General features: G+C 46.0%; 1 protein-coding gene across 2 annotated transcripts; it reads right to left on the bottom strand.

Moving 5' to 3' along the window:
- Positions 1 to 52,609: 52,609 nt before the first annotated feature.
- Adora2a (adenosine A2a receptor) lies at positions 52,610 to 70,374 on the bottom strand. 2 transcript variants are annotated; one of them, XM_034524267.2, is made up of 3 exons: positions 70,105 to 70,374; positions 60,631 to 61,201; positions 52,610 to 54,354 (listed from the first exon to the last, which is right to left on the bottom strand). In XM_034524267.2, exons 2-3 carry the CDS (start codon positions 60,951 to 60,953, stop codon positions 53,445 to 53,447), a joined length of 1,233 nt encoding a protein of 410 aa, XP_034380158.1. In that variant the 5' UTR covers positions 60,954 to 61,201; positions 70,105 to 70,374; the 3' UTR covers positions 52,610 to 53,444. The 2 variants fall into 2 exon arrangements, with proteins under 2 accessions (XP_034380158.1, XP_076773362.1); XM_076917247.1 differs by lacking the exon at positions 70,105 to 70,374 and adding an exon at positions 69,437 to 69,458.
- Positions 70,375 to 72,089: the final 1,715 nt, after the last annotated feature.

Here is a 72,089-nt window from a genome sequence, read left to right as displayed (position 1 = left end):
TGGGAATTATAGACAGAACACATGGTTAATGTTTATTAATGATATCAGTGCTCATGGTGTTATGAAATAGCGTTACCAAAAGAACAATTGTGAGCCAGAAGGATGCTTAGTAAACATAGGAAGGCTGGTCCAAGAAGGAAAGGCCAGGCTGAAGCAGAAGACAACCACTGTAAAGCACCTACTCCATCCAGATCACAAGCAGACAGAGGGTCTCGGGAAATAATGTACAAGATGCAGACCCACGCTGTTCTAGAGACTCCGGTACTATAGTCCTCAGGGAAAATGATTGCATCAATTTGTAAACATCAAAAGAATAAGTAAGGCCCACGTCTGAATTATCCAATGGAGGAAAGGAATATCACAGTATTTAGTCCAGGGAAGGAGGGAGGAATGAAAAGAGAGGGGAGGGAGGGAGGGAGGGAGGGAGGGAGGGAGGGAGAGAAAAGAGCTTACAAAATGAAAGATGATTCTTTCATGTAAGTGTGCATTGATTGAAAGTACTTGGCAGGACTAGAAAAACTCTCTTTTTGGTAACTCAAGTCTGCAGCCTTCCAACTCTGTGGATACAGTGTAAGAGTCAGATATATGTAAACATGTGCAGTGTTCAGGTGGTGAGTGAGTAGAATTCAAGGGAAGAAAAAGTAAAACCTACGGTGTTCAAGTATCAGTGAGTGAACAAAGGCCCTGGCAGCAAATACACAAAAGCCTTCATTCCCCAGACTTTATATGAGGGGAAGGAGATACTAGTGATTTTTGACCTAAACTATAACATACTTGTCTCAGCTAGGGTTTCCATTGCTGTGAAGAGACACCATGACCAAGGCAACTCTTATAAAGGACGACATTTGATTGGAGCTGGCTTACGGATTCCAAGGTTCAGTCCATTATCATCCAGGCAGGAGCATGGCAGCATCCAGGCAGGCATGGTGCAGGAGGAGCTGAGAGTTCTACATCTTCATCTGAAGGCTGCTAGCAGAAGACTGGCTTCCAGGCAGCTAGGATCTTAAAGCCACAGTGACACACCTACTCCAACAAGGCCACACCTTCTAATAGTGCCACTCCCTGGGCTCAGCATATACAAACCATCACAATTATCAACCACTTTCTGATAGAATTTATGACGTGTCTTTGAAGATGGAACTGATACCTAGTATTGGTAACTGGGCCAAGAACCCAAAGCTGGGTAGGTCATACGCTCTTCTATTGTTATTTCCCTAAGGGAACATAGTATTAAACTGCCCCTAAATACTTATCTTTATACCCATAAATTAAGGTAGCTCTCAGTCCTCATCAGAGCAGCTTGTTTTTACAGTGGATAGCAATGAATGCCGAGACTCACAGTTGGTCAAAGTGTAGAGAAAAAAAAAAATCCAGGCCCCACAAAGAAGAGAAAACGTGCCATATCTGTCTTTCTGAGACTGACTTAATTTGCTTAATGTGATTATGTCCAGTCATATCCATTTTCCTGCAAATGACATAATGTCGTTCTTCTTTTGGATGAAATTTTTCCATTGCGTCATTATAACACATTTTTTTAAAATCCATTCTTTAGTTAGTGGACACCTAGATTGGTCCCATAAGTCATCACTTCGTAATTAGTGCTGCAGGAAACATCTATGGGCAAGAATCTCTTGTAAGGTCCAAGGGGTACCCCACTACACACACGCACACACATGAACGCACGCACGCACGCACGCACGCACGCACGCACGCACGCACAGGAGGACAGGCCCACTGACTTTGTCTCTAGAATGATTTCTGACACTTAGATAAAAGCCAGCATTCCTCTAGAATCCGTAAAACCATTTCCCATCTGGTAGAAGGGACATATGACTCTTGACATATACTTGACGTTGTATATCAAAGCCCATGCAGCTTCCAGGTTCCCTCAGTCCCCTATTCTCAAGTACTGGTTACAAAGACCCTACCCTGGCTCTTCTCAGGTCCTACCCTCTCTTTGGACCCAGTGCTGCCCCACAGTTACTCCTATTTTCTCTTCTCTTCTCTTCTCTTCTCTTCTCTTCTCTTCTCTTCTCTTCTCTTCTCTTCTCTTCTCTTCTCTTTCCTCCTCCTCCTCCCCCTCTTCTTCTTCTTCTTCTTCTTCTTCTTCTTCTTCTTCTTCTTCTTCTTCTTCTTCTTCTTCTTCTTCCTCCTCCTCCTCCTCCTCCTCCTCCTCCTCTTCTTCTTCCTTCTTCCTCTTCTTCTTCTTCTTCTTCTTCTTCTTCTTCTTCTTCTTCTTCTTCTTCTTCTTCTTCCTCTCTCTCTCTCTCTCTCTCTCTCTCTCTCTCTCTCTCTCTCTCTCTCTCTTATCCCTACCATGTCGAATCTGCTATGTCCACTCTGCTTTCCTATGTCCACTCTGCTTTCCTTTCTCTATGCGCTGGTCTCTTCCAGATGCCTCTAGTTGTACTGTACTGTCTGTCTGTCCAATAAAAACCTTCCCCAGTGATAGAATGGTCATATTGGCAGTACCTTTAAGTCACCCCCTCGCATACATCTCTATGATACATTGACTTGGGATTACTGGGGTAAATATCAGAGCATGGTATAACTGAGTCAATGCAGCAGATTTACTCTTAGGAATTTTTCTGGGGGGGGGGATGGTGCGGTGTGAGTGTGTTCATCTGTGTACAGACAGATTTGTGTCAAGTGTACATGTATGTGTTTGCATGTGTGTGCAGAGGCTGGATATCAACCTCCGGTGTCATTTCCTCAGGAATCCTCTTTCTTAATTTTTTTCTAGGTAGGGGTTCACTGAGACCTGGAGCATGCAGAATAAGTTAGGGTAGATGGCCAGGAAGCCCTAGGGAGCCTCCTGTCTGCCTCCCTCTGTTGAGATTATAAGTGTATGCCGCTGTGATGACTTCTGTGTAAGTGCTGTAGTGCTTATGTGGCAAAGCTTTTCTGACTGAGGTATGCCCCATCCAGCTCCTCTATCCTGATGTTCCTAGTGGTCGGACTAATTAACAGTCCCTCAACAGCATATGAGGCTTCCCCTTTGTATTCTATTCTCAACAGCATTTACTGTGACTTGCTTCTAACGTGTGAGATAAAACCTCGAAGTTTGAATTTGCATGTGTCTGATGGTCATTTGCACTTCATCCGGGGTTGTTTGGATTCTTCTTTAGGATTTTAGTTCTTTATATATTGCAGATATCAGCCCTGTCAGAGGCACAGCTAGCGAAGATTCCCTTCCACTCCGTAGGCTGTCTCTCATATAACCCTTCCCTCTGCTGTGCAGAAGCCTTTTACTTTCCTGGGGTTCCGTTTGCCTTCTTTCCTGACTGACTAGAGTCCTTCTGAAGAAGTCCTCCAAGATGCCTATGTCTTGAAATATTTCCCCCAATTTCCCTTCTATTTTCAAGGTTTCAGGTCTTTGATCCATTTGGAGCTGATTATTTTTTTCCTACAAGGTGAGGGATGGTGTCTTAGTTTGGGTTTTACTGTTATGAACAGACACCATGAACAAGGCAACTCTTATAAAGGACAACATTTAACTGGGGCTGGCTTACAGGTTCAGAGGTTCAGTCCATTATCAACAAGGCAGGAAGCACGGCAGTATTCAGGCAGGTATAGTGCTGGAAGAGCTGAGAGTTTAACCTCTTGTTCCAAAGGCAAACAGAAGACTGTCTCCCACATGGCTAGGAGGACAGTCTCAAAGCTGTGGCCCACAGTGGCACACTTCCACCACCAAGGCCACACCTCCTCCAAGGCCACACCCACTCCAACAAGGCCACACCTCCTAATAGTGCCACTCCCTGGGCCAAGCATATTCAAACCACCACAGATGATGACCTATTTTAATTCTTCTGCATGTGGATAGCCTTTATTACTGAAGAAGATGTCCTTTCTTCAACGTCCATTCTTGGCATCTTTGTAGTAACCAAGCAGCTGTAGGTGGCCTATTCTACCTCACTGGCCATTCTGGCTGCTTCTCTGTCAGTATCATGCTGGTTTTGTTACTATAGTTCTGGTAGACCTTCCAACATTATTCTCTTTGCTTAGGACCTGCTTTGGATATTTGGGTGTTTTATGCTTCTAAGTATACTTTAAGGTTTGTACCCCCTCCATTTCTGTTAAGAAAGCCATTGGAATTTTGATGGTGATTGCACTGAATACATAGACTGCTTGGTGATATAGGCACTTTCAAAATATTGACTTTTCTAGTCCATGAGTATGGGAGTTTTTGCTACCATCAAGTGTCTTCAGTCTCTTTCTTTGGTATTTGTGGTGGTTTAAATATGCTTGGCCCATGGGGAGTGGACCTATTAGCAGGCATGGCCTTGCTGGAGGAAGTGTATCACTGTACATGTAGGCAGGCTCTGAAGGCATCTAATGCTCAAGCTCTACCCAATGCAGAAGACAGAGCCTCCTCTCTCTTAGGCCCGCCTTCATATCAAGGTGTAGAACTCTGAGCTCCTTCAATACCATGTGTGTCTGGATGCCACTGTGTTTCCCGCCATGATGATAGTGGACTGAACCTCTAACCCTGTAAGCCAGCCCCAATGAAATGTTGTCCTTTATAAGAGTTGCTTTGGTCATGGTATCTCTTTACAACAATGAAACCCCAACTAAGAGAATATTTTAGACTTCCCATTTAAAAGATCTAAAGCACTTTATTTATTTGGTTAGACTTATCCCAGAGGGTTTTTTGTTTGTTTGTTTGTTTTGTTTTGCTATTGTAAATGGAATGTTTTCCTGATTTCTTTCTTGGTGTGTTTGTTACTAGAATATAGGAAAACTATTGATTTTGTATGATGATTTTTTTAAGTTCCTTCTTTGAATATTGTCTATGTCCATGTCCATGGGGGTGTAATACAAGTGTATATGTATGTGTATGTGTATGTGTAGATGTGAATGTTAAAGGCAGACGTCAATCGTCTTCTTTAATTACTCTCCACATGTTTTCAGACAAGGTCTTCCACTAAATCTAGTGTTAGCATTCTGTCTAAGCTCCACACCACAGTTACCTGGCAACAGCCAGGTATGCCTAATTCACTATAAAAGGGGCTGCTTACCCCTCCTCTCTCTCTTGCTCTTGCCTTCCTGATTCCCCTTCTCTCCCTATTCCCTTTCCCCCTCTCTATCCACGTGCCCATGGCCAGCCTCTACTTCTCTACTCTCTCTTCTCTCCCCCCACTCTCTCTCTGCCTCTACTACCCTCTCAACTCCCATCTCCATGCCCTGAATAAAATCTATTCTATACTATACACTCTGTGGCTGGTTCCTCAGGGGGAAGGGATGTCTCAGCATGGGCCCACAGAGGTACCACCTTTCCCCACACCTGACTGTGCATCCATAAAACATATTCCTCTTCTCTTTATCTTTTTATAAACACATCACCTAGAGTCCATCAGTTTGTCTTAGCTGGCTGGGTGGTGAGTTCCAGATATCTGCTTGTCTCCACTCCTTCCCTCCCACAATACTGAGGTTACATGTGTGAATAGGACCCTTGCCTGGCCTTTACATGGATGTTTAGGATCCGAACTCAGGCTCTCATCCTTAGTGTAGCAGGTATCTTACTGACCCAGCCATCTTCAAGAGCCCATGTGCTTTCTTTATATACAACTCAATCTTGGCTGAGAAGAATTTTTTAAGCCTTACTTTGGGTCTTGTTATATTGAGAGCTATTATGGTCCCCTGGAATAGAGTCATTTGTCTTGATAGCGATGCACATGCTGTGTGGCACTATTTCTGGGAAGATGAGAACAAGTATCGACTCACCTCAGAGAGAGAACCAAAGACCATAGTAAGCATACCATCAAAATCTGATTTGGTGAAGCCATGAGTTTATTGGGACTATTTGTAGGAGTACAGGCAAGGGGTTACTTACAGGAGAAGAAAAGACTTAAAGACAGCTGTGTGACTGAGTGCTTACCCTGGCATGGGTTCGCAGCCCACAAAAGTTTAAAACTTGGATCACACTGCCCATCTTGCAGGCAGCTCCACAGGTTGGAGAGTATCTCCTCCAGGCAGCTCAGGGCATCTCTGGTTTCTAGGCAGCACTGTGGGTCTGGGAATTTCTCTCGGTAATTTTTTTTCTTATATAAACTAAGGGAGAGAGAGATCTAGTACATCTGATTAGCTTCAGGGATTTCCTAAAGCTTCTGAGTTGTTTACTTCCTGAGTTCTAATTAGCTTCCCTTCAGGATGGAAAATGCCAACTCAGAGGAAATTGTTATACAATAATATCTTAAGATGAATTTGTGTTTTTCCTATGAATACCCATCTTTGAATTTCCAGATTAAACAAACTGAAATATTTTTTTTTCTTTCTGCAGACATCTTCCGGACTATGAAACATCTTGTGTTCTGCCCCTTCTTCAGTCTCCCTGTCCATTATGGCCGTCCTCCCGCACTGCATCCTGTCTACATTAGAGAGGAGCTTCCTCCTATTTCCGTTTACCTCCAGTGGAGTCTTCTCAGACAAGATCAGATGTGTTCAGAGAGGTATGGCCACAGACTAGCAGAGCCTTTTCAAACTGATTTTTCTACGACAACCTTCTCATAATATTTGACATATTGATTCTTTTTTTTTTTTTTTTGAATGACTGTCAGTGAGATAATCATATCAAGTCTGATGTGATGGCATACACTTATAATTCCAACTGCTTGAGAGGTTGAGATAGATCAAAAATTCAAGGCCAGCCTGGGCTACAGATTGAATTCAAACTCAACTCCAGAAACTTGGAAAATAGAAATGAGGACAAAGGGCATGAGACAGAGTTCAGTGGTAGGCTACGTTGCCTTGTGAAAGATCCTCTGCTTAAATTCCTATACCATCCTACCCTGGCCACAAAGGCTTGTAGGCCTGTTTCTTTGATTAGAATTTTAGCATTCTGCAAGCAGGAAGAATTTTATCTATGCCAGTGATGCTTAATGCAGTAAGTAGCTGTGTGACTCAGAGCCAGTTATTTAATGACTCCACTTCGAAGACAAACATTCGGAAGGAGCCGGGTACCAGGGGTCTGTGTGCCAGCTGCTAGTTGATGGTGAGGTGAGGGTGATTTCCAGTTACATGTTAAATCTAGCGCTTGAGAGCATGCTAGAACTGGCCAAAGTAGATCCTAGCTGGAGTTCAATGACTGGTAGGCAGCATTCTTTGAAAGCATCTATCTACAGCAGGAATAATTTCTCAATAAGCTGGTAATTGCAGGAGGGATAAAGACTGGGTCATTATGGAAGGTGAGAATTAGCTTTTTAAAAATGAAGTCCTCTGGGCCATATTTGTGAGCTGTGGTGCTATAAAAAAAAAAGTGTAGAAGGGGCAACACAGTATGTATTGTATGTATTATGTTCTAGGCCATAGTTACCCTTTTCTACGATCTACACTTTATCTTATAGTCACCAAGGGGACTTCACTTGAGGCTCAGTATGGATAACTAAGATTTATTCGATTGCAGTGGCCAAGCACTTTCCATCCCATGTACTGTTCCCAGCCTATCACCCATCTCCAATGAAGCACCAAAGAGAGAGAAAGCCTGGACCAGTGACTCACATCTGTAATCCCAGAACTCAGGAGAGGGAGGCAGAGGGAGGCCAGCCTGGGCTGTACTGTAAGTACCAGGCTAGGGTAATGGTGTGAGACTGTGTCTGAAAAATAACCAGAGGAGGGAAGGAGGGAGGGAGGGAAAAAGGGGGAAAGAGAGAGAAGGGGAGGGAGGAGAAGGGGAGAGGAGGAAAGAGAGGGAGGGAGAAGGAAGGAGGAAAAAGAGAGGAGGAAGGAAAGGAGGGGAGGGTGGGAGGGAGGAGAGGGGAAGATGAGGAGAGAGGGGGAGGGAAGGAGGGAGGGAAGAAGGGGAGAGAGAGAAGGAGGGGCAGGAGGGAAGGAGGGGGAAGGCAGGAGAGGGAAAGAGGAAGAGGGGAGGGAGGGAGGGGAGGGAGGAGAGAGGGGAGAGGGAAGGAGGGGAAGAGAGAAAGAGGAGAAAGGGGGAGGAAGGAGAAGGAGGAGAGGAAGAGGGGAGGGAGGGAGGGGAGGGAGGAGAGAGGGGAGAGGGAAGGAGGGGAAGAGAGGAAAAGGAGAAAGGGGGAGGAAGGAGAAGGAGGAGAGAGGAAAGGAGAGAGGGAAGAAAGGGAGGGAGAGAAGGAGGAAAGGAAGAAAGGGAAGGAGGGAGTCAGGGAGAGAGAAACAAAGAATAATTTGCTGATCTAGGTATGGAAAGGAGAAGGGATGCTAGTAGGTCCCTGTCACCGTGGGGGAAACTACCTGGGAAGAATAGGGACCTCCTCCTTGACCACAGGTGGGATATAAAAGTGAACCTGTGTACAGTAGGGCCAAGAAACAAAAACGCCAGGATACCTAGCCTTGGCTGGTCATCTTCTCCTAGGGAAAGGAGGAGTGGGTGACATGAAGACATCAAGAAACACTCACTCAAGGGTTAATGAGGAGAAAGCACAGCTGGAGGTTGTTGTTTGATCAAGGGGGGGGGGAGTTGGTAAAAAAAACATTTTTATACTACTTGAAACTTCTTAATTCTCCAGAGAATAAACGAAAACAAGACAAAAATAAAAAAAAAACAAGTTTGTCATCAGAGTGAGCCTTTAAACAGTTTTTTTTTTTAAAAGATTCATTTATTTTTATATCATGTGTGTAAGTGTGTATGTCTGTGTACCACTGGCATGCCCAGTCCCCAAAGGAGGCCAGAAGAGGGATCCCCTGGAACTGGAGTACACACACACACACACACACTCACTCACACAGGAGTGTGCATCCAGTCTAGAAGAGGGCATCAGATCCTCTAGAGAATGAAGTTACTTGAGCCACTTGAGGCAGATTCTGGGAACTAAACTCAGTTCTAAATGGACTCTTAACTGCTAAGCCATCTCCTCATTCCTGCGCCATATTTTAGAGCCCCTAAAAAGGAATAGACAACTGTCTTATTTATTTATTTATTTATTTATTTATTTATTTATTTATTTTAAAAGAAGACTTAAAGTTGGGAGGGAGAGAGAAAGGGAGGTGGTATGGGTCTCCGGGAGAGTAGGAGTGAATACAATCAAAATACCTCGTGTGAAATTCTTAAAGATCAATTAAAAACATGATACCAGAAAGTTGACCAAGTAAAGCAGCCGTGGCCATAGGCAGCTATAGTCCCAGCTTCTCAAGAGGCCAGAACAAAGGGAACATTTAAAAATCACGAACCAATAAGTATTAAAAATCACGAACCAATAAGTAAGCATGCAAGTAAACACCAGAAGCATCCGCTTGTTATCGAAGCAGACCTCCCCAAACAGCAGGCAGGTGGATGGCAGGCAGGCACGTGTCAGCAGGGAATTGGAAATGAAGCAGTAACTATGTATCACTCCGCTCAGTAGCTTGCAGACTGGCTAAAAGCCAAAACACTGAGATGCCGAGGTGCTGAATAAGGAGGTGAACCTTCGGAGCTCCCACTCCTCCTGAGTCAGAGAAACCGTGTACGGGCACTTAGAAGATTATTTGGCAATCCTTTTGTGACACTAATCTGCTCTTGAATTGTGCACCAGTAGTTGTGATCCTTAGTGTTGACCCGGAGGAGGAGGAGGAATCTCATGTTTACATAGACACTTGTACGTGGGCGTGTTTATGGCAACATCATTTACAAATGTCAAAGCTTGAGAGAAATCAAGATGCCCTTTAGGAGGCAAACGAGTAAATGAACTGGTGTTGTATAGAATATTCAGTCCTGGGGAGAAATGAGCTATCCACCCATGAAAAGATAAGGAGGAACCTTAAATGCACAGCCCAGCGTGAGGAAGCCAACCAAAAATGGGGACACACTGTGCACCCCACTATAGACAGTCAGGAAAATGCTCAGATGAATTGTTGGGTAGCAGGGATTTTAGGGGAGAGAAAAGGATAAACAGGTAGAAGGGGCAGGATTCCTAGAGTAGTAAAACTGTCCCCCATGATACAAGAACGGGAAACACACACATGCACACATATACATATGCACATACAAATATGCACTCGTGCATGCACAGAGACACACCACACACAGACACACACACACACACACACACACACACATGCTTGTGCAGGCACGCATGCCCACACACATCAACTATATAAAACCAAGAGGGAACTGTAATGTAACTCTGGACTTGGAAAGATAAGGATTATGTCCCTGCAAGTTCATCACTTGTAACAAACATCCCTCTCTGGTGCTACATGGGGTGTGTGTGTGTGTGTGTGTGTGTGTGTGTGTGTGTGTGTGTAGGCAGGACATGAGGTATCTCCTTACTCATTCTGGTGGTAAACTTAAAATGCTCACAGCATTGGGTGCGGTGGCGTACGCCTATGATCCCAGCACTGGGAGGCAGAGGCAGGCAGATCTCTGAATTTGAGTCTAACATGGTCTATAGATCTAGTTCTAGGACAGCCAGGGCTAGACACACACACACACACACACACACACAAAACCATCTTAAAAAAAAACCCAAAACTAAACAAGTAAATTATATATTCAATGCAGGGTCTCATGAAATACCAGGCTAGCCTCAGACTCATTATGTAGCAAAGGATGGCTTTGAACTTCTGGCCCTTCTGTCTATCCCTTGAATGCTAGAATTGTAGACTCTACTATACCCCACTTGTGTTTTGCATGGTGGGCAAGTACTCTGCAAACTGAACCCTTAAATACCGCCAGCCACAAGCACACTCTTGAAATAAATTCTATATTTTAAATGGGGGAGAGAATTGGAAAGTCAATAGATTGTGGGAAATCAATAGAAACAATTTTATGTTTACTCAGATAGAAAGTCTTTAAAGAGTAGAGTGTAAGGCACCTAAAAACAAAACAGAACAAAACCAACCAACCAACCAACAATAACAAAACACAGACACTAAAACTCAATATTCTCAAGGCGGTACAGAAAGTAAAGGCACACTAGAGAGAAGACACTGAGTCCTGGTGTGAAGAACTCCTTGGGATCCTGGCTCTATCAACAGGGACAATTCCTATCATCTCATTGGCTCTGTTTGCTGAGCTGCAAAATCTGAGGGCGATCTGTGATATCTAAGGTACCTTTGAGTTTGGAATATCCGCCTCTGTATTTGCACCTAGTATAACGTAGCTCTTGGAAAGCACAGACTCAAAACACTTGGGTTCAGTTCCCTCACCTCATACCTGGCCACAGACAAACTGTTCTGTTGCTCTGGAACTTGGTTTCCCGATTTGTATACTAGGGATAAAGACAGTGAATATGTCCTGCTTAAGGTGGAGGTAGTGAAGAAATCCATTAAAAGGATCTATTTTTAAAATGCCTAACGCAGTGAGTACCAGAGAAAGAGCAAACCATTACAAATGCAGGTTGCAGATGCCGTTTCTCTAATACCGATTTGGCACCACAGACAACATAAAACCCCGTACCACCATGTAGCTGCAAGATGCCGGAGGTAAATGTGATTAGCGGAGCAGATTTTGCTAGGTTCTCCTTTTGGGACAGGAATGAACGGAATCTTAGGAGATGGTGTGGTCAGGACCTCTGGGTTACAATTAGGTCAGAGTCAACTGAAAAATATTCCTGTAGTTCAGTGGAAAGTCACTGAAGACAGTACCACTCCTTCATCGGTGTTTATCTTCCAGGATACACTGCTGACTCCAGAGGTCTGACATATTGTTATCCTGCCAGAGACAGGACTTTAAACAGGCCTGGGAGATTTTCCCAAATCAAATGCTACATGTCTACAGAGGGCTTCTGCTAAAGGGATGATACAGCAAGACTCAAGCCCGTGAGAGTTTGTTGTCAAAATGCGAGGATCAAAGAGACATATATTTGAGTCGTTGACAAGGACGGTGAACTAGTACCAATCACAGGTTATTTCGGAATTCAGAATCTCGAGCATCTGTCCTTAGACTGCTCTCTGCCTTCCTTTTGGTAGGTATAGAAAAGAAATATGGATGGCCACAGGTGTGGCAGCCACAGTCTGGTTAACTGGGGCAGGAATAGTACAGCCTGGGCTACATGGTTAAGACTCTGTTTTGGGGACTAAGGAGGAATGAATATTAACCTAGAAGTGGACTTTAGTGGCAGAGTGTTTGTCTGGCACGCTCCAAGCTGTGGGTTCAATCTCCAGGAATAAGCACGTGTACACATGCAAACACACGCACACCCTCCTTGAAAGACAGCATATATTTAATGACATCACTAAAAGTTTTCTTAATTTTTACCATATCCTAGGTTTCATCTGCTAAGGTAACTTCCACTACTGAAGCTAAAGTATATATATATATATATATATATATATATATATATATATAAACCCTGTTATTTGTTTATAATTCTAGCATCTTTTGAATTGTCTTAGATCACTTTTTACAAATTTGAGCTCAAAACATCTTTCTATTTCTGGGAGAGTCAAGAAACTGAGGTGAGATGATCATAATATCAAGACCGACCTGGGATGCAGTCTGAGTCCAAGGTAACCTGAGCATCTCAGTTGGACCTTGTCTTTAAGAGAACAGACATCCTTTTAAAAAAGTCAGTCTTAGTTTCTTTTTTTGCTGCTGTGATAAAATACCCTTAAAAACTTAGGGAAGTGTCTTGGCCAGGGTTTCTATTTATGCACAAAACATAATGACCAAGAAGCAAGCTAGGGAGGAAAGGATTTATTCAGCTTACACTTCCACATTGCTGTTCATCACCAAAGGAAGTCAGGCCAGGATCTCACACAGGGCAGGAACCTGAAGGCAGGAGCTGATGCAGAGACCATGGAGGGAATACCACTTACTGGATTGTTTCCCCTGGCTTGCTCAGCTTGCTTTCTTATAGAACCCAGGACTACCAGCCCAGGGATGGTACCATCCACAATAGGCCCTCCCACCCTTGATCACTAATTGAGAAAATGCCTTACAGCTGGATCTCATGGAGGCATTTCCTCAAGGAAGGCTCCTTTCTCTGTGATACCTCCAGCTTGCGTCAAGTTGACACACAAAACCAGCCAGTACAAGGGGGAAAGTTTATTCTGGGTTATAGTCCCAGGTTACCACCCATCCTTGCAAATGTTGGCCCCTTCCTGTTCTCCCTCACAGAGTTCCTACTCCCCATCCTGCTTCCTTCTGCCTCTGAGAGGATGCTCCTTCCTCATCCCCTCACCCTGGTTCATCATCTCTACAGGATTGGGCGCATCCTCTCCCACTGAGGCCAGATGTGGCAGCCCTCTGCTACATATGTGTCAGGGGCTGGGGGACAATAGGGGGAGGCTTGGACCAGCCTGTGTATGTTCTTTAGTTGGTGACTCAGTCTCTGGGAGCTCTCAGGGGCCAGGTTAATTGATATTGTCGGTCTTCCTCTGGGGTTGCCATCTCTTTGAGGGCTTCAGTCCTTCCCCTAACTCTTCCACAGGACTCCCTGATCTCTACTCAATGTTTGTCTGTGGGTATCTGCATCTGTCTCAGTCAGCTGAGCTTCTCAGAGGGCTGCTGTGCTAGGCTCTGGTCTCTGCTGCCAGTCCCAGGCAGCTCACCCTTCTTTGCTATTTTACCAAGGACGGGTAACCACATTCCTATACCACTCCTATAGGGCAATTAGAGTTTTCACATTTCATATGATTGAAACCACATGCCAGTTGTCTCTCTGTGATTGGCATATATCATTAACATGCTAACCTATTCACGTGTCACAGATGGGAGGGGTCTATCCTGTTATGACTTCATAGTATTCCATTGTCTATATAAAAAGTGTCTTCTTTATCCATCCACAAGGTGGTCAATACTCATGCTGTTTCCAGTTTTTAATTTTTATAATAAGCATGGGAATAAAGTCGTGTCTTGATAATGATTTCATTTCCTTGGGAATATATGCTCACTAGGTCATACAATAATTCTGTTCTAATTAATGACTGTACAAATTACTAGTCCCATTATCGATGTGTAAAAGTTCTTTTTTTTTTTCTCCATGTCTCCACCAGCACTTCTAATCCTTAAGCATGCTTTAAAAAGTATTTATTTTATTTCCTTCATAACCTTTTTGGTAAGAGCCATTCTGATTGGGTTAAAAGTAATACACGTTCTTTGATTGGCATCTTGCTGATAATTATTGATGCTCAGAATATTTTACATACCTGTTAGTCATTTGTACCTTTTTTTTTTTAAAAAAAAAATTATTGTTTAAAGAAATCTCTATTTCCCATTTTCCACTGGGTTGTTTGTATTTTGATCTGGGATGTTTGCTTGTTTGCTGTTACTATTCAGCTGTTTTCTACTTTGGAGAAGTTGGTTGGCTGTTGGTGCACACTGTAGACTTTCAGTGTCTGCCTTTGATGCCATGGCTGTAAAACTTTTAAAAATTTAGGTTTGGTATGCCTCTTCAGAAAAATCTACTTTATGATATTAGAAATAACATATAATTGTGTGTAGCTATACCACTCTGAATGTGCCCAATCTAATCTGAAACTGAGTTAACATATAACCATCTTTTCGTAATTGATGTAAGCATTTATTAACAGAAGGCAAGCCCAGAAAATGCACTATGAACACCATCCCACACTCACACCTTTAACTCATGAAGCACCTGATTCCCAAGATGGAGTTATGAGGATTGGAAAGAAGGGGTCTCTTATTGAAGGAAGGTGTCAAACCCGGGCAAGGACAGGGCTCTGGGGGGGTGGGGGGGGGCAGAAAGAGAAAGAAGAGGTAGAGATCTCGTTGTGGACAGACCAGGGTGCCACCGGGTGAGATAAGGACATACGGAGAGTTGAGAGGCAAACTCGAGAGGCTCACTCAGGCAAACAGATGCGCGTGCTCCTCCGGGTCTGTGTATTTCTCCAGCTGCGACTCAAGAGCTGCTTATCTTCGCTCCAAGTGTTTCCTTGGCACGAAGCCAATGGGAGTCCGGGCTCTGGGAGAGTCTCAACGGAGCAGATGGGCCAGCGGCAGCCAGCAAGCTTGTTGCCTTTGGCTGAGAGCACCATCCTGGAAGTGAATGTCCTGTGAGCGAGCCCCAGCAGGCTCGGCCTGAGTCAGGCAGCCTGCTTCTAGAAGTTTCCCTTTCTTCTCTGTGTTTTCTGTGCTTGTTGAGAACTTAGTGTTTTTAGTCCCTAGAGTATTCATGAGGGCATGGCGCGCAGGTTCAAGGGGTTCTGGGTTCTGGTTGCTCTACAGTTATTTCCCCTGGAGCCTTCTCCCTTGTGGCCAAACTGTCCTTCCCTGGACCACAGTGTTGCCCACTATAAGGCTGTTTATAACAAATTACGTAATCTCACTGGATTCTTTCCACAGTCTCTTCAGATGTGTGCTCCGTGACTGTCTGACTTTACATGTAAGGAAGTGGAAACCTAGAATTCAATTTTTTTTTTTATTTTTTGATAATTTCATATACGTATTCAATGTATCTTGATCATATCCATCTCCAACTTCTCTTTCTAGTTCTGACCTTCATGCTCAGTGGATCCGATTGTTGTTTATATGTTCGTGTGTGCAACGGTGTAAAGGCTTCTACTAGAGGACAGGCAACCTACTACAGGACACATCCCCAAGAAAAGGTATTTTTACTCCCCCAGCAGATATTAGCTGTCAGTCACCCCTCCGCTAGGGGCGGGGCCTCATGATTTCTCCTCCCATCCAGGTTGACCCATTGGTTGGCTTGATCTTATACGAGTCTTCTTTGTATTGCATTGATTTGGAATGTTTGATACGCACCTGCCATGACACAAATATGGAAGTCGGAAGACAACGGGCTGGGGTCAGTTCTCTCCTCTCCCCTGTGGGTTGCGGGAGGGGAGATAGAACTCAGGTCATCAGAATTGGCAGCAAGCGTCTTTACCCACTGAGCCATTGTGCCAGCCAAGTCTGAGCTCAGGCTAACTTCAAACTCATGATCCTCTTGCCTCCTCTACCTCTTCAACGTATCCTTCCAGTATGCGCCCCAACAACTGTCTTTGTAAGCTTAACATAGACAACCATGGCTGCTGGGAGTTTGCGAAGCAACAGCTACACCATGTCCCAGGGACAGCATATCCACATCCGTTGGCTCTGACATTCTTAACATGATGTTCCCTGAACCTTGAGGGCCTTGACATAGATGTCCCATTTAGGGACGTGCATTCAGCAGTCATTTCTTTTCGGGACGTTGACCAGTCATGACTCTCTGAATTAACTATTGAACACTGGGGGTTGGAGGAGGGAAGCCTATCTAACCAAGATTAGGGACAATCCTCTATGGGTACAAATATAAATATTTAAGAGAGTTTGACAATGTATCCATTAGCAAAACAAGTATAGCCAGTTATCCATAGGGCCAATGACCTTCCCAGCCACAGCTTCTGGCCCTGTTTATGGTACCAGACTCACGTGGAGCAAGCCTCAAATGGAAGCAGAAAGTGGTTTGTTCTTCCCGTAACAATCACACCACTCCTGCATCAATGGGCCTGCCTTGCCTGAAGGTTGGTATTTCAGCGTGCAAACTTCACAACTGGGTAATCATTAATGGTAACCATTATTATTAATTATTATTATTATTAATGGTATTAATGGTATTATTATTAATGGTAACCATTAATGACTTTTCTCTCCTCACAACGTAACATATAGCATCTTCTGGCCCTGTGAAAACCAGCCAGCAGGGGACGGCCAGTTAAGTTCCAGCTTGATCTCTCTAAGTCCTGCAACCAGAGTGTATGGTGTCTTCAGCAACAGAGTCTCGCCCAAGAGCAGTTGCCTGTGTCTCTCTGGAATATCCTCGACCAAAAACTGGTAGAGTGGTATCCAACACCTGCCACACCTAACACTAATTTCCACTTAACAGCCATCTGGAAGAAACACTGTACATTGATGCAAGGTAGCACCATTCAGACTCCTTAAATATAATAATAATAATAATAATAATAATAATAATAATAATAATAATGAGCCTGAGCTTAGGCTGGGCTGGCAATAATAATAATAATTATTAATAATATAAATATGTATCCATCAACAAATTATTATATAGATATATAACAAAATGTGTAATATATAATAAAATTAATATAAAGCATTAATATGTAATATAGTATATACTAATATTAATAAAATAATAAAATATGTAAATATATAGAATATATAATAAAATTAATGTAACATTACTATGTATAATATAGTATTAATAAAGTAATTAATAAAAAGTTATAAAGTAAATATATAGAATACATAATAAAATATAAAATTAATATGTAATACATATATATTCATAAAATAATAAAAAGATAAAACTAAATATATAGAATATACAATGAAATTAATATATAACATTAATATGTCATATATTATGTTATATATGATATATATATATCATATATTGAGAAAATAGTTAATGAAATATATAATGAAAATATATGGCCAAACCAAATATGTACTAAATAGATAAATAAATAATAATTTTTTTTTAAAGAATTTATTTATTTATTTTGTGTAAGTACACTGTAGCTGTCTTCAGACACCCATATGAGGGCATCAGATCTCATTATGAATGGTTGTGAGCCACCATGTGGTTGCTGGGATTTGAACTCATGACCTCTGGAAGAGCAGTCAGTGCTCTTAACCACTGAGCCATCTCACCAGCCCCAATAATAATTATTATTATTTGTAATTTGTATTTAGCTTACAAATAGTATGGTTTTCATTCTATTTGGGGGTTTTCATAAGCTTTTCATTTGGGTTGAGCCACCATACTCCCATTCTTCCTCACACACCTTCTCCATCTTCACTTAACTTTAAATATCCCAATATCCCTCCCCTATCTGCATATCACATGTTTCTACTACCTCCTTCCCCTTTAAGATGGCTTCCCTTTCCTCCTCTCACAGGCCCTTCCTAGTTTCGTGACCCCTATAGATACCCTAAGTTAAACACACAAATCAAAACACTCAAAGCTAGGATCTATCTACACACTAGAGAGAGCATATATCGTTTGTCTTTCTGGGCCTGGATCATCCCATTCAGTATATCATATCCAGTTCTCTCCATTTTCTTAGCAGTTACATCATTTCAGTTTCCCTAATAGAGTTATAAAATTCCATTGACATATAGACCACAGTTTCAATATACATCCATTAGTTGATGGATATCTAGGTTAATTCCATTTCCTTGCTATTGTGAACAAGGCAGTAGCTAACATGGATACTTTGTACAGATACCTCTGTAGTAGGATATAAAGTCCTTTGGGTATGTGCCCAGAAATGCTGTGGCTGGATCATATACTAGTTTTATCTTTAGCCTTTTAAAAGATGCATTTGTTTATTTTAATGGATGTGTGTGTATTAGCCTGAATGAGTATGTATGTACTATGGGTCCATGGAGGCCAGATGATGTTGGATCTCCAGAAACTGTAGCTACAAGAGGCTGTCAGTCTATGACAGAAGGTCTTCTGTAAGAGCTCTAAGTCTTTCTAAAGCTGACCCATGGTCTAGCATTAGAGCTGTGGTGTGTGTGTGTGTGTGTGTGTGTGTGTGTGTGTGTGTGTGTGTGTAGCTTTTTTAGAAACCTTCATACACATTTCCATAGTGGTTGTACCAACACACTGGATACAGTTAGATGCACGACAATAACATTGGATAGGGGCTCCCTACACCCTCAGCGGCATTTCTTTTTTCTTTCTTTTCTTTTTATTCATTTTTTGAGACAGTGTTTTCCTATATAGTCTTGGAATTCTATAATCTAGAATGGCCTCAAACTCAGAGATATGCCTCCTGCCTCCTCTGTTAAAATTAAAGGTGTATGCCACCTTGCCTGGCTGTCCTTTCTTTTCTTTTCTCTTCTTCCCCCCTGCCCCCAATCTGCTTTTATATCATTTTAATTACATGCAAGTATTAAGGTCAGTTCTAGGTTGAGAAACTAGCAATACAATAGATGCAAATAGTCAAAGAACAAGCAAGGCAATAAACAAAGTCCCGTGATCACTCCTGTGATCACTGTTTCTAAGGGCTTATCAGGATGACCAAAATATCTGAGCCTACTTCCCTGTCCTAGCCCAAAGTCATTTTGATACAGAAAGCCTGCTTCTTTGTTCTAGCCTAGGATTTAGATTCCTGCCTGAAATTACTTCTTTGTTCTAGCCTAATGTCAGATTCCTGCCTGAAGCTCATTTCCTCGTCCTTGGCCAATGTCAGATTCCTGCCAAGTAGCCTCAAAAGCTCTCCACATCTCCCCCTTTTTTATTTCATAAACAAGACTGAGCTTGTCTTAGGTTGTTCTGACAAGAATGCCTTCCTTACCCATCATGGAATATGCATTATCAAAAGCAATGCATTTCTGTCTAAGGTTGGTAAGGCTCTGTGCAGAATCTTACCTGTTCTTGGCTTGCCAGTCTGTTAAATTAATAACTCTGTCTGGATGTCCTTTCCTTTCCTGATGATAGCCATTCTGACTGGGGTGAAACAGAATTCCAAAGTAATTTGGATTTGCATTTCACCAATGGCTTGTGACAGCGAACACTTTATAGTTAACCATCTGTGGTTTTTAAAGATTTTTAAAAATTTGTGTATGTGTGTGTGTGTGCCTGCATGAGTTTATGTGCATCAATATGTATGCAGGAGCCTTTAGAGTCCAAAAGAGTGTACCAGATATGCTAGAATGGAGTTACAGGTGGTTATGAGCCACTATGTGGGTGCTGGGAACTGAACCCAAGTCCTCTGAAAGAGCAGTCAGTGTTCTTAACTGCTGATTTACCTCTCTAGCCCCTCATTAGCCATTTGTGTTTCTTCTTTCAAGAACTCTTTATTCAGTTACATAGTCCATGTTTATTATGTATTCTAGATATTTATCTGCAAGGATTTTCATAGCCCTGTTATCCCAGTTAACATCAACCCAGTCCAGGCATGGTGAAATAATGTGTAATCCCAGCTACTCAGGAGGCATATTGCAGAAGACTACCTGAGTCCAGAGTTCAAGACCAACATGAACAACACAGCAAATTCATGTCTTAAAAAAAAAAACATTTTTGTTTTGTTGTTTTTGTTTTGTTTTGTTTTGTTTTGTTTTGTTTTTATACAGAGTTTCTCTGTGTAGCCCTGGCTGTCCTGGAACTCACTCTGTAGACCAGGCTGGCCTCAAACTCAGAAATCCGCCTGCCTCTGCCTCCCAAGTGCTGGGATTTTATAAAGGTGTGCACCACCACTGCCTGGCTCAAAAAACATTTTTATCCATCTACCCCTGCCTGATAATCCTTTCTCTGCTTTATTTGGTCTTAGAATAAAAATGTCACATTTTAAAATTTTCTCATTTCCACAATAATGTAAATTTGCTGTTGTCATTACTTCTTAATTATTATAATACCAGGGCCCGTTAAGCCACTGAAATTGTGGCTTGATTAATTTTTTTTTTTTTTTTTAAATTAAGGAACAGCATAATGCTTCAGCAGGTAAAGGCACCCGTTGCTAAATCTGACCACCTAAGTTTAATTCCACAGACCCATGTGGTGGGAACAGAGAACCAACTCCTGAAAATTGTCCTCTGATTTCTACACATGGGCCATGGCACACTCAAACCCATATCCCACCCACAAAGTAAATATATAGAGATGTAATGAAAAAATTTGAATGATTGAGTAAATTCTTGGTAGGAGTATAAATTGGTTTAGATTCTAAGGAGGTGAGTTCAACAACACTAACATCTGATACACCCTAACTCTGGTTTTTTGTTTGTTTGTTTGGTTGGTTGGTTGGTTGGTTTTGTTTTTTTTGTTTTGTTTTTTTGGTTTTTTTTCGAGACAGAGTTTCTCTGTATAGCCCTGGCTGTCCTGGAACTCACTCTGTAGACCAGGCTAGCCTCGAACTCAGAAATCCGCCTGCCTCTGCCTCCCAAGTACTGGGATTAAAGGTGTGCACCACCACCGCCCGGCTTACACCCTAACTCTGGACCTTACACCATGGAACTGTGAGTTCATCCCATACCTGAAAGGTTCACACAAGGGGTCAAATCCATACATGAATGGATATTTACTACACCATTGTTTTCTTGGTAAAAGACTAGAACCCATCGGCTTGTTCATTAATACGGGGACTCATTAAAGAAGCCCCTAGGTTTTTTACATGGTAAGGTAAGCAGAAAGGTGTAAATAAATGTACATGTGCTGTTACGCGTCATCTAAAAGGCAGGCTGTTAAGAGAAAGAGTCTCATTATGTAGACCAGACTGGCCTTGAATTCAGAGATCCACTTGCCTTTACCTCCTAATGCTAACCTTAACCATGAATGCTGGGATTAAACGCCTGTGCCACCTCTGTACAGCTGATATTGAAGATCCTAAGAGACACTTGGATGTGTGGCCTATTTCTAGAAGGCATGGAGAAAGGAATTGCTTTGGAGAAAGGGGTCAGAAGTCCTAGGTTTAGGGAGAAAGTCTTCATACCAAAATAAAATTCATAGCTCGGTCAGGTGGCATGAGCCTGTAACTGCATCTCTTGAGAGGCAGAGTGGGAAAAATACATGTTCTAGGCCAGCCTAAGACACATAGCAAGTCCTTTGTGAAGAAGACACAACACACATATAATTGTATATTCAATATGCATCAGAGTATTTAATTAATGATTACATTATGATTTAAAAAATATATACACATAAAACGAAGTTATCAATTTTTACACGTTTTTCTCTTTTAGCTCAAGCTGTTCCAGAACTGTGTATGCATGTACACAGGTTGGCCTCACAGTCACAGTGATTCTCTTACCTCAGCCTCCCAAGTGTGCCTCACACCTACCTCATTTGCTACCGTGTTGAGGTATGTGACTGACTAACATTGACTACAATCATAGCATTGTACAACATGGCCGACATTTCCAAAATGTCTTCATCAGCTCCAACGGGGAGTCTGTAACTAATCTTAGTGTAGGTGGTTCTTGTTTTAATTTTTCTGTATTATTTTTTGGTTGTTTTGAGGTAGGATATCCTCATGCAACCCAGGCTGACTTTGAGCTCTCTGTATTTCCTAGTACAACCTTAATTTTCTGAATATGATCGCTTACAGCCCCGGTGAGTCCAAATTATTATACATAAGCTGAAGGTGACCCACTCCTAGTGCTGTTGACTCTACCACCAAATGCTGGCATTATCAGCATGCACCTTTATTATGCATTACCTTTATTTATATAAAAACAATTTAAAAGGAACTTACATCAGGTTCAGAAAACTTGGTGGCATGCCTAAGGTCTCACAACTCCTACTTCATAGTGGCAAGCTTATTATAAAATAATTGAAATTGAACTTTTGTCAATAGTTCTATGTTGTGTGTAGTTTTGAGCTCTGGGAAGTGACCTCACTGCCAGCCCCCTCCCAGCTTCCCTTAAATTCACAGATAAAAAAAGACACATACAATTGTTTGTTTTCAACTTGCCTTCTTGGTACAATTGCTGGGCGCTACTATCTCCCGCTTGGTTAAGCATGCCCTTATCAATATTCTTAGCTCTGTAGCTCCCACCTGCCCTAAACTTCAGTGTCTAGTCCCATCTAGCTCCTTTCAAACATCACTGATCACCTGCCTGTAGTAATGGCCACAGGTCCCAGTCCTTCCCAGACCTCACATGGCTGCTGCATTCTTCTCCCTACAAAGCATGGCAAAACTCTCCTCTCTCCTTCCTTGCATCTCCCTTTCCCTCCAGGGACCTGGAAGTCCCTCCTGTACCTTCTGCCAAGCAACTAGCCCATGGCTTTCTTACAGACAGATCAAGAACCAATCAGGGAACAGGACCTTAACATCAGAACCGCCCCCTACACTTCTAGATTCTCAGTGGGATTTGGATCACAAGTTTCAAGCATGTGTGCCCAGTCATATAAACTTTAAGAAGGGAGATATGAATGAGGTGGTTCCCTATATAGTTCACCTCCAATAGGCTCATGGTCCATTGGCCTAAACTGTCCCATTCCTCGTGGGTGGATGAGGGTAATTGGCTTTAGAAGCGATATCTTCAAAGGGTTTCTTTGTGTGTCCCACAGTGGGTCACAGACACTGGAACTGATGGAGAGAGACCATAACCAAATATAATCCTTCCCTTAATTATACTTTCACGCGTGTAATTGATTACAGCTTCTTCCTGTCTCCCGTCCAATAAACCAAAAGCTATATGAGCACGTGACTCACAATTGTCTATCCACCACCAAGCCAGGTACACAGTAAACAGTCAGAAAACATTTCATCAACCTGTCGAATGAATGTGCACAGCACCTTACATTATACAGGAGGAAGTGGCGGTCTCAGGAGTCGTTTTTTTAAGAGACAGGGTGGGAAGGCAGGCTTCTGCATCCCGCGGGCAGCATGAATGAATGAACACCAGCATTCATTCACCTCTTGTTCCCCTGCATCTTCTCATACTTAGACTTATAATGGAGCTTAGACCAGCCCTCCCGTTTTATAAACAAGGAAGCGAGGTCTAGAAAGAGTGACCGTACCCAAGGTCACAGAGAGAGAGTCCTGTCTGAGCCCAGTCTGGTACCTAGTCTCCTGCCTCTCAGGCCGGCTCTTTCTTTGTAAAAGCATAGGGGGGAAAAAAAAAAAACCCCGCTGCACTGGCCTCTTGCCAAGTCCCTGCAGGAGGTCACACAGCCAAGCAGCATTCTGAGTTCCTCTCTATTCTTAGCCTGAACTCTCAGTGACTCTGATCTCCAGCCCTTTCCCTCCTCTTCCCTTTGCTTGGCTTGTTGTGTATGTGATTTGTGCTTTAATAAGTGGAGCTACGTGTAGGAGACAGGCTTCAGCCAGTCCCGCTGCAGACGCCCCCCAAAAGAATAACCTTGAGACAAGAAGGCCTGAGAAAACAATTGGCTTCCTTTCCTCTCAAGTGACCTCAAGTGTCCAGGAGCTGCTCTCTCTGTCGCCGGTCACAGTTGCCAACGGGGCTAAGCTGCCCACAAGGAGGGAGAAATCACCAGGAACACAATGCAAGGGGGGCTTGGCTGTTTCTGTTTGCCATAGAAGCCTCATTAATTTGATTATTTTTTCATGTTATAATGTAATTAAACCATCTCTTCCCTTCCTTCTTTTCCTCCCTCCAAACCTTCCCAAATACCCCTCCTTGCTGTCTTTCACGTTGACGGCCTCTTTCTCATTAATCGTTGTTACAGATATCTATGTGTATGCATACACGCACATATTCCAGGTGTTTGTATATTTTCTGGGCTGACCGCTTGGTCTTGGGCACCCAATTCGTGTGTTCTTCTGCACAATTCGTGTGTTCAATTCGTGTGTGTTCTGTTGCTTCCACTCTGGGTATTCCTCAGTTGCCTATAGTTCTTTGTGTAAGGTTAGTGCCTTGTGGATTTGGAGAGGGAGGGGAATGTCTTCTGTTGTCGTCTTTGTTCAGCTCATGTCTAAGTAGCCACGTTGGTGAGACTTTTTAAGGGGTAGCATCCGACAGTCCTAGAAGACACAATCTCACAGGAAACTTGCACAATGACCAAAGAGCCACGGGGGGGGGGGGTGAGGGGGGGTGGGGGGGGGAGGGTTGTCACAACTGCATTTGGATTGATCATAGTTTTCTGTTACGGTTTCTGTCGCTAAATAAATAAATAAATAAATAGTTTTTCCTTGTTGAGAGTTGAGGACTACATTTATCTGTGTCTTTAAGGAAAACTATTTAGGATTTTTTTTTTTTTTTTTAAATAGCAAAGTCTTAAATCTAATTAGAGAGCTGTTGTTGGTTACCATCGAGGTATGAGTGTATGTGATTACTGTACCTTTCAGGTTATTGTGTCTTGCTCGTCATTGTTGTGGCGCATTGGCATCACACCTGGGTACGAATGTTGGTTGCCTCCTTTCTTTGGAAGTTGGTGTGCTACCTTCTGTACCATGAAAGCACATCCTTAGAGAGAAGGATTTCAGACAAGTTCCAGCTCTGGAGCCTCTGGGCGCTACGTCTTTTTAGCGATAGGGGCTTGCCTTCCACCTCTGGGGGGGGGCAGGGAGGTGGGCAACGGATGGCAACAGGAATAACCTGTAATGTTCTGGGAGTCTCTTTGGCAACCCTGACCAACAACTCGAGAGGGAGTTTCTCATGCCTCATGTTGAGAGTTTTATTAGATGGTCTTTGGCTTTTGGGGCGAGCACTCTCAGCTCAAGAGGAGAGATCCTCCTTTAAACTCTATATGTATATTTATTTATACACAGACTTAGGTATATTGCAGGTCCTTTAGGTAGAGCTTGAATAATATGATTTTTTATCATATTTTATATTTTCATGACTTTTTCATGACTTTACAGATATTTTACACTCTTCCCTTCTTCTTCTGTATTTACCTGACTCCCCCTATCTAAAGCCCCCCCTTTTCCCATTTTTGCAGACTTCTCTCTGTACAAATACCTGTTCTGTCCAAACACGGGATCAAAGGGAATTTAAGCTACTCCTGACTTCCAATTACCGAAAAGGACAAAACCAAGAGAGGATATGACAAGATATGACAGCAGTGTGCAAAATGACCAATGGGAACATCTCTCTCACATTCAAGTGAGGCAAAGGTTGCTCAGGGCAACAAGAAGTCAGAGGAAGAATTGGAGCTGGGTCTCACGTATCTGATGTCTATTGCTTGCCACACATTATGCTACTTTGGGTGTTACTGTCTATTACCACGTAACAAATGACTTTAATATTTGTGGCTTCAGACAACAAACATTTATTATCCACCCATTTCTGTGGTCAAGGATCTAGGTATAAGATCTGGATGCCTCTGGTTGGGAGTGAGGTTATAGTTGAACTTTCAGCCTAAAGGCTGGTTGGGGTTAAAGGGAATGCAATGTCAAGCTCACTAATGTGGTCCTTTGTAAGAGAATAACCTGCCTTGTGGGTGCTCTGTGTATGTGTGTGTGCTCACTCGTGTGTTCTTACAATAGGACTATGGGAAGAAGACTGTCAGACACATAGAGAAAGCATAGTACATCATACAGGTGCTTACACTCAGTGCTCTGGAGGTCTGAGTATTGCCAGGATGTTTGGTTTGGTTTGGTTTTTGTTTTTTTTTTTTTTTTTTTTTTTTTTTTTTTTTTTTTTTTTTTTTTTTTTTTTTTTTTGCGGCCTCTCCTTCCTGTGCCAAGGTCTGTACTTTCATTCTGTGCCCACATGACCTCTTTTCTGACCTCACAGACCCCTGATATCTCTGTTCTAGAAAGGATACTGTTATATCAGAGTCCCGCCTCTATGACCCCACTTAACCTTATGTAGCTCTTCAAAAGCCTGATCTTCAAAAACCGAACTGAGACCCAGGGCTTACACACGTGCTTTTCAGGAGAACACCATTCAGTCGAAACAGTGGGGGTGGGGGGAATGTATAACGCCCCATCATCTGGCATAAGGAAATGATATTCTACTTGCACAGGTGGACTTGATGCTTCTTAGATGGTCTTACCATCATGACATTGTGATACATTTCTTCAGCTCTAAACAGGTAGCAGAGGCAGACACTGTTATCTCTCCTCTAGAGATGGGCGAGCAGGCCAGGTGGGTTCCAAAGTCCTCCCAGACAGAGTGTGGAATGTGGCTTCTGATTCCTGAACCAAGTCTCATACTCAGTCTTGGCATTACCAACCCTTGCCCTTTTGAGATCCATCTCATCACTTGGCTCACACTCAATTCTTTCTTCTTCCTTCTTTTCTTCTTCCTCTTCTTCCTCCTCTTCCTTCCTCTTCCTCCTTCCCTTCCTCTTCCTTCCTTCTACCCCCCTCCCTCTTCTCCTCCTCTTCTTCCTTCTCCCTCCTCTCCCTCCATCTGCCTCCTCCTTTTCTTCCTTCTCTCTCCTCCTCCTCTTCCTCCTCTTTCTTCTTTAGTTTTGCAAGATAACATTTCACTGTGTAGCCCTGGTTATCCTGGAACTTACTCTGTAGACCAGGCTGGCCTCAATCCCAGAGATCCACCTGCCTCTGCCTCCCGGGTACTGGGACTAAGACATGTGCCACCACTGTCCAGCTTCCCACCTTTGACTCTAAAATCTCACTTTTCCCCCTTTTCCTACTCTATCGAAATGTACCAACCCTTCTGGGCCTTCACATTTGATTTTCAACAGTACATGGAGCCCACTAGGTGAACTGCCAGCGAGCTATGTGGATGTGTTAATGAATGGATAACTTAGGTGGGATCCTGACCAGGCAGATTAACAGCCTATGATACCTTCAAATTTTAATTATTTATGTTTTGGGGATTGTAATATAATTGTATCATTACCCCCTTCCCTTTCTCCCTCCAAATATTCTCATGTACCTCTCCTTGCTCTCTTTCAAACTCATGGCCTCTTTTTAAAATTGTTATTACATACACATTTGTCACGCATAGACATATATACTCCTAAATCCATAAATACAACCTGCTCAGCCTGTATTTTATTACTTGTATGCTACTTGTATGTACAATTTAAAGCTTGAAAATTATTCCCTTAACATGCGACATCTAACATGTTTTAACTGTAACAAAAGTTTATAAAGCTGATGAAATCTCTTTTCACACAATAAAAGAAAATCTGGGGCTAGCTGGGGATCACACTCTAGCGTAGCTGAGATGGGACTCGAACCTGTGAACCTGTGAACCTGCTATTGTGCTAATTTGTTATTGTTTCATGCAGTGCTATGGACTGACTTTGGGGGCTCTGGGCGTGTCAAGCAAGCACTGTACCCCTGAACTACTTGCCTAGGTTTTGCTTTTCAAAATGGAGTCTCAATGGATAGTGTAGGCTAGCCTTGAGTGTGCTATGGCAGACTGTTCTTTCTCCAGCCTCCACGGCCTGAGTGCTGGGATTACAGGTGCATTCCATCTTGCTACCTCTTTTGCTCTATGTTTTTCTGCACAAGCTTATTCGATATCTAGAATTCTTTATCTCCCTGCATTTCTTCTCTTAATACTCTAAGATAGGCATCTTCTTTTCTTTGGCTACCCTGCCCTTCATAGTGCCCCAAGAAGGGTGGGGCCTGAACATCAGCTGAGGTTTTTCTTTTTATCTTACTGTGCCTCAAAACAAAACAAAACAAACAAACCAAAAAAAAACAAAAAAAAACCCACTTACTATTGGATTGGAGAGATGGCTCAGTGTTAAGAGCATTGAATGCTCTTCCAGAGGTCCTGAGTTCAATTCTCAGCAACCACATGGTGGCTCACAACCATCTGTAATGGGATCTGATGCCCTCTTCTGGTGTGTCTGAAAACAGCTACAGTGTACTCACATACATAAAATTATTTTAAAAACTACTATTAATGGTACTATTAACTACATAATTAATACTATAATTTGTGTGTGTGTGTGTGTGTGTGTGTGTGTGTGTGTGTGTGTGTAAATGACTTGGGTGCATGTGTACTACAGCAGCTAGAGTATAAGTCCATGTGCTTGGTTCTCTTCTCCATCTTTATGTCTGTCCCAGGGATTGAACTCCGGTTGTACCGTCAGGCAGCAGGGGCTTTTACCTGCTGAGCCCCTCATTAGCTCACTGGGATTTTTCATTTTCCCTTCTGTGAAAGTCAAAATGTGGATCATGTTTATTTCCCTGTTTTAAAAGTCCAGTGAACTGATAATTTTATCTCCCCACCACATTCCTTTATGACCTATTTATTCGTAAGCCAGGTGTGGTGTTGAATGCTCATAATCCCAGCACTTGGAAAGTGATATCTAGGAGATTAGAGTTTCAGCTATCCTTGGAGACAGAGTGAGTTTGAGGCTAGTCTTGAACCCACGAGACCCTGTCCATATGCACTTGCTGTTTGTGCTATTTTAGATCCACTTTGGTAGGTACCCGGGGGAAGGATTGATAAAGGAGACAGACAGGGTTCCTGGCCTTGAGGAGTTTCTTACCTCAGTGGAGGGACCCTCAGAAGCACCTAATTGGGTATTTTTTACTGTAATTGTATTTTATAAAAAAGAAGCCAGGGATATGTTTCGTGGAGGCACAGTATGGTGTGGGGAAGGGGGTGCCTCTGGGACCCATGCTGATGCATCCCTTTCCCCGAGGTACCTGAGGTATAGTATAGAAATAGGGTTTATTTAGGGCATGGGGAGGGAAGTTGATGGGGTGGAAAGGAGAGAGAGAGAGAGATACACACACACACACACACAGAGACAGACAGACAGACACATACACACACAGAGAGGGAGGGAGGGAAGGAGGGAGGGAGAGAGAGAGAGAGAGAGAGAGAGAGTCATGAGCATATGGGGGGAGAAGGGACAGAGGGAAAAGAGGGTAAGAGCAAGAGAAGAGGAGAGAAGAGAGAAGAGAAGAAAGAGAAGAGGGAAGAGAGAAAAGAGGAGAAGAGAAGAAGAGAAGAGAGAGGAGAGGAGGAGGGGGAGGGAGGGGAGGGGAGGAGAGGAGAGAGGAGGAGGAGGAGGAGGAGGAAAGGAGAAGAGAAGAGAAGAGAAGAGAAGAGAAGAGAAGAGAAGAGAAGAGAAGAGAAGAGAAGAGAAGAGAAGAGAAGAGAAAAAGGAGGGAACAAGCAGCCCCTTTTATAGTGACTCAGGCACACCTGGCAACAGCCAGGTAACTGTGGGGCAGAGCCTAGAAGTAATGCCAACAGTAATCAACTCCGAAATTATGGACTTATCCAGAGTCACAAAGTAAGAAGTGACAGAGAAAGAATTGGGGACTCTGGGTCTTTTCTTTCCTGGTTTGACATCTACTTCCTGTGAGTTTCATGGAACATGCTCCGTCTCTGATTCTAAGGGTCTCTGCTCAGTGTTGAGCCCCGAGATCTGATTCTGTAGCCCACCGGGAGCCAACCACAAAACTCAGTCAGAAGCCAACCTCTTTGGGTCTGTCTTTTAACACAATTGAAAACCCAGGAGCCCAATCAAGGATTACAATCCTAGGCCAGTAGCCAGCCATAGGGAGCCCTGCTCTGCCCCAGCAAAACAAAAACAAACGCCCCAACCTTCTCATTCTTCCTATGCTCCTGGTGCCAGTCTGTCTCCGCTGCCAGCCTGCATGTGTTTATACACCCTCGGTGCCATGTCTTCCCCTTGTCCCTCTCCAAATAAGGCTCTTCCACAGCAGCCTGTAGCCCTGTCTCTTCTCGGGGCTTTCTGCCGATACCTTTCGCCCCGGAAATATTCTCTACTCTGTGAACCTGGTTGCTGGAGGTAAGACAGTGGGCATTTGCTGAGGGGGCACGGTGTGAGGTCAACTCCATGCTGTTTCCCGAATAAAGAAGCTTCGCGCCTGCATGGTGCATCGTCTTTGGCCGCTCATAAATCCCGGCATTTGGGGCATCTATAAACACTGTGCTACTGTCTACCACAGCCGGGATTTTAAACTCGCTTTCAAGTAACACAAGCACAGAGTCGTAAAAGTACACTAGTCCTCCAAAGGTTTCTTAAAGACTGGTCCACGGCGTCCCTCGACCAATCGCAAAGCCATTTTCCTCTCCCCAAGGAAGCATTCTGAGATGGTTTAATGAATTCTTCTGGAATTTACTTATCTCCAAATGACATGTTTATAATGCTACATCCTGATCTTTCAGTCTAGGCGTTATCTGTTGACTTCACAAACATCATGGGAAATAAAGACTTGGCTGGATTTGGTTATCCTTTCCCCCTACTTTCCATACGTGCTCGCCCACCCTGTTATCCCCTTGTGCCTGATCCAATTGTGGCTTAATTGTGGATGTATCAATACTATAGCCTCAAGATACCTAGGTCAGAAACCGTTTACAATAAAAACTCTGAAAAACTGGAGAAATTAAGGAAGATCCTGGTAGACGGGGAATCCTTCTATTTCTATGGGACATATTACTAAGAAAATGGCTGTCCTACCAAGGGACCTAAGACTCAGCACAATCTCCATCAATCCCTATGGCCTCTACCACTGAGTACAGAAAAACAATCCTAGGGTCCATATGGAAATAAAAAGAGACCTTGAGTTGCCTGAACACTAAGCAGAAAAGGCAAGGTGATCTATCACAGTATACGGTAATAGCAGCAAAGTCAGTGATACATCACAGTATGCGGTAATAGCAAACACGCCTTGGTATTGACACAACAGACTTGTAGATCCATGAAGTAGAATAAAGGACCCAGCAGTAAAACACAGCAAGAGTGACTTTGTTTTAGAAAAAAACGTTGAAAATACGCAACAGAGAAAAGACCGCTTTTTTAACAACGTTGGGAAAACTGGATGCCCACACACAGAGGAATGAAACTGGATTCCCCTCCCCCACCCTATGTAAAGATCAATTCAAAATAGATGAGAGACTTTAATGTATAATAAGATCAAAGCCCTGAAAGCGGCTAGGAAAAACACTTCAGGATGCAGAGACATCAACGAGGCCTTTTTCCAAAACAGGCTACAATAGCTCAGGAAACAATTGCGAAACCCGACAAATACAATTTCACAAAATTAAAAGCTTCCATGGGGCGAAGGAAACCATCGCAGAAACGAAGAAACGATCTTGACAGAATGGAGGGAATCTTTGCTAATGATTCATCCATTAGAGAGTTAATAGTTGAGATGTATAAAGAAATTTTAAAAAGAGAGAGAGAAACAAATAAACAAAAAAAAAAGAAACAAGAGGTAAATAGTCCTATTAATAGATCAGGCAGTTCTCGGAAGAACTATAGCTGTCTAATAAGTATTTTAAAGTATTCAAAATCATTAGCCTTCAGGGAGACTCAAAACTATATTGACATATCTCACCCTTGTCAGAATGGCTGTTATCAAGAACAGGAACAGATGCCGGTCAATGACGAAGCGGGGGAGGCAGAAGAACACTTACACATTGCTGGTGGGGATGGAAATTAGTACAACCGCTGTGGAAATCCCACAAGTTAAAAATAGAACCACACCCTCGAATCTAACACTACCACTCATTGGTGTTGCACGCAAGAAAAAAAATCAAAGCCAGGAAATTACAGATACCTGAGCATCCATGACTGTTGCAACACGGCTCGCAACTGCCAAGGTGCAGAACCAGCCTAGATGCCCATCAACAGATGGATAGATAACAAAAGTGTGGTACGGCTGGGCACGATGACACACATCTTTAATCCCAGCATTCGAGAAGCAGGTGAATCTCTGTGAGTCCCACGCCAGTCAGGGCTACATAGTGAGACCCTATCTAAAAATACTAACAGTAAAAGAGAAATTCCAAAAGCAAAGTGACATAGACAATAGAGTTTTCCCAGTGGTTGTGTGTACAACAGAATTTTATTTGGCTACGGAATTGTATAATATCTGCAGGAAAATAAGCTGGCGACCGTGCATGGAACAAACTAAGGCACAGTTAGGCAAATGTTGTGTCTTTTCTCCCGGGTGCCATATGTAGACTGTAAAAATGTATACACATAGAAAACATAAAAACAGATGTGGGCTTACACACATTTGGAGAGTGGAGGCTGAGGGTCTGGAGTTCAAGGGCAGCCATGGAGACACAGCGAGTTCGAGGCCAGGTTAGATCGTATGAGATTCTGTCAAAAGGAAGGAAGAAGAGAGGGAAGAAGCAAGGGAAGGAAAGAAGGAAGAAAGGAAGGGTCGAAAGTAGAAGGACCTCTGTGAATGAGAGATGGGTTTATAAGGAAACAAACAAAGAAAATAATAGGGAGAGAAAAAAAAACAAATATCACATGTTCTCATATTCAGAACCCAGATCTATCTATCTATCTATCTATCTATCTATCTATCTATCTATCTTTCTTTCTCTCTCTCTCTCTCTCTCTCTCTCTCTCTTTCTCTCGAAAGAGAAAGGCAAGGGTGGGTGATGGGGAGCGAATATAGGAGATATGTATTGATATGCATGCATGACGATGTCAAAAAATACTATTTACAGTTGTTAAAACCACACACTACTCTTACAGAGCATTGCTGTTCAGTTCCTGGCACCCACATTGGGTGCCTCACTGCCACCCGTAACTACTCCAGCTCTTGGAGAATCTGCTGCCTCTGGCCTCAACAGGCACTGGGTATTCATGTGCACATGGTCTCTCTCTCTCTCTCTCTCTCTCTCTCTCTCTCTCTCTCTCACACACACACACACACACACACACACACACACACAAGCACACACATAATCAAAAACAAGATAAAGATTTTTAAAGAACCCTATTATTTTTTTATACCTACTAAAAATAAATACTCAGCGCAGTGTTTATTATTATGACAAGACCTATATCAATCACCATTGAGCCCCTTAGCCGGCTACAATGGCTTTTCCTCTCTGCCGTGTTTTTGTTTTGATTATCTTGTTTCCCCATGCATTTGTGTTCCTAGGGTCTTATCAGCAGTCCCTCCAGTCACCTAATCTCTGCCCGTTATTAATGTGTTGCTCCTAGTATTGTCTTAGTTCTGTGCTCCTACCCTGAGGACCTGCTGTGTGGTTGCCTTACTGGACTCTCCCACCACCATCATGAGGGGAATTCCCTTGCCTCCTTCCTGTGAAGTTCATCTGCTTCCTGGACTCCATGTCTTCTCAGAACGTGCTCTGCCCCCTTCCTTCTCCTTCATGGCATACGGGCTGTAGGGGCTTCCTGAGAGGATATGCAAGACCCTGTCTGACAAAGTCTTGCCTGTCTGAGGGTAGCTAATGCTTGCTTACAAGTCCAGTTCCAGGTGAGAAGCCATCCTGCCTCAGAAGAGCGTGGCCATTATTTTCCAGCACAGCCCATGGGCTTGGAGCCTCCAGAGCAACTGTTGAGGAGACCTAAGCCATTCTGACCCCTGACTCTGTGCGGGACCCTGCAGGATTTCTTTGTCTCAGCATTAGGAAGCATCATTGTCACTGTGAGATGCCTGTTGTCTTGGCCACTTGGTGTCCCGTTCATGCTGAAAACTCACGTCCTTTGGCTCTGGGATGTTATCTTCAATTGTCTCATTTCCTTTGTTGTGCTTCTAAAATTCCTGCTATTCTGACATTGCGATGAATTTTGCATCTGTTCATTCCTAGTTCTCTCCCTGCCCTTTCACTTGACTTTCTGGGAAATGTCTTCACTCTGTCCTCTTGACAGGACATTAAGTATTTGATTTCCTAAGAACTTCCGCTGTAGACTTTGCCACGGACAATCGTTCATTTCAATTTTAGGTATCTGATATGTTAGATAGTGAAATTTTAAATATTACGAAATTAATTGTTACCTAGTAGCACTATGTAACAAACTCCTTGATCATCTTGAGTGCTACAGTTTGATATGGAATGTCTCTTGAAGGCCCATGTATCAAAGGATTAGTCCCCAACTCAAGGTACTTATTAAAGTGGTATACATTAGGGGTGAGGCTGAGTGAGTGAGCTTAGGTCCCTGGGGAATGCAGGAAATGTTCTGATTCTCACTGACCTGTGCATGGGCTCCCATTCCTACATGGTACCGACACAGGTACAGTGCTGCTACAAGCCCACAGCATTAGAGTTAGTCGGTCATGACCCCACCCCCACCCCCACCCCCTTGTTTGCCAAACCAACCTCTCCTTTTAAAAACTTAATTGTCACATCTATTTTGCTGGACCAGTGGAAATCTGAGAAACATGCTGGACTAGTGCTTGTAACGAATTTCTTCAGGAGTTTGTAGTGTTCTCCTCTTGCTTAATTTACAATGAAGAATGCAGTCCAGACTGCTTATCTTGGGGTCGTTTTGGTCAGGCCTGCCCATTTACAAACAAAATCTTTTCTTCTCAGAAAGTTGTCATGTCATCTGGGAAAATACCCTTTTATTTTTAAAACAGAACTGACTTAGGACCATGAGAGATTATTAGAAAAGACACCCAGCAGACACACACACATATATATATATATACATATATATATACATATATATATATATATATATATATATATATATATATATATATATATATGTATATATGTCTCTTGATGGCCCATGTATCAAAGGATTAGTTCCCAACTCAAGGTACTTATTAAAGTGGTATACATTAGGGGTGAGGCTGAGTGAGTGAGCTTAGGTCCCTGTATATATATATATATATATATATATATATACACATATATATATATATACAGGGACCTAAGCTCACTCATATATATGATATATATACATATATCATATATATGTATCATATATATATATATATGAGTGATACATATGTATCACTCATATTATATATATATATACATATATATATATATGTATATATATATACATATATACATATATATATATATATATATATATATATATATATATATATGTATATATATGTGTGTGTGTGTGTGTGTGTGACTGGATACCTTTTGCTACATATATATTCCTGAAACCACTATCATAGTCCAAATATCAGTCTCTCCCGAGATTCTCCCATGCTGCTTGGTAAATTGTACTCTCTGGGAATCCCCCAGCCATGCTTAGACTTCTGTCCTCCCTTCTGTTACTATGAATTCACTTGCATTCCCTGGATTCAAATGGAACCAGGTAGAATAATCTCATTTTTTATGTACCTCTTAGGGGTGTCTCTGGAGCCCACCTTTGACTATCCAGGTGAGAGGTCACCATTTTTCTCTATGCCCTTTTGCTTCTACATGTTACCCTGTCTTCCTCTACACGGCTTTGGGGACCACAGCCCAATCTAGTCTTCTGCAATCTAGTCTTCTGTCTGAGCCTGGTTTCAGGAAAGACTGTCTGCCTCCGTACAGTACACACCGCAGAGACTGATATGAGCGGTTCTATGGTTGGTTGTGCAGTGCTGTAGAATGTAGAATTGAACCCAGACCCTCAGGCACACTGAGCCAGCACCGAGTCATGGAGCCATACCCCAAGGCTCTTGACACAATTCTATACGTGTGATTTGGGTTATTTCATATGGCTTTTTATGTCATTTTATAGAAGACAGAAATTATGTAAACTTATAGGAAACCTATTTCCTGTGTCTAAAAACAAAACAGAAAAAGCTCCAATAATGAGTCTCCAAACAGGAATGGTGAGTTTGAAGAGCTTGTCCCTGAGCCTGGAGCACACCGTCACACCGAGTCCCTAAGGCCCGGAACACACCTTCACCCAGGCCCCTAAGCCTTAGCAGGCTGGAATACTATACTATACTATAATATAATATGATAGGATAGGATAGGATAGGATAGGATAGGATAGAATAGAATAGAATACTGGAATGTGTGTGTGATTATAATATAATATACTAGAACTGGCAGAGTGAATCGAAATGCCCTCGACTCCATTCAGAATTTTGATTTCCTGAAATGTTAGCCATTTAAGAGCTAAGAAAAGAATTCACCTTCCTTCCTCTTGCTCCAGTTGGCCAACAGAAACAACCCTGGGTAGACAAAAGGTCACTAAAGATGACTGATCTCTGGCATTCAGTCCTTAGGTTCCTGGAGCAGGTGAAAGGAAGGCCCTCAGAGATGGTCCTAGGCTGTCAGGTTATAGCCCACACTGGCAGTGATCCAAGTAGCCCGGGCAGGAGAGCCAGTAGACCAGAGGAGACCTTGCTCAGCTCCCCCTAGTCTTGCTCCTCTTAAGAGAACCATGAAGCAGGAAAACAGGAAATGTTTCTCAACTAAAAATGAAAGAAGAGGAGGAGAAGAAATTGATCAACCTCAAAGTCTTTCTTAGCTCTAACCCCATCCCTGTCTAGGGGTCCCCCAGGCCACCATTCTGCCCCTCTGAGGGAACATGCTTTGAAACCTTTAGTCTAGGTAGGAATCAGGCCAGGAAGCAGAAGTCCGTACAGTCCGAGCTCGGCACATTCCCACCCATTGTTCCTTTCCCCACTGTCCTGTGTGACCCATGGCCAAGTGTACAATTGTTTTCCAAGGGTGAGCTTGACCACAGGAGCCTAGAAGAGGAAGACAAGTGGAAAGGTCCCAAATACTAGGTAGCAAGGGACCCAGTAGTCATTCTTCAGTGAGCAAGAGGACCTGCTTGTCACTCAGCAGTTGGGTAAGGAAGAAGATACAGGCTGTTCATTAGGCCCAGTTCATTTGTTAAAACATTAACTAGGTACAGCTTCTGCTTCATACTTTGTGTAGACCTTGAATAGCAGGAGCAGGTAGATGGTGTCCTGGCTGGTTTTGTGTGTCAACTTGACACAAGCTGGAGTTATCACAGAGAAAGGAGCCTCCCGTGAGGAAATGCCTCCATGAGATCCAGCTGCAAGGCATTTTCTCAATTACTGATCAAGGCAGGGAGGGCCCATTGTGGGTGGTGCCATCCCTGGGCTGATAGTCCTGGGTTCTATAAGAAAGCAGGCTGAGCAAGCCAGGGGAAGCAAGCTAGTAAGTAACATCCCTCCATGGCCTCTGCATCAGCTCCTGCTTCCTGACCTGCTTGAGTTCCAGTCCTGATTTCCTTTGGTGATGGACAGCAGTGTGGAAGTGTAAGCTGAATTAACCCTTTCCTCCCCGACTTGCTTCTTGGTCATGGTGTTTTGTGCAGGAATACAAAGCCTAAGACAGATGGGAAGGGATGGTATCTGTTATAGAACCCAGGCGAGATGCGAGGAAGGCAGAGCCACAAGTGCACAGGGAGGAGACTATACAACAAAGACGTCCAGCTGCAATAGTTTTATGAAGCTGGATATTGTCAGGTCCAAGGGAAACCCCAGCTCCCCAGATTCCAAACATCAGTTCAGATACCCCGATTGAGCTCAACAGTAGGAGAACTTTGGCTGTTCAAGAAAAGCCAGAACTCCTCAGGAACTTGTGAAGCTGATTCCTCTCTACCAAAAGGAGTTATTTTCCTTACCTCTGGCGGAAGGGACATATGGCTACCTGTAGTACCTATCGGCATATCGAAGCCCATGCTGGCGCCATAAGTACCTGTTACATATTTCGTGCTAGTATCCAAGTACTTCTTACCTCCTCCCCTACTCCACAGCTCCTCCAGCTCACAGGCTCCCCAGCTACTCATTGTCCTTACAACCCTGCTATTCTTGATACATTCTCTCTATGCCTCTGTCCCCGAGTCCCTTACTACGTTTTCTCTATTCTTTATCCCTTACTATTCTCCCCTCTCTTGCAGATAGCCCTGGCCATGTCCAGACTTCTTCCACCATGCACTGCATCCCCATGGGTAGATGGATATTTGCCAAACACTGTTTTCCCATGGACAGATGTGTAACGGTTTTGGCTGAATGCCGCTTATATTATTCTAATTTGGGTCCCCAAAATTGTTTGCACGAGAAACATGCATGTCCACATGTAAGACACTGAAGGACCCTGTCTCCAGTTGGTTCTGATTGGTACATAAAGTTGCCGGCAGCCAATAGCTGGGCAGGGCAGCCAGAGGCGGGACTTTTAGGATTCCTGGGCTAGGGGCAGAGAGGAAGGAGGAGAAAAGGGAGAGCTGTCATGCCAGGAGAGGTGGAGGAGAGGCACGCCACACCTGAGAAGGTACAGGACAGAGAGCATAGCCACCGTATAGGAGCCATGGGAGAGTGGGCCCCAAGAAGGCTGCCTGACTAGGTCTGGGGCAGCAAAAGATGGAATATAGATTTTAGTAAGTAATAACTTGGGAATATTGGAGGGAGATAGATTAGCCAAGTAGAGGGCAGGAAGTAGCACAACCATTGAGCTGTTTTAGGCCTATCAAAATATAAAGGGTGTGTGTGTGTGTCTTTCATTTGGGAATTCAGAACATTAGGGCAGGTAGTAAGGACCATACCACCACTGCCGGGATCGATTTGAGTGTTTAGTTGGGTGCAACTACATAGATGGGTCTGCTTCCAACTGCAGTGCTGGAGTTAGTCCTCTGTTGCTTGTTCCTGCATGGTATCACTACACGGACTGTCACTTTGATTTTAATAACCATTAAAACAAATGTTCACCCTCTTCCAAAGGAAAGGAATTATTCCTGACTAATTTTTTGTTTGGTTCTTTGGTTGTTGTTTTGGTTTTGGTTTTCTGTTTTGCTTTTCAAGGAAGGTTTTTTTCTGTGTAGCTGTCCTGGCACTCACTCTGTAGATCAGGCTAGCCTCTAACTCGAGATCCATCTGCCTGTGCCTCCCAAGTACTGGGATTAAAGGCGTGTGTCATCCCTGAAGGCTAGGGGTTTTTTTGTTGTTGTTGTTGTTTGGTTGGTTGGTTTTTTTTTTCTTTTTGGTTTTTGTTCTTTTGGTTGTTGTTGTTGTCATTTTAGTTTTTTTGTTTGTTTGTTTTATCCAAATGAATCTCTAAAATGCAAGTTGTCATGTTTCATGAAAATTTTCCACTAGCAATTTTAAGGGCTTGCAACTGATCTACAGACTTGAAGAGAATTTTATACTGTTAATCATGCCTCACACCTGTGAACATAATATTTATTTGAGATCTTTCCTTTGCTGATCTATAAACTTGAAGAGAATGGACAGCTTTACTCTGTCTTCTCTTCATACCTATAAGCATAACACACATATTTATTTGAGATCTCTTCTTTGTGTATGCGTTGTATGAACCTCATAGCCTTGTAAACACTAAATGTGCACTCTACCACTGAGCGGTGCATATTAATTTATTCCTGGCTGCCTTCCATCTCTTGAGGCTATTTTTGTTTAGAATTACTTCTAATAATAGTTTCTTTTCACTGGTCTATAGGAACACTGTTGAGTTTTCACACTGATGGTATAGCCAGTGTCCTCAACCAAAGTATTTTACTTCCTATGAGACTCTGAAGAAAAACCCTTTGTTTTCCCTCTAAAGACAGTAAGCCCAACTGCAGACTGAAGCATGCTATTTCCTTTCTTAAAAAAATCCATATTTTCTTTCTCATACCTGACTGTGTGCTTTTACTGCTGTGCAGACTACAAGACTGTTCATGCTCTTCACTACAGAGAGAAGACTTGCGGTTTTTCCAATTTAATGCTTCCAAAGTGTTTTGAGAAAAGCATGAGGGAGGACAAAGAGTTTTAAAGAAAGGGAAGGAGGTAGGGTATCTTAGTTAATGTTTTATTGCTGTAAAAAGACAACATGACCATGGCAACTCTAAAAAGGAAAACATCTAATTGGGACTGGCTTACAGTTTCAGGAGTTTAGTCTGTTACCATCATGGCAGGAAACATGGCAGCATCCAGGCAGGCATGGGGCTGGAGGAGGAGTTGAGAGTTCTACGCCTTGATCAACAGGCAGCAGGAAGAGACAGAGCCATCAGGCCTGGCTTGAACACTTGCAACCTCAAAGGCCAACGCCAGTGACACACTACCTCCAACAAGGCCACACCCCCTAATCCCTCTCAAATACTGCCACTCACTAATGATCACGCATTCAAATCTATGAGCCTGTGTGGACCATTCTTCTTCAAACCACCACAGAGGGTAGTCAAATACATGTGACATGAAAATGGAAAGGGGGCTACGGAGGGTAGAAGGGTGCAATCCAGGGCAGGCAGGGGTGGAGGGGAATCATCAACAGAAACAAAGTATGGGGAAGGAGAGATGGCTCAGGTTGGTAGAGGAGCTTGCTACCAAATCTAATATTTTGTTCCTAGGTCCCACACGGTGCAAGCAGAGAACCTACTCTTGAAATTTCTCTTCTGACTTCCACACACGCACTGCGGCAAACACGAGGGACCACCCGTGTGGGTGTATGCACACGCCCATAAAGTAAATAAGTAAACGTAATGATAACTGTTTGAAAAGCCTGTCAGGAAACCCATTGCTTTCTATGCTAATTCTTAAACAGAAAAGGAGGCTGGGGAGATGGGTCAGTACTTACGATCACTTGTTACATTTGTGGGAGATCCAGGTCAGTATCTACAAGACTATGAGTTCACACCATACACACACAAAGAAGCTGGCTCCCAGCCGAGTGGTCACTCCAGCTCTAGAAGACCTAACACCCTCTACTGGCACTGCATACACGCGGTGCTCATACCAGGCACACGCATAAACATATACATTTTTAAACATTCATAAACGAGAAAAGGAAATTACCTTCTATTATTTTAAGAGACCATCTCTGGATTTGTACTTTGCCACATGTTTACCTTGAATCAGTGTTAAGTTTTTCTTTTTACCAAATGAGTTTTCTGCATGTAAGAACATGCTCCTGTGGTGTTCTTATATTTGTTAATAAAAAAAATAGTATCGATTAATTACCTATTGTTAACCCATCCTAACATTCCTAGTATTAACCCTAATTGGTCATGATTTATATTGGCTTTTCTACATTGTTAGATACAGTTTGTTAATATCTAATATGTGTAACTACATTCACAAATAAAATGGGCCTTTAATTAACATTTCTCTTTATATTATGTTCGAATGTCAATACAGACTTTTAAATAAGAATTAAGGTCATTAAACTTGGAACGGAATTTAAAGAAGCCTGGGACAAAGAGAAGGGTCATGAGTTGGATGCCAGCCAGCCTAGACTAATAGCAACACAGCCTTGAAAATCTGAACAAAGACTATCCAGTGTAACACCATCATCTTACAGAGGAATCTAAGACTCCTAGGAGTAACCTTTTCAAGTCATACAGAATACATAATGATTTGAGACCGGCACGTTTGACAAAATACTTGTAAGTCTCAAAATGATCCCATTCATAAGCTCATGTTATCTCCAACTGTAGCCCTGCAACAAGGAAATAACTTACTGCCTCCTTCATATAGACCAACTGAGGTCCAGAGCGCTTACATCATGAATTATGTGACTTGGGCAAAGCCACGACTTTAGAAGCCAGGTTTCTGACTCCTATATCAGACCTCTCTCCAAACATGTTTTGCTCTGTGCCCAGCACAGACCTGAAATAGAGGGACTCCCTGAGCCATGCATCTGAAATTATCATTTACAAGAGTCCAGCGATATCTTCCCAGGCATGTCAAACAGAAGCTCCACTTGTAATCATCGCCACTGGGCAGGCATGGTGTCTACAAGTCTTCGGTGGCCAGGACACACTTGAAGCCAAGATAAGTTCATAGGCTCTGGTACAGAAAGGGATTCAGGGTCCTTACCTGTCACCTTAGTTAACAGGCTCCCTAAGGGCCCATCCTCCATGTCCTCTCAGGACTTCCCTCCATCCCCCTCCACTGGCTCTTGCCGCCCCTCCCTCCCCTCCATCCCCCCACCGCTCAGCAAGCTGCTTCCTGCACCAGCACCCTGTTTTGCTAGTACTATCTGTGTCTGCTAACAGCTGGCCCCAGCCTGGCAGCCCCTAGCTCTGAGGATTATCCAATTATCCCATTAGCCCAGCATGTCCTTCCTTCCTCTGAGCTTTTAGCTCCCCCACCTCCCTCTCCCTTTCCCATGGCTCCTCAGAGCCTCCTTACTATGTCCTTAGCCAGTCCTAAAGCCAAGAGTCAGCACCCCATCTATAAGGGACGCTCATGTCCATCAGTCTGCTTCCTCGTGCAAGGAAGGAACGTTCCTCTCAAACCAGAGTCACATGACCAGTTAATGGTAGCAGAGAACTAACACCTAATGCTCCGGCCACCATGGCTGCCCTTTCTGCTTTTTCACCACGTGTGACCTGTCTCATCAAGCGCATGCGTGACATATCCCACCAAGCGCATGCGTGATGTGTCCCAACAAGCACTTGATGGGGTTGCCCTTCAGATGCAGGAGATACCATCCCCACTGCACTCTCCAAGGCTTTGGAGTTGAGATAAGAATGCATGGTCTAGATGGGAATATTGGCGAGGAGCTAAATTGTAATTCAGTGGGTGAGGCCATACTCCCAGCAGGAAACAGACTTCCAGTGCATGTGCCAAGCCTGAGTGCAAAGGGAGGCCTGAGGCTAAGAGGATTTTGGCAGAGATTTTTTAACTCCTTTCTCACCCCACCCCCACCCGATTTCACTCATGGTTTTAGAGGATTCAATTCATATACAAAAACGGCAGTGGGAACATGTGACAGGGACTGCTTTTCACCTTATGGGGGGACAGGAAGCAGAGGATAATGGGGAATGCAGATAAGATGTGTCCTTTTAAAGTGTCCGGAATCGCTGAAAATATCTCTTCCCACAGTAGACCAAGCATTCAACACACAAACGATGCTATCAAGAGCCATAGTTTATCCTAGGGTTACTATTGCTGTGACAAAACACCAGGACCCAAAGCAACCTGGGAGGAAACAGGATTATTTCTTACCTTTCCAAGTCACAGGTCATCACTGAGGGAAGTGAGGGCAGGAACTCAAAAAAGGCAGGAACCTGGAGGCAGGAGCTGACTCAGAGGCCACAGAGCCAGGCTTATTTGCTTGTTCCCCATGGCTTGTTCAGCCTGCTTTCTTTACAGAACTTAGGACCACCAGCTCAGAGCTGAGCCCTCCTGCAGTGATCTGGGTCCTCATACATCAACGATCAATAAAATGCACCACAGGTTTCCCCACAGTCCATTTTCTCAGTTGAGCTTCCTTCTTCCAAAATAACTCCAGCTTGTGTCAAGTGTCATAAAACCAGCCATCACACAACCGAAGTTGTAGGAAGATTCATCCCGTTGAACGGGATAGAGAGAAGGAGATGAAATCTAAGCACAGAAAGGTCAGTTGGAGTCTTGTGAGTGACTCACCTCTGAGCCGAGCAACCCGTCATCTTAAGGAATTCAGCTGTGCCCTCTTGCAAAGAAATTGCCCCAGCTGGGCTTGTTGACTGTTTTCGCTCACTGCATCATGGAGGGATGTCAGGAGACCTTCATCTGAACCTCCAGCTTTTCTTTATCACCTACCAAATGCAGCTCCGCCTTCATTGCATGAGACCACAGAGAAGGGTGTTACTATACAGGCCAGAAAAGACAAGTGGAGTATGGCTTCCTATATATGGCTATGGGGAAGCCCTCATCCCTTCTGGGTAATGATTTTTCGGGTGCCTGCCCATTGGGCACGGGTGTACTCATACCCCTGTAAGTAATATCTCACGATAAACTGGCTCCCCAGAGTGAATTTTAATGGAATCGCCTTAGTTCATCACTGGGACCTTAAGAAGAGAGATAGACATGGTTTATACCTCACACTGGGATGGACTTTCACCCACATGTGTAGAGACGGCGGGGACTCAACTAAGACCTTTGCATCGGAAGAATAGTCTACCTCAGGGTAGAGTAAACCGGATGGATTCTGAAGGTGTTTTGAAAGAATTAGCAGATGTGACAAATTGGATTTGGAAAGAGCTCTTAATAGCATTAGTGAAGTGAAACATGGCCACTAAATAGAGGGCCAGTGAGAAGCCTCTGCCAGTCACTGGGTGAGAACAGCCCACCTTGTAAAGTTGGTAAAGCTGGACCAGCAAGATGACTCAGTGGGTGAGGGCACTTCTGCCAAGCCCAGCCTGACTACCTGAATTCAATCCCCCAGGGTTCCATGTGGTCAAAAGAAAGAACTGACTTTTGCAATGTGTCCTCTAACCCCAGGCCTGCAACACACATTCCATTCCGCACACAGTAAATAAATAAATGCAGTGAAAACATTTAAAGGTGGCAAGATATGCTCAGCCCTAAGTCGAATGTGATCGTCTCCAGTTCTTACTGATTGGCCCAGCAGAGCATTATCTGTTTCCACCAAGCAGCAAATGTACATCTCACAGAGTGTCACCTCAAGGTTGGATTTCAGGCCTGGGTGCTCGGGGTTCCTGGGTTTCCTTTCTGTGGACACCAGATAGTCATCTTTTACCTGACTAACTCTTAATGCTTCACCATTCCTTCACCTGCTGTGGTAGCTCTCCCGGGTCTTCTCCAACATCCCTTCCTCCAGCCACTTTCGGTTCCCAGACCTTTCTGCCTCCAGCGCTCTACAACCCACTTTGCCTGGGAGCATCGCATTCGCTGGGGTAAAAAGGTAACAAAGTATCTGAAGCTGCGGATACTTTTCTTCCAGGTCGGCTTCCTGGAGCTATCCAGTGCTGAACCGGACTAAGGAACAGAGTCTGTCTGCCCAGTTATCCTAGCATCGCTCACTTCTTACAGGGCGACCTTTTCAAACTTGTGCATGGATCCATGGATGCTTGCTCGGGTTTTACCTGTGCAGTCGGCTGAGGTTGTTCCGAATCCTGATTTTAGTCCAGATGTTTGTTATATCTTTCCTTCATTCCGCACGTACAGCCATCTCTATTTTCTAGACCTTCATTAACAGATGGGAAAGGTGTAGGATGGAAAGCAGGAAGTGATCTATAATGAGGGTCCCTTGCCTCAATCCTCTGTCCATCTGGACACCTACCTACCAGCAAAGTCCTAGAGAGGGCTGGTTAGGACCTGCGCCATATCTCACTCATCTGTCACACCTTTAGCCACTAGGGATTCTTGTTGGTAAACACTGAGCCTGGGGTTAGCCTTCTGTGACCAAAACCCTTTAGTTATAACCGAGACTCATACTTGTTATATTTCTTCTCATGGCTGAGTGATGGTAGTCAGCAGACCGGAAAAGCCACGTCAATGTTTCTGCCCCCTGTGATGCCAAGGACATGGAAGCTGTCAATCAGTCATAGTTGTCGTTAACAACAATGATTTTGAAAACTGATGTCATGCATGCCTCTTCCGTACCTTCACACTTCTCATACTGTTTTATCTGAGAGGAGGCCTGGCAGCTTCCAGAGTGACTAGCCCACCGTCAAGGAGTCCATGTGAATCTCCTCCTCTGGGTCGCCACTGAGACCCCATCAGAGCCCCAGGGGGGTTGGAAGCAAGAAGTGGGATTATCTGGCATCTCTCTGAGTGACAGGAGGGATGAGCCAGATGAAGATAACTTGGGGTAACCACAGGATGCTCGATCTGGTCTTTCTAGTTGTCCTAGAAGTCCTGACGGCAACCACGGGTTCCGTGCTTAAAGTTTTTGAAGAGAAAACTCATTCCCCAAAAGTCTCAACAGCCTTTAACAGCCGCAAAATCCCTGATTCTAAACTAGGTTCTGTCCCGATCGCCCCCGTTTCCAACCCAACTACGAAATGTGGGAGGTTTGAAGGGAGCAGAAAAGAGACATCAAAGTGGTGACAAGCTCCTGACAACATTTTAACTTGAAAATTGCCTCTAAATGGATGGCATAATTCTGTGTAGGCAGATGGAAGTCAGGCAGAGTTACTCACAGGCCCCTGGGGTTTCTATCTTTACCATACTTGGCGAGTCATGGCCATTCAGCTGACCGCCACCAGCCACAACTAACTTGACCTAGCTTGCTCTGGGAAACCCAGAAAACGTGACCTCTTCCTCCTCTGAACTCACCAAATTGACATCTCTCTTCTGTCCCTCATAAACCACAGATCGGTTTATTCTCTTAGGTTGATTGTTGGTTCCCTCTGCAAGCCTCCAGCCCCAGGCTCAGTGTGGACCAGCAAAGAACCCTCAGTGATTAGAGGTAGGAAAGAGACAGGGTCAAAGGCTCTCTAACAGGTTAGAGCATGGCGACCATGGTGCTGGCAGGCTTTGCTTTTCCCCCTTCCCTCTCCCTTGCTAAACCATTAGATTACAGCCCTAAAGCCAGCCCCCAAGGTCTGTTCCCTTATTTGGCCACTGACTCATTCCTGACACTAAACACTGAAGTCTAGAAGTTAAAATGCATTATTTAGTTACACTGGTTAACTTGTCTAATCAGGACTTCCTAACTCACCCACGAACAAACTTCTCCTTTTCTCCTTAAAAACCATCCCTGAAGACACTCCTGCTGCTGCCTTTGTCCCATCCAGAGGCAACAACCCCCAACCCTAGCTTGCCCCTCCCCCCCCCAGAGTAATAAATCTCCTTTATACTGAGAATTTGGTATTTGGGTGAGTTCTGTGTGGACCCTGAGGCGCCCTACATGGGAGATATGACCCAGGTCCTAAGCAGGCCTCTCTAGGACTTTGCTGGTAGCTAGGTACCTGTCCAAATGGCTAGGCAGACAGAATCCTTTTTTCCTCCTAAAATTATTCCTTAGATACAGTAATAAAGGTCGTTTTTGGTGATGATTTCCTCTCTAGTAGAGGTACCGCTGTCTGTGTTCATACTCCATGCCTGAGAGACAGAGAAGACTGAGGCACACAATCCCTGAGAAAGAAAAAACAACAACAACAACAACAACAACAAAAAAAACCCAGATGGTCTGGAGAGATGGCTCAGTTTAGTGCTTATTTACAGGATTCAGGTTTAGTTTCCAGCACCCACACAATATGGCTCACAACTATCTGTAACTCCAGCACCAAGAAATCTGGCCCTCACTCTCACAGGTACCGGGCACACATGTGATACACTGGCATGTATGCAGGCAAAGACATTTACCCACATAAAACAAGTAAATGAGACTTCCTTAAAAATAAATAAATAAATAAATAAATAAATAACAAGGCCGGAGGTTTAGAAAGGCACCCCCCCCCCCCATACCTGGGCTACATATTCTCTCTAGCTCCTCTTTAGGGGACATTGTTCCTGGTTTCGGGGCTTGGTGAGTTGCCCCAACACTGACAGTTACTGCTAATACAGCCACGGGGAGGGGTGCCTGAGGATGCAGGAGGCGCTGGTCTGGGCAGCAGGCAGAGCAACTTAAGGCAAGGCATGATATCACGTTGCCTCTCAGAACGTCTGCATCTGGGTCTCCTTAGCACCGTCCCCACTAAAGACACTTCCCATCATCAGAGGGTAGAAGCCTTATGCAGCTGAGGTCTCAGTGGGAGAGCCTCTGAATCCTCTACGCCATAAATGTTGGCAGGTTAAGCGGAAGACAAGCCCAGGAGTTAGGTAGGCTTCATAGAACCATCATCTTCCTGGACATTTCGCTTCTGTGGACCTACTGTGGGCCTTATGTTCCCATCAGAGTTAATTTTTTATTGTAATCTTTGCTGATGTTGTCAGTGTTGCTTTTGTCCTGTTTGGTTTGAGACGGGGTCCTCACTACGTTGCTCTAGCTGTCCTAGAACTCTCTGTGGAGATCAGGAGTTCACAGAGACTCATCTGCCTCTGCCTCCCAAGTGCTGGGATTAAAGCTACGGACTACTGTGCCTGACTTCCCCTCAGAGTCTAAAAGAAGGTCAACTTTCTGTTTCAGGAGAACTAATCAATGGGCTATTTCTTCTCCCCAAGAAGCCCTTTCTCCATGTCCTACGGTTTAGCAAATCCATGGTCAACACATAGACCTGTGGCTCCCCCCTACGGTTTAGCAACTCCATGGTCAACACATAGACCTGTGGCTCCCCCCTACGGTTTAGCAACTCCATGGTCAACACATAGACCTGTGGCTCCCCCCTACGGTTTAGCAACTCCATGGTCAACACATAGACCTGTGGCTCCCCCCTACGGTTTAGCAACTCCATGGTCAACACATAGACCTGTGGCTCCCCTCAACTCCTCAAGCTCTACAGGTCCCATTTCATGATGCCTCCCATAGGTAAGTCAGGAGCCTTATGCAAATGGAGAGATAAAGGCAAGGTTTAAGGGATCTGCCAAGGAGAGGAGCAACGAGGAGCCCTGGAAGCCCATCTCTCAGGGGGCCGAGCTAGGCTGACATCCAACTCAAGATGGGTCTTTGCTCTTGGGCCTCCCTGTGGCTCTGATACTCTTGCACTAGAGACAGCCAGGAACCCAATGGATACATGCTCAGGATAGGCCTAAATAAAGCCGTTTGGAGCTGCTGGCCTTGGTGGTACAGCCTTTCATTCTAGCACTCAGGAGGCAGAGACAGGTGGATCCCTGTAATTCCAGCATCCAGAACTAGTGAGACCTGGTCTCAAAAGAATTTTTTTTTAAAGGGCAGAGAGGCCCTTGACCAGAACCTGCATGTTCTGGACTCTGTCCTGCACTCCCTGCTTTGGCGTGGGCATGGACTCCTCCTGAGGTGACTACTTGCCTGTACATTAAACTGTGACAGCTTCTGCCGCTACACAAGCAAATGGTCCCCCATTTTTTTTATTCATCCATTTATTTATTTATGAGAAGGAGTTTCTCTGTGTAGCCCTGGCTGTCCTGGAATTCACTCTGTAGACCAAGATGGCCTCAAACTCAGAGATCCACTTGCCCTCTGCCTCCTGAGTGCTAGGATTAAAGGAGTGCACCAGCACCCAGCTTAAAATCTTTTGTCTGTAAGTTCTCCAGTCTGTAAGTAAGTACTTTTGTCTGTAAGTACTCTCCAGTCTCAAAAACTTCTTATCTCTAAGCCTTCTTCACTTTCTGGGGTGTTTGTTTGTTTGTTTGTTTGTTTTTTAAATCTCTTAAGACCATTGTTGCCAGCTGGTGGTGGAGCACGCCTTTAATCCTAGCACTTGGGAGGCAGAGGCAGGCAGATTTCTGAGTTCGAGGCCAGCTTGGTCTACAGAGTGAGTTCCAGGATAGCCAGGACTACACAGAGAAACCCTGTCTCGAAAAAAACAAAAACAAAAACAAAAACAAAACAAAAAAAAGACCATTGTTAAAGTGTTCTCTTTCTCAGGATTTGTAAATTCATTGAGTGTGGTTTGGGGAAAAAAATCTGTAAAATCTGTAACAAAAAAGTTAGCTTAAAACTTATAACAGAAAGCACTGATAGTTAAAAAACATCTATACATAGGTAATCTTAATTTGCTACAATATTATATGCGTGTGTGTGTGTGTGTGCACTTGGGTTCAATTCTTGTTCATGAAAAATAGGACTTAGGAACAGCACATCTCATGATTAAGGTTTATAAATTCCTAAGGTCCATTCAGACAAAAACTGACTTAAAGACGTGTATCTACCTCTCTGTGTCCGCTAACTTGTTAAGCTTTAGCTATTTAAGGTAAACTAAGCCATACAAGAGACTGCTATTCTGTAAAGGTGCATTACGAAAGGATCAGGAAAATAAGGTTCCCAGTCTCTCCACAGACTGTATTTACGGTTTAAAATTGAATTTTAATGATGCTGAAGGAACTTCAACTCAGATTTTTAAGGCTCAAACTTAACGGGGATAAAAACCGCAACATCCTAATCTTACCAAAGCTACTAACTTGCTGTGAACTGTTAAAGATCTTTAAGACGTGCAAGTTAATGGTTTATCACCTTATAAATGATCGAATTCTTTAACGTGCTCGTGCTTGCAGTCATGTGTATTTAGTCATACTTAGTACAGATGTGATGCCTTTACAACAGAGTTTCTCAACCTGTGGGTCACGATACATTAGGCAAACCTCTATCTCCCAAAATACTTAACATTGCAATTCATATCAGTTGCAAAGTTACAGCTATGAAGCAGCAACTAAGATAATTTTATGGTTGGGGTGGTCACCACAACATGGGGAACTGGATTAGAGGGTCTTGGCATTAGGAAGGTTGAGAACTGCTGATTTACAGGGACAATAAACTTCAGCCTGTCTGTGTTGCCAGGGTTAAGCCTGAAGCAAGCACCTAAAATCAATTAGTCTGTTTCAAATCAGGTATACTTAAGAGATTAGACCACGGTCCTCAAACCCTCAGGGAGATCTGGATATGGCATTTAATGTGTTTAATGAAAAAGGCCTCTCCTGATAGACAAAATACCAGCCCCCTGGTATCAGCAGTTGAGGCTATCTCCAAAGCAGATAGGCAGCAGGGAACTTCACCTGGACCTCACGACACAGGGCAAAGAGCCATTTTATACCTCACCCCTGACAGGGCTTGCCATAACATTGGGTTAACTGCTCTACTCTGCCTTGTTAAAGTAGATCAGTTTCTCTCAGACCTTCTGTTCTGACAGCCGAGGACTGATGCTGTCCTGTGTTGCCGTCAGAGACTAATGACCTCTGTCCCCAGCAAAGCCATTGATGTCTCCATGGAGGATCCCAGGCTGGCTGTCCAGATAATGGGTAAGTCTCTGTCATCCTTATTTGGTACAGAAGCCACTTGGTTTATAATTCCTAATCAAGTTTACCCTGCTGGTTATGTCCACTCTGCCTTTTCTCTCTGCTCTGTCATGGTCATGTCGGTGGTTTCTTCACTGTGCCCACTTGCAATGTCCATGTGTGTACATCTTTAGTCTTACAATTGTAGGAACAACATGTATTTATTTGTGCCTCGTCATGTGTCCTCGCACTGAAGTCCTCTGCTCATGGTGTAGCTTATGTGGGGTATATGTGGGCATGGGACATTAAATCCTGAAGATTCAAGGAAGCCTGGGATGGGCCTCAGCTGACTGAAAGGATCTATATCACAGTTGTCCCCAGAAGTCCTTCCTAAGCCCCTTATTCTGATCTCCTAACCCCAGAGCCTACCCCTTGTGCAGCTCAACCCAAAAGCCCCGTTCCCAGAAAAGGCTAGGCCAGTGAGACTCCTTTTCTGCCTTTGTGCTTCTTTCTGGTCTTTTCCTTCCACCTGGGGGCCAACTGACCACCAGCAGTGCTCTGCTCTCTGTCTCCCCACACACTGCCTGGGTCATTGTTCCTTCTTCAGCCAGCACAGTCCTAAGGAGGGAGGAGCCCGTGTGGACTAGGGTACACTCCCAGTTCATACCGACACTTCTTGGCCCCACGGTCCCTAAGATGCTTAGGTTATTAACTATGGTGGAGAACCACCAGGAACAGTTCATGCAGGGTTCAGAGCTGCTGCCGAGAAGGGTCGTAGATGGTTCTTCTCTGAAGTGAGCTAACAGGACCTCTGATTGATGGCACGGTCAAAGAGGACTACAGCAACTTGCATATATATATATGTGTGTGTGTGTGTGTATACACGTATATATGTACGTATATACATACATATATATACATATATGTGTGTGTATGTATATATATGTTATATATGTATGTATATATATATATATATATATCTGCCTCTGTGTAACAGGAACATTTAACGAGTATAATGGAAGTGTCAGATGGACCAAGTAATTTTTTTTTCCTTCCTTCCTTCCTTCCTTCCTTCCTTCCTTCCTTCCTTCCTTCCTTCCTTCTTCCCTCCCTCCCTCCCTCCCTCCCTCCCTTCCTTCTTCAAGACAGGGTTTCTCTGTGTAGTCCTGGCTGTCCTGGAACTCACTCTGTAGACCAGGCTGGCCTCGAACTCAGAGATCCACCTGCCTCTGCCTCCTGAGTGCCGGGACTAAAGGCGTGCACCACTTGAAGTACCTTGAAGTGTCTTAAGTTGAAGGCATAAATGTTACCACACAACTTGGCTCGGTCGAGAGAGTTCATCACCGATTTGATTTAAAAGGCGTGAAGGCCTGGAATGTCACACGCATCTCTTTCCACTTGCTTAGCTGTGTAACCTGGGGCAAGAACTTGTCCTTACTGTGCTTGTTAGTCACATGTAAAACCAGGCTCCTAAGCTCTATCTAATACCCCTTCCTTGAATCACAGCCCAAGAAACACTGCACTGCCCTCAAAGGCCCTGTCAGAACCCGCCATGATTCCCTGCTCATCCCAAGCCATCACCTCCATCCATCACAGAGAGATAGTGGTGTCTCCTTCTGCAGGGGCCCAGAAGGTTTCTTTGTTGGAAGGAAGGGAAGGCAGCTTGGCCTCAGCCCAGATCTGTTTCTGGGACCTTTGTAGCCTCTTGGCTAAGAAGCAGAACAGGGGGAGGACTGATGGATACAGCTGTGAGATGACTTAGAGATAGGTCTTCCTTGTAGCACATGTGGAAGGAAACAAGGGAGGGAGGGGGGTCCTAGGTCCTCTCACTTTCAGTTCTCAGGTCAGGAGGGGGTCAATGACCCTGGAGGTGTGACTGAACATGAAGTCCTTCCCCATCCCCTTCTATGACACCTGTGAGGAATGACGAGGTCCCCCATGGGAAATGTAAGTGCGCCACCCCACGCCCACTCACTCCACCCAACACATAGGCATCTGGATTCTGGTGGGACCAGGAGAATAGGAGCCTTTGGAACCCTCGCACCCCCCGCCCCCGGGGAGTGTCAATCTGCAGATCAGATTCGTCTATCTGTACACATACATACAATCGGCATGAGTTCATTATGTGTGCATCAGACCTGGCTATGGAACGAAGGAAAGAACTCACACGTCATTCTTAGCAGGCAAATTTAAAACAGAGTGTGGCTCATTTTATTTTACCTTGGGGGGGGGAACCACAAACAAACAAATGAGTCCCCCCGCAGAAGGAAAGGCAGTAGGCAGGGCCTCAGACAGGGCAGCTCTGAACTACCCAGGTTCGGGTCCACAGCTTGATGTGTCTAATCTTTCTCCTGGGACCTGAGTCCATGCTCTGGCACCCTGCCCTTCATAGCTGCTGTCTTCCAGTCCAGCTTTGTTAGCCAGAGATAGCCCTATGACTAAGTGCATGGCAGCTTGGGCTAGCCCAAGAGGACCGTCTGCAATTCCTTGAGGGAGGAGGGGGTGGTCACAGCAGGATTGACCACAGACCCAGCAGCCAGGGAGGGGAAGTCAGTAAAATAGAAAGGGTTTCCTCACATTTGTTATCTTCTTAAAAAAACCAAAAATAGCCAAGTGGCACTTCTAGGCCAGCGGCTCCCAGAGCCCTAGACAGTCTGGGAAGGGTAGTGTACTGTATAGCGGGAGGTCTGAAGTAGCCAGACCCTCGCATCAGGCCTGGCCAGTCCTCTAAGCCACAGCTGCTCTACCGAGACAAGACAGCTCTTTTAGATGCTTCTGGAGTAGGGGAACCGGGCCCTGCCTTTGAAGATGCTGCTGGGCCGAACCCAGGGCCCTATAGCAGGAAGTATCACTTCCTCCACCCCAGGCCTTTCTTACTGGGCTTCATGCTGCTCCAGCTTAATGTTCCCTCTTTGTAGTTCAAAGTGGGAGCCAGGTGCCCAATGGGTTTCCTGGTGTGGTATTTCTTCTCTTCTCTTAATGAGATTGGTCCAGCCAACCAAAAATATTAAAATTTCTTTCCCTCAGGAAGGGGCAAACTCTGAAGACCATGAGGATATTCCTACTCTACCCTGGGTCAGATGATCCCCTAGGCCAGGGTGCTCTTGGCTTTCCTGGTGCTCCTGGGTCAGAAGCTCCACATCCCCAGCAGACCCTTGGGTGCTCCCTCCACTCCCCAGCCCCAGGGTGTAGCCATTAGGACGTCGTCCAGAATTGGGAGGACTGCCATTGGCCCATACCCCCATGGGGTGGCCATTGAGGCGGAGGCTGACCTGCTCTCCTTCAGTGCTGTGAGCCGCCAAGGCCCAGGCACTGGAACCCCCTGCATGGAAGGGTTCCTGCCGCCTCAGGACATGGGTTCGGATGATCTTCCGGAAGGTCTGGCGGAACTCCCGGATCCTGTAGGCATAGATAAAGGGATTGACAACGGAATTGCTGTGGGAGAGGATGATGGCCAGGTACATGAGCCATGGAGGGGCGTGCTGGCACGTGGAGCAGAAGAAGGTGAAGCAGTTGATGATGTGCAGCGGTAACCAGCAGAGGGCAAAGAGCCCCACGATGATAGCCAGGGACTTGGCAGCATGAACCTCCTTCTGCAGCGTGGACCGAGTCCGCTCCCCTGGCAGGGGTTGGCTCTCCATCTGCTTCAGCTGTCTCCGGGCTGCCAGAAAAATCCGTAAGTAAATGGCCAGCATGAGCAGGAGGGGTAGTAACACGAAGGCGAAGAAGTTATAGTAAACCATGTAATTCATGGGTACCACATCCTCAAACAGACAGGTCACCCGGCCCTCGCCGCAGGTCTTTGTGGAGTTCTTGTTTCTCTGACTGCAGTTGTTCCAGCCCAGCATGGGGGTCAGGCCGATGGCAAATGACAACACCCAGCAAATCGCAATGATGCCTTTCGCCCTCATACCTGTCACCAAGCCATTGTACCTGGGAAGAAATGACTGGTATTAGACCCGATGAATCTAGCAGGACCAAGAAGCCCACAGAAGCCTAGACAGTCCCCGTGTGCTGGCTGTAGGGTCTTGGACTACTTCCTCCCCTTAGCCTAGGTAGTACAGTCTTCTAAGTGAGGTACTGAGCTCTGTCTGTCTTACAGCTGCAGGGAGGTAACGGGAAGCAGACATCCAGGACACGGAAACCCATCACACAAATGTTCAGGTGTTATTATAGGTCTTAGGTATAGTCTTGAGACCACAGGTCTTAGGTATAGTTTTGAGACTGTAGGTATAGTCTTGAAACTCAACTTGAGTTTGGTTCAAGACAAATAGATGGTCTTAGGGCGATAGGTTTTACTTCCATGATGGTTAATCTTGATTCCTGTTAGAGCATGCTTTCCTTTAGATCCAGAGCTCTGGGAATGGAACCAGCCAGATAAGACCTGTAGAGGGCCTGAGCTATTTACACTCCATGCCTTTTTCCCTATGGTCCTCAAGAAGAGGCTACCCAAGGTGTGGAAGAGGAGTGGAAGTCCCAAATCTAATGAAATATCACCTCCCCTCTGAACCTACCCACAATCCTCTGGGCAGAAATGAGACAATCATGTATTGATATTTTCCCTGGCAATCATAATAATCAAGAGGTCCTGAATGAGGTGGGAAAGAAAACGGTAATCTATTTGCCTGATGGCCAGATGAAAATATTCTTGAGCTGACTGTCAATTCCGGGTTGTGGGGAGGGGCGCCTTGATTTGTCAATTAGAAAGTAGCATCGACGACTCCACTGGAAATACATCATCATTTTGGTAGAAGAATGTTTTGTTTAAGTCTTCTTGACTTAAAAAGGGGGGCTTCTGGTAACGTCTAAGGGATGAGCTTATGTTTAATGGTTTTGATTCTGGCAACAGAAGACTACCCTCCCAATAGAAGCGTCTGTTCTTCAAGTTCAGGCTAGACATCTTGGAGGAGTTTTTTTTTTTTTTTTTTTTTTTTTTTTTTTTTGCTTCCTCCAAGGCTGGGAGCCGGCATGAAGTAGGAGTCCCCTGCATTTATCTCTACGTTGTCAGCTGGGGGACAGAGGCATATGGTAGGTAACAGAGTGAACATATACGCTTTTTGATTCCAGACTCAAAGCAGCAACAGAGAGGCTGTGACCTACGGGTGGCAGCCTCAGGTACCCACTGTTAGCGGACATGAGAGGAAGGCTAGAATGTGTTTATCCGGTCTTTGTCTCAATGTAACGTGTAGGCCTGGCGTTAAATAACTCACCTCGCATGCGTGAGGCTCTAAGTAGAAGCTTCATCATAAAAGAAAGAAGAAAGACAGATAGACAGAAAGAAAGACAGACGGACAGGAAGAAAGGAAGGAAGGAAGGAAGGAAGGAAGAAAAAAGAAAAAAGAGAGAAAGAGAGAAAGAGAGAGAAAGAAAGAAAGAAAGAGAGGAAGGAAGGAAAGAAAATGTGTACCCAATGTCGATAGAGCCCAAAGAGGGCTGGAGATTTGTTTGTTTGGGGAAAACTTCTATTTTAAATGTGGTCAATCAAGAAAGAAACAAAGAGATTAAAAAAAAAAAAACCCACTTGTACTTTCTAACCATTCATCTAATCTGTTCCTCTGTTTTAGAGCTGGAGAAACTGAAACTGAGACCCAAGGGGAAGCAGGGACTTGCTGTGAACATTCCGAGACCCAGGGGCAACTCAAGCCCAGGTGAATCTGTCAGCATCAGTTCCAGTCTCTTCCTGATGGGGCTGGAGATCAAATCCAGGGCCTTATATAGGACAGGCAAGCTTCCTGGCACTGAGCTACAACCCCAGCCTGGTCAATCCAGAATCTCAACAGTAACTGTTATATATATATTCTCAGGAGCTTTGTGGGCCCCACCGGGCAGGGTCTTGGTCACATACAACAGGGCTTCTGCAGGATGGTCACAGACTTCTATATCTACCAATCAGCAGAAAGCAAGCCCTGCATGCCTGCTTGCCTGGAAGCTCAAAAGTGAAGTCCTGGGGTCCCCACCCCATCTAATACATACTTACTTCATGCCAAGTACCCCTCAATAGTGTTTTTACATGATCCTCACGGGAGGGGAAGTTACGTAAGTGGTGACCTCTTTTCTGGGACAAGCGTACCCTTCCTGGGTCTTAGTCCTGGTACATTCCTGTAAACATGGAATGCTACATCACGTCACCTCTCTGGGCTTCAATTTCCTTATTTATGAAATGAAACTAAGAATTCTAGACCGTAAAAGCGAGATGCCGAATTTAGTGGCTGGAAACTCCAGGGAGTCACCCTATGGTTCAGGGTAGATCAGAGCTATTCAGTTGCTGGTCAGAGAAATTAGTTGCCTGGGATACTGAGGAGCCTCTGGGGATGGTGTAGGGTCTCCCACCTTGATGACTTTCAAACTGGTTTCAGAACAGGCCTTCTGTTCCTGGTAGTCAGAAAGGTGGTACTCTTAGAGAAGGATCCAATTAAGTAAATTTGAATTAATAAGTTGTTGTTGCAGACAATGACCCAGGTCTGACAGCTTCTGAGAATACACCATGGAAATCCCATGTTTGTCCATTTTACTTTTACAGACAGGGTACCCACAAGGGGAAGTCTTCCACAGCACTCTGGAAAGAAAGTCCCTTATGGGGACAGAACCTAATATGTTACATGTACTTTCCTATGTTGCCAAAGTACTGAGGGGCTTGGAGACTATGTTTAAGGACCTGCAGGTATTATGTAAGGATGGGCCCACACACACAGACACTGCTCCCCCAACAGGAGCACATGCTCATATTTCCAGCATTTGGAAACTGAGGCAGGAGAATCAGGAAATCAAGGTCATGGAACAGGAGCCTGAGGGCTAGAACTGCAGCATCAGAGCTCAAATGGAATCACGGACAAACTAGAGATATCCCAAGGGCATATCCTGGCTTGTATTTCTGACTAACACAGTCTCATTCTGGCCTTCTGGATAAATACAATCAGTGTAGCGAGAAGGATGTTCAGGCTGCCTAGCATGACATGGGACCATTCCAGGGACATAGGATGTGGCTGCCAGAGTCTCCAGCAGTATCTATTTTCAAGTGGCCTCTACATCCCTATATCCCCCAGCCTATAGAGGTGACCTTTCCCTGAGAATCCCGACTAACAACCATACCGGGGGCCTCACCCTATGGCTCTAGAATATACCCACAATTCCAGGTGGAGTTTTCATGTATATTTGCAACACCGAGGAGAAGGCAGAACTTTCTAAGTCATCTTACTGGGCCAGTGACCTAAGAATTGAAGAGCATCTGACCCCAAAGGAGAAATTCAACCTTCCACAGGCAGAGACCAGCCTGAATTAGCCTCACACCATACCTGGCACTCAGGAGCCAGGCCACCTTTCTTTGGCCCAGAGGAGAGGCCATACCCACACGCTTGCTCACTCCTTCCTTGGGATGCTATCACTATCACGACCATTGTGTACTTTGGCCTGTTGCTTCTGAATGGGAGTATCACAGGCCGGTATGAGACTTAGAGACTGTGGTGTGAAGGATCCCCAGGAGAGGAAGTCTGATCTCTTACCCCAGGCTTTTCATCCCTTGTAGACATAGGGCTGCATCGTTGCCTTTGGCCTGGTTTTCTTTATTATTCCCAAAGTTCTGCCTTAATTTAACAGAGTGCCTATGCTTGGGAAGGAGGGGACAGATTATCCTGAAGCTGAACATTCTTTACAACAACAGCGAAAAGAATTCCTGGTACATAGTACGAGCCTGGGACTACGCCTCTGTCAAAGACTGGGCCTGTGGACCTTGCCAGTAGCACCTTAGAGGAGCCTGAATTCCTAGCTGTGAAGGGGAAAAAGTTAGTTCAGGCTAGAAAGCACCTCCAGATCCCCATTGTGCCTGGTCCCCTGGTCCCTTCCAGATTCCCCTCATGCCTAGTCCCCTGGTATTCTCCATCTCCTCATCATGCCTGAGGAGCCACTATACAAGACACCCCCACATTCTCTGTAACCAGAAACTCCAGAAGACAGGAACGTGAAGGAGCTCAGTGGTCAAGAAGAGTGAAGGGCTCTGAAGTCCATCCAGATTGGGAGACACAGGTGTCCTTTTTCTGGCTCTGGGCTCCCTCAAGGGTCACGGCTGACATGCTGGACCAGGCTGATCAAAGGACATCCTGTACTAACACGCCATGGCAGCTGTAAAACTGCCCATAGGCAAGATGAGCATCCCCAGTGGGCATCTTCAGACCTCTCAGCTCCTTGCAGAGACCAGCCTGGGCTTTCCAACGCCCCATTCAGAGCTCAGATAGCCCAAGGTCCAAGTGGAACTGAGGTCAAGAGGTCCGGGGATACAACTACTGTAGGGATAGGCTGTTGGCTTCCAGCCTCCAGCTCACAGAAGAGCGGAACCCTGCTCCGTCTCATCATTCCTACCCGATTACTGAACCCTTACTGAACCCGCAGACCTTTTGTGAGGAACAACACAGAATCTTGACCCCTTGTTACCCGTGAGAAAACAGGCCCAGCACAGCGCTGCTAGCTTTCTATAGTCACACAACTCATTCCTATTTCAGGGATTCAGCCTCTTGATTCCGAGAAGACAGAGACAAGGAGAAGCCGAGGAGAGGAAAGCAAGCTGAAACCCTTACATTGTGAACAACTATCCTGATCTTTCCTGATATGTTGCTTCTTGGAGTTAGAAGACGGGGAATGTTACGTTACTGCTTCCCCTTGGTGACCCACTACTACATAGACCGAGCCTGTCCTCAGGGGTAGATGCTATTGACCCATAGGGACTCACATACAGACTCCCCTTAGGCCTCTCTGTTCTAATGTTCCCCTGTAGGAACCTAGACCTTGGTCTACTTCAGAAGCATGAACTAGAAGCAATAAGACAGGCTGTCCCCACATGTGACCTTTATCCCTGTCCCTTCTTAGAGCTGGCTCCCAGTCCCTCCTTTTGTTTGTTATTTTCTTTGATTATTTTTCTTTTCCTTGAACAGGGGTTTTAGACTCCTGGCTAGCCTGGAACTCATCATTCTCAGGCTCTAGCCTTCGCCACGTTCAAGGACATAAGCATGTGCTTGCTACCATGCCTGCCTGAAGTCACCTTTGACAAAGTCTTTAAGGCAATGTGCGGCACAGGCTCCATCCCCTTGAGCAGCCCAGTGTGGGTGTTTGCTTCTTCCTCAGGGCTCAGATGCTAACAACAGCTGTGTGACATTCCTTCCTGGGGACTGAGCCACTCCAGGCAGACCACTCCTCAAAGTGACATCACAATGGTAGTGGGCTATGTTTCCTCCCAGCTCTGCTATCAACTCCTGGGATGGCTGTGAGCGAGCAAAGTCCCTTCTCAGAGCCTCCTTTTTCTATCCAGAAGACGAGAGGAAGGAAATGACCTTTAAAAACTCTCTTGCATCTGACCCTGAATTTTCACGGCTCCCCGAGTCTGGTCCTTCTTATTACTGGATGTCCGCAGCCCACAGAGTTGCTGATGCTTCCTCTGTGGAAGGGAACACTGCTTGAGCAGAAAAATTCGCTATGGAGACTGTTCATGCCGATCTCCCATTATGCAATCTTTCCTCAAGGGCTGCAGCCACCCTAGCTACAGGATCTAACTCCAGTAGAAAGACACAGAGGAGCCCCTGGGAGAGTAGTGCACTGCCTGGGTTATCTACGGGGTGGCTAAGAAGAACTCCAGGGTTATCTACAGAGTGGCTGAGAAGAGGCTTCCAGGAAGAACTTCTTTACACATCCTTGGCTGAAGTCACTTCACAGAAAAACCACCATTAAAAAAAAAAATCCCCTTTGCGTAGCCGGCCCCTAATACAGGCAGAGAGTCAGTCCTCTCAGTCCTAGGAGCAATGCAATTTGCATAGAAGTCCAAATGACTCACTGTGGCATTTGGCCAAGTCACTTCCCCTCTCTGGGTCACCCTCCTAATGTACACGCTGGGGAAAGGCTGGTGGTGGCAGAGGCGGGTTCCTAGCTGAGGTTCTGTGGTTCCCCATGGCTCCCCACTCACCTCAGATCATAGGCAGATGTATGAAGCAATAGCTCACACAGTAGCAGGCATGCTGTATCAGCCAGGCTACCATCACTGATAGTAGCCATACATGGCTGCCTATAGACAGCCTTGGCATGTGACCCCGGGAGTATCCTGGAATTATAGGGATAAGCCAGACAGGCATAGCCACCTCCAGCTCTGTAAAGACTCAGACAGCGTTCCAGAGCCCTGCCCTTTGTGCCCACTGATCAAGCCTTATGCAAAGATGTAACCCCCTGGCTCACCGGAGTGGAATTCGGATGGCAATGTAACGGTCGATGGCAATAGCCAAGAGGCTGAAGATGGAACTCTGCGTGAGGACCAGGACAAAGCAGGCGAAGAAGAGGCAGCCGTGGCAGGCAGCACAGAAGCCGGTGCTGATGGTGATTGCGAAGGGGATGGCGAGCACGCCCACCGCAATGTCAGCCGCAGCCAGCGATACCACAAAGAAGTTGGTGACATTCTGCAGGTTGCTGTTGATCCACACGGCCCAACACACGAGCACGTTGCCCAGGATGGCCAACACGGCAATGGCCAGCTCCACCGTGATGTACACCGAGGAGCCCATGGTGGGGGCAGCCACACTTGGGCAGGCTCAGCAAAGATGCGGGCCTGGGCCAGCTCTCGGTCCATAGCTGCAGCCCAGCCGTCCCACCCACGCAAACCCCGCAGCCCTTTCTTCACAAGAGCCACGAGGAGCGGTCCCAGAGAGAGCTCTTCAAAGGCGTTCTCACAGCTGACTCTGCGTCTCCCGAGATCATGACTTCTCCAGGAGAATCTGGCCGGGCTCCGATCAGCTTCAGGGTTCCGAGGTACCTGTAAAGAGAGAGTCCCAGTGAAGAACCGAACCACCCTGGCCACTTCAGATTCTGTGTCAGTTGTGGGCCAGGCATCTGCCAAAGAATGACTCCGATCTTGCCCGATCTGCCAGTCAGGACATAGGCCCAAAGACCTCACTGGTTCCAAAGACTCTTCTCAGGGAGACCATTCCTTCTCCAGTCTCTTCAGGGCAGACACAGGAGAGAATACAGACAGAACCAGGATTTCCCGCTGACCTGTCCCCATTACCAAAGATACTTTTTTCTCACCCAGGTACTACAGTTACTAACCCCCTCTCCCAGCTTAGATGAGCGGCTGAAGATTTTGTTGTTGTTTGTTTTGGTTTGTTTTAATCTGTAGGAGCAACATGATGTTTATGTCGGCTCACCTTATATAGCTTTTCAAACTTTCTGTATCCGCCTGGGTCTCTACATTATCAGTCCCTCAAGACCCTCCCTCCAGGAAGGTTCTTTCCCCACTGGGCTTTCCACATCCCACCTGCCCCCAAGTCTTCTCATACTGAGCCAGCCTCCAAGCACAGTTCATTTTGCCCCATCCCTTCAGGACACTACCATCCCCACCTGAGGGACGCCCCTGCCCCTAAGGTCACCTCAGAAACTCCCCAGAGTTCCTTTCTGGAGAGATCTGGGAGCCTTCCGGTCCTATCCTCCAGTTCTGGCAAGTAAACATCCTTACCCTCGCAGGCAGCAAAAAAAAAAAAAAAAAAAAAAAAAAAAAAAAAAAAAAAAAAAAAAAAAGCAGGGTCCAAGCCAAACCCACTGCTCTGAGAGCAAGAGAGTTGAGAGGAGCGCTCCTGCCAGCCAGCCAGGCAGGGCAGGCACTGTGATTGCTTCCCTTCCCGGAGGGATCCGCCTCCCGCTTCCCTCCCACAGTTTGCCTCTCCATACCTGTCCTAGCTGAGGCAGGGAATGCGGCATTTAAGGACTCATTGGAGGGCCATGTGCAAGAATGCTTTTCTTTCCCGGGGCCTCAGTTTCTCCAGTCAGACTGTAACACCTTTGGGCCCCAGATGATACTGAAGGCTCATTTCAGTGCTTATCAATAGATTTGGAAAGGCTACCCCAGGGTCACAATGATAGCTCACAGGAATGGCTGAGACCCCTTGGAAAGGGGAAGTCTTGCTCTCTTCATAGCAGGCTCCAGCTGAGCCCAACCCCCCTCTCCCGACCCCCCACCTCCTACTCCCTGAGCTTACATAAGCTCAATGTAAGCAGGACTCTCCCAAAAGCCTGTTACTCCCCAAGCAAGAACCAAAGGACTCCCTCCCCTGCCCTCCCAACCCATCTGTACTTGACTGCTATGGATCTTCATAGCCATCATAAGCTAGAGGCAATTTTCAGACCCCTGCATGCAGATAAATCTTTCCTTCGCCTTCTCCTTCTCCCCTCAAGGAGAGGAGGGATGAGTGGAACTAGAGGCCTGGGGAGAAGGGTCTTCTCCACCTGAAATTGCCCAAGAGGTAAAATAGAGGGCTAAAAGAAATGAACCTCATGTTTGCTTCTATGATGTTGCCAGTGCTTCATTCTAGAGACGGAGTGGATACAGTTGCGGCTTGTCCTTTGTCTAGGAAGCTGATGCTGAAGATTTGGAAGGAGAAGACAAGGTCTGCAGCAACTGATGGAATTACTGTTCCTAAGTGACGCCATTGCTCCTCAGGTCAGGCAGAGACACCTATGGCTAAGTCCTTGGGAGTCCCAGCTTTGCACAAGCTACTTGTCAACAAGCTGTTTGGAAGGCATGTTCCAAACAGAACAGCCAGATCTGGTACGGGTACCAACTCCAGGTACATACCATGTACCCTCTGCGTTCGTGGCTTACAGTTTACAGCAGCATTCATCAGAGGGTCCATCTGACCACAACAGGTCTGTGACTGACTCCTGTTCTAGCTTTCACCGTTGGAAGCAGCAGCAGGCTCACTGTCCATTCGGGCCCCACCAGGCCCAGTGAGTCCCTGAAGAGCTATTGTGGTCCGTGAATCCTGACTCTCCCAACTGGTGTCCCCTGGGGAGAAAGGATAAGCACCTATATCCCTTGGGGCTTCTCTAGTGGAATCTTCACTGAAGGGCACTGAAGCAGTCTGCAATCAGACCAGCCCATGCTAGTAGGCTAGCCCAGGTCTTAACATTCCTTTATCCTCAAGGTCCCCAGTGGGACACAGAGGAGCATCATACATTTCTGTTGAGGTGAGATGGCTCCATCCCTGAGCCTAAAGTCCTGCTACGGCTGCTTCTGGTCACACCATCAGTATTGTCGCCCCAGTAACACCACTGACTCCACAGCTACCAGGACACCAGCTATGCAGGGGCCTAACCTAACCCAGGCTTTTTTTTTTTTTTTTTTTTTTTTCTTTTTTCTTTTTCTGATGCTCTTCCAGCCACTTTGGTACCTGCCTGAGTATTCCCAGTTCTCAAGGTTCCTCGCGTTCCATGCCGGGCCCATGTTGGATATTTCTGGATACCAGCACTCTTCCCGACTGTGCTGAGGCTGTTCTTCTGTTCCCCAGTCTCAACACAGCTGGCCCTCCTGCCAGGCTGCCTTGCATTGGCTGAGGACACGCTAGAGGTTCCTGTCCCAGGGCCCTTTCCTTTCCTCTGCCCTTCCTTCAACATTCCTGCAGGCCCTTAGTTATTGCTACAAATCCCAGGGGAAGCTCCTCTGATCCCCGAGCCACCTGGGCAGCTGCCAAACCAAAATCTTTTCCTTTGTGCCTTCCCCAGCCCGGCAGATCAGTAGAGCCCGAGGCATTCTCAGGACAGACAGGAGGGAGGAGCCCCGCAGGCAAAGGCTGAGGCTGTTTAGCTGTAGGCAGGCAAAAAAGCTCAGGGCCAGGGCACCTTGACTTGTAGCTTTTCTTAGTGGTATAAATGTTCCCACCGGGCCAATTCGAACCTACTAATGTTTCACTGACCAGACTGAGCAACACTCAGGACCAAGAGATACTTAGTAGCTGCTGAACCACCGAGGCCTGTGTTCTCCAGGTGGTCATTGATCTGAATACCAAGGCTACACTGGGCCCTCGATGAGGAGCTCGCGTACGCCGCCGTTTGGCGTTCTGGAAAGTGGCTGAAAGCTATGTCCTTGATGGCCTGGTGAACTCAGTTTTTTTTTTTTCAGACGAGAAGCCAGAACCCAAACAGGTGAAAAGACTCTCAGCTTTACCAGGAACGTTCGACGGTGGCAATGCCACAGGATGCTGCGGAAGACCTCCCTCCTTGTGAAGTCTCCAGAGCACTGGTTCTTAACCTGTGGATCTTGACCCTTTCGGAAAACCTCTATCTCCAAAAATATTTACACTGTGATTCATAACAGGAGCAAAATTAGTTATGAAATAGCAACGGAAATAATTTTACAGTTGTGCATGTGTGTGTGTGTGTGGGGGTGTTACCCCAACATGAGGAACTGTATTAAAGGGTTGCAGCACTGGGAAGGCTGTGAGCCACTACTCCGGAGTCACAGGAAGGCTGGGGCCCAGGAGAAGGGGCCAGTGTAGAGCCAGGATTTAGTAATTTCCTATCCCTCTCTGTTGGCTCTACCGGACTAATCCTTGAGTCATCTGTTGCTAGCCAAGAGGGAAAATTAAATATTAAGAATGTTGCATTTCCTTATGATGATCCTTTGTTGGGGACAGGGTAGAGTGCAGATGCTGTCCCATGTCACCTCCAGGCACATGTTATGGAACATGCTTCAAGAGACTTGAAGGAACGGCCACCTGGCCACCCAGCATTCAGACTCAACACCACTGCCTCTTCCTCCCATCTCCTCCCATCCTGAACAAATCATTTAATTCCAATCCACATCTCTCCTGAGCCACCAGGAGGCTCTGTGTACACAAGCCCAGGTGGTGGCTCCAGACCCTGCTGGATGTGTCTTACGAGCTCCCAGGCAGGGCTCCACACATTGCTCCTACCCTGGCTAAGTGGAGAGAACAGGACAGCACAGACACCACCCATGGCAGCTACAGCGGGTTTCTTCCTAGGGTCTAGAATCCTAGCCTTACCATTTTGTTTTGTTTTGTTTTGAGGCAGGTTCCTTGTAGCCCAGGCTGGCCTAGAGTTTGCTATATAGCCAGGTATAGTCTTGAACTTTTTTTTTTTTTTAATTGTATGTATATGAGTACACTCTCACTGTCTTCAGACACACCAGAAGAGGGCATCGGAGCCCATTACAGATGGTCGTGAGCCACCATGTGGTTGCTGGGAATTGAACTCAGGACCTCTGGAAGAGCAGTCAGTGCTCTTGACCGCTGAGCCAACTCTCCAGCCCGGTCTTGAACTCTTCGCTTCTACCTGCTAAGTGAGAGTTCCACAGGCATGTGTCATCACGCCAGCCTGCCTCTTTCGCACAGGGACAATGTTCACCAGCTGCCTGGTTTTCTGTGTCATGGAGAACTGTATCAGCTGCCACCGTTGATCCCTACAGTCCTGGGGTCTACTGCAGGAGTCTCAAAGGACAAGAACCCTGGGAACTCTTCAATGACAGCTGCCACCTTAGAGATTCAGAGAGCCTGGGTCCTGGCTGTTGGCATAGAAGTTGTTACAAGCCATGGTCTGACTGACCCTAGGACCTCAGCTCCCACTTTAGGTGAGCCACAGACCAGAATTCAGAATGCAAGAAACCAAGACCGTGAAAGATGTGGTGTGTACCTTTAATCCCAGTACTCTGGAGGCAGAGACTGGTGGGTCTCTGTGAGGTAGTGGCTGGTCTGGTCTACATAGTGACACTGTGCCTCAGGAAAAAAAAAAGGGGGGGGGGACGTGAAATAAAAATACCAAATACCAAACCCACAGGAGAGGAAGGTATAGCCTTTGCAGTACTAATTTTGATAACCCAAAAAGGAGAAGCCATAAACAAGAAGGAGAGTTTATCACACTCGCTGGCACACAAGAGCGGAGACGAACAAGAAGCACAAAGTCTTGAACAGGGAAGACGGGGGGGGGGGTGTTAGGGGGGGCTCAAAATAAAGAGCAAGCTGTTACGTGACAAAGCCTGCAGGTAAAGTTGAGAACCAAGGCCGTGGTGGACGACGGAAGAGAGAACAAAAGGAAGAATCCTTACTGGAATCAGAGACAATGTTTAAATCGAGGAGATCCAACATCTATCTGTCCTTTGATTTGGGGAATGACACCGAGCAAGATTTACAAGAGGATGGACTGGCACCTCCCCCACCCAAAGAGTAGCCATATTGTGAGTGAGTGGCTCAGCAGTAACTGGAGCTTGCAGGAAGAACCCCAAACCCACCAAACCCCTCCCTAACACATCAGTCAACAAGACAGGTCTCTCCTGAGGTTGCCTAATGCCTCATTGACTGACTCTGGGGTCTGGGTCTCTTCCCTTCCTGACTCCTCTAGAGTTACATGGTACCCAAATTCTAATACCTGGTAAAAGCTGGGCCCCAAGTACTCAAGCAGGTGACCAGTAAGTCCCTCCCCCAACAACCATGGGTGGGAGGGACCATGTGGCTGCTGTTGTGTTCTTGAGGACAGGATGTGGGCAGGAAGGGAGAACCAGCTCTCTGCAGCTGGAAGCCAGGGCACTAGCTTGCCCTTCGAAATAACTTCACCACCAGCAGCCAGGAACCAGGCTACCTCAGTCTAGAGTCCAGACTCTAGACTCCAAGACCACTGGCCAGCCACATCTCCTTTTTCTCCCACTGAAAGCCCTAGGACAGACCCTGACACCCCCATTTGTCTAGGTCTGGTACCCAGAGAGAACCACAGGTCCCCCCCAGTTCTACCTCAGGTACCACTCATCTATTGCAGGCTGTTTCTCCAGGTAAAGCCCTTCCCTGGACCCAGGCCTCACAGAAGTACTGGGAAAGCAGCCTGTGGTAGGAGCTGCCCAGGTGGAGTCCATGCAAGGTCCATGCCAGACTTCCCCCCCCCCCCCACTGTGCCTTGGCTTCTCCCATGTACACCGGCCATGGTAAGAGCATCCCATGAATGCCTCAACACCTGTGCCTCCCATAAATAGCGGATGACAGGTATGGTACCTCCTGGGAAGAGAACAAGGCATCCCTGGGTGGAACATCACCAGGAGGGTAGCCTGTATACTAGAAATGAGGGATGCAGGCTCACTGCTGTGGTCCTTAGGACAGGGATGTGATGATGCAGCCACAGAGGCTGAAGGGAAAGAGCAGGCTGCACTGGACCAACTTGAGTATGAGCCACCTGAACCCTGTCACTGTCCCGCTGCCCATCGCGCTTCCACTAGCCTGGCTCCCAGGCTCCCAGAAGCCATTGTGAGGCCACATGCAAAGATTCCTGCAGCTAGAGTCTCTCTCTGAACAGAGACATGTCACATAAAGTTAGAGGTAGCACTGGAAAGCTGCATGAGTCCTGTATTCCTAGTGTCCAACCTCTTCCCAGGCCTGGAGTGAGGGCAGCTTCTCCCCCTGACCCCATTCCATCCCTGTTTGACACCTGGAAGGATCTCAGAGCTGAGGCCTCTCTCTATATATACCACATGGCTCCTTCTTCCCTACCTCAGGGTCTGGGCCTTGCTCTGGGCATGAGCAGTCTCCAAGGGCTCCTCACTGTAACTCTAATCTTCTACTATCGGGGTCCCAGGGTGGACCTCGGTCCTAGTCTCAGGTTCTGTACCACCTCTGCTCCTTCCAACCCATAGACTACTTTCCTCCACTGAGTTCCCCAGGTCATGATCTACCCTTCCGTGGTCCCCATGTGTCCCAGAGCCCAGATTCTTCCCTGGAAGTTGGAGACATTCTCTTTTACCAGCTCAGTACCTGCCTGTAGCAAAACCCTCATCTCGTCAACTCTTCCATCACATTCTCCAAAAACACTTCCTACCTGTGTCTGTCCATCCATCTATCTGTCCAGCTGTCTCGCCCTCCACTCTCCTATGCACACACTACTCAGGGCCTCGGGCTGGGTTGTGCTAAGAGGTCGGCGAGCTCTAGCTTCTCCGAGGTGAGGTAGTTCGGGAACGAGAGCAGGCTAGAGGCAAGAGCTGTTGATTTCAGGTAACCACTGAGAACCACCAGGGACTGTGGTCTCACGTGCAGGCCCTGGACTTCGTAGAACCGGATCCTTTGAAGCCACATGCTTGCTCCCGAACCAACTCTTGTCCACGCTTTCCTCTGCTCATAGCCATCTCCGCCTCTCCTTCCAGGGTTACCCAGCCTAAGAACAGAGCCCCCTGACCTGCCCTCTAGCATACCCTGACCATAAACCCCCCCACTGCCACCACCCCTTCTGCAAAACCTGCCCCCACACCCAACCAAAGATTATCTCTCCCCCCTTCTCCTCTATACCCTGTGTGTTAGCATCACTAAGAACACCATCACTCAACAGATAGGAGAATATTCCCAGGGCAGTAACCTTCCCTCAGTCACCTAGTTAGAGTGCATCAAGGGGCCAAGATCAAACTCCAGGCTGGGACACCAAAATCTTTGGCCCCATCGTCAGGACACTGGAGATCACCCACTGTTTCTTCTGCTTGGTCCAGTTTGTCTCCTACTTCTTGTGTGGCCTGACCTTAGCCTAACTTCAAACCATGAACAGGAAGGCTAGCCCTGCCCGGAACAGTCACGGTCAGCCTGTAAGGGAATGCACACTGGCTAGGGGTTGCTCAAGAGGCACTAGAACTTGAGAGAACTTGGGAAGTCCCAAAATGCAAGGGGGCTGAGCGTTGAGATCTTGATATCATACTCAGGGATACACTAACCTTTGAGCAGCGACTACATAACCAAACAAGCAGAGCCTTCCCAACCCGGTATTTCAAAAGCTCTCTGCTATCATCTTAAGGGTCCTGACACCAAGAACATCCTTGGTTGTGTATGGACAATCTCCTGAAGGGCACACGGGGTCTAGGAGTACCGAGGGATCTGGGCAGTAGAGGCAGAGTTTAGAGCAACGAGCTATCAGTTCCAGGTAGAAGGACAGAGAACAGGCTCCCATCTCAGGGAGACAAAGTGATGGGTAAGTCTCTGGTTGGATAAGGACAAAGGTCCAAATCCCTCCCCAGCCATCAGAATATATGCTCTGCCTCCCCCAGTGCTGAGGAGAAGGAGTCCTGGCGACTGTCTGCCTGCCTGCCGCTTGCTCTGGACCACTGTGCATCCCTGCTCCTCCCATTACATGGGCGGGCAAAATTAGTCTAAATGTTCCTCCTTGCCCATCCTCTGCCAAACCCTTGAGAGTTGTTACCGTTCCCGCCATTTCTACCCCTGCTTTGGGCACCCCAAGCACCCACCCTGTTGTTCGCTGGACTCCCCGCAGTGCCCGAAGTCGAGTTCCCGCCACCACAGTCTACAGGATGCTCCCCTCCCCCGGGTTCCAAACTCTCCTGCTCTTGCCGCGCCTTCCCCGTAGCAGCCTGGTGCCGGCTTGAACCTCTAACCTGGGAGTCTGACCCGCCTACCTCCGGTCTCGCCTCGACGTCCGCAGCCTAGCTTTGGCAGGGACGCGCCCTAAAGGGACTTGTGTACTTGCGGGTTCAGTCCTCCGCGCGGGGACAAATCGACGGCTGTGGCCGCGCGTCGCCGGTGGGTCTAGACGACTGTAAGACATCCCGCCACCCTGCCTTACTAGAGCCCCTTCCTCCCTACCTGCCCTTTGAGCACTTTCCGGTTGCTGAGGACCGACCCGATGGCACTGCACTTGGGATGTGACTGCGGCCGAGGACCCAGGCTGCGACCGCTCCGGAGGCGGCCAGGGCAGGCTCGGACCCGGGCACCCGCGGACTCCTCTCCCGACAGCAGGAAGGAAGGGTCGGAGGGAGCGGCGAGCGCTCCGAGGGGCGGGAGGACCCTGGTCCGCTCAGACCTCCAGGCTCCGCAAGCCTCCGACGGCCACAACCGCCAAGACTCCCACCGAGACCCCCCCCCCCCGGGGTCCCCGGGACCCAGGACCCCCGCTGACCTGTCTCTTGCTCTGGCTCCCACTGTCTCAGCGGCTGCTCAGGCTCCAGCTCCGGCCGCGCCGCTCATGGGCGCACCCTGCAGGCGACTTTGAAACTAGCGTTGCTCCCGCCCCGCCCCGCTGCTGGGGGGGAAACCGAGGCCCCGAGGCGGGAACCGGAGGAAATGGCCCTGGGAGGGCTAGGTGGTGATGGGTTCGGCAGCAAAGCACCCATAGCCCCAACGTGGGCGCTTCAGGTCCACGCTTCCTGACCGCCTCCTCCAGCGCCACTCCCACCCCCACCCAAATGCCCCCACCCATGGAGCCTTGGCGCCCCACCCCTCTCCGGTGGCTCCTCCACAAGGCATCAGGCTGCCTATGCCACTCTGGTCCTCCCAGTTTTGCCCTTTATCGGAGCTAAGCTGCCCTGATGCTGTTACGCCCCAAGCTGCTCTACGCCTGACCTTAGGCCGGGGCTGGGGGCGGAGATGGGGGGGGGGGTTGGTCCTTTACAATTCTTACATCTCTGATGCCTGTTAGACCGTGACTCCTCCCCCACATCCTTACTTCTCTGAACTACTGAGCAAGGAGGGAGTGCATCTGCACCACAGCCTATGACTCTCAGACTTCTGGGCTGGGAATCTCCATCTCTCACAACTGGGGGCGGCTGGACCCCGAAGTCTGGGTGGAATCTTGTCCCTCTAGAAGGATTTGCAAATCTCAATCTGTTCGCAGCAGGGCAAGCCCTTTATACACCCAGGCATTGATAGCCAAGGCCTTTCTGGAACCTCGTCTTCTAGAACCTCCTGGAACCCATAGGCTGTCGGCTAGAGGAAAGTGTGTGGAGAGGCTGGCTGAGAGCCAGGCTAGACCCTCCCACCCCCACCCCGGGGCTGCGGTCTGGATGGGGAGGAATATCTCTTTAGAAGTTGGTACACAGCAAGTGCAGGTGCCTAGCTCTCCCTCGGAGAAGCCAAAGGTCTGTCTGCCTTTAAAATGGTAGTTGTCACTTACCAGGACTTGATTTTGCCGGAGGGACAGTCTCTCAGGCTCATTCTTCCAAAGTCTGACCTTTTGTTTTCCATTTGATGAGTGCAGCCCCTATCAGTGTTCTAGCATCTGTGGGTTGAAGGGTGTGAGTGTGTGCCTGTTCGTCTATAGATCTGGTTAGAGCAGGGGCCTCGTGCAATTTGAATTAAACCTGAGATCCCCTGGAGGGAGGACTGCCCTCTCACCTTCAACCCCCAGGTTAGGCCTATCCATCATCAAGCAGGACCAGTTTCAAGAGCTGCCCTGACACTGGCGTGTGTTGCCATATGCCTTCCAGGGATGTAGTTATTTCTGTTTAGCCACCTCCTAAAACTTGCCCAGCAGCTAGTAGCATAGGAGTAAGGATGAGACACAACCAAGCTCGGGCCTATTCTCAAACTGGACTCTGCATCCTTGTTTCTGAGTTCTCATGGGGGAGCAATGCCATCCTGCCCATTCCTGTCAAGACTCATGTCCTAGGATGGCTATCTTGAAAATCCCCCTTGAAGGAGGTATGGGGACTCATGAAGTAGAGGCCAACACTTGGCCAGTTCTGGGTGTGTGTGTGTGTGTGTGGTCCCTCCTGTTTTCTGATGCTTCTCTCTCAACCATTCCAATTCCAGGGGCCAGCATCTTTCTCCAGCCCCCTGCCCTCCAGCAGTGGTTCTCAACCTGTGGGTCGCAATCCCTTTGGCAAACCTCTATCTCCAAAAATATTTACATTATGATTCATACTAGCAGCGAATTATCATTATGAAGCACCAAAAAAAAAAAAAAATATGGTTGGGGGTCACTACAGCATGAGGAACTCTATTAAAATGGTTGCACCATTAGGAAGTTTGAGAACCACTGCGCCAGAGGGTCTTGCCTAGCCCAGGGAGTAAGGCCTCCTTTCCAATACTGGTCCTCGGGAAAATAAAGCCTTAGCTACTTACCCTTAGGTTCTGATGGGTAGCATCTCAACACAGAAACTGTGT

Source organism: Arvicanthis niloticus, chromosome 20 (genome assembly GCF_011762505.2).
Source record: "Arvicanthis niloticus isolate mArvNil1 chromosome 20, mArvNil1.pat.X, whole genome shotgun sequence".
Lineage (NCBI taxonomy): Eukaryota > Metazoa > Chordata > Mammalia > Rodentia > Muridae > Arvicanthis > Arvicanthis niloticus.
Note: the sequence above shows the minus strand (reverse complement) of the source record. Positions and strands in the feature narration are given on the sequence as shown.

What these genes read in the sequence shown, in the direction of transcription:
- Adora2a (XM_034524267.2), bottom strand. Translation starts at nt 60,953, where the DNA reads ATGGGCTCCTCGGTGTACATCACGGTGGAGCTGGCCATTGCCGTGTTG. An exon ending in GCCATCCGAATTCCACTCCG is followed by an intron (nt 54,355 to 60,630) that starts GTGAGCCAGGGG and finishes ATTTCTTCCCAG; the next exon opens with GTACAATGGCTTGGTGACAG.